Source organism: Cupressus sempervirens, chromosome 1 (genome assembly GCF_028749045.1).
Source record: "Cupressus sempervirens isolate cs-2001-9-10 chromosome 1, ASM2874904v1, whole genome shotgun sequence".
Lineage (NCBI taxonomy): Eukaryota > Viridiplantae > Streptophyta > Pinopsida > Cupressales > Cupressaceae > Cupressus > Cupressus sempervirens.
Window position 1 is genome coordinate 93,100,141 of NC_143118.1, and position 72,089 is coordinate 93,172,229.

The following is a 72,089-nucleotide window of genomic DNA, read 5'->3' on the forward strand; positions in this document are numbered from 1 at the left end:
GGGGGAGATTGTTAACCTCATAATGGTTTTTGACAATTGAGTGCCAACACACTTAATTACATTCTACATTGGAGCCAAGTACATCATGTATGCTGAGCCACAACATGAGCCGAGTCAAGAAAAGACATCAGGTGCCGAGTAATCTTCAGGTTCCAAACAGCTTTCAGGTGCCGAGTGAAGATCAGGTGTCGAGTGAGTACAGGTGTCGAGCATGATCCAAGTACTGAGCATCATTCAGGTGCCAAATCTTAAAGCATGTCGAGCGAGATAGGAGCATGTACAAAAGTCGAGTTACAGAAGGTCTCGAGCATCAGGAAGTAGTAAGTGCCAAGTAACACAGAATCAGCATATGAGTTTGAACTTCACAAACTCAGATGTAAAATATTTTCATAGCCAACATAAGACAAATCTCGAAGGATCTAAGTGATAAGATCAAATCATTTATATTTCCTATGCAATCTACATGCAGCCAATAAGAAAAGTGGAGAAGGCATGCAATAAATAAGCGATGTGCAAGGAATAAGCAAATATCAGAGATTAAATATGGATCGTAGATCCATACCTAACCCTAAGTCTTCAAGTGTCTTTATAAGGAAGACGAAATTAGATCAAGATAAGAGAGAGAGAGAGGCGAATGAAAAAAAGGTGTGTAAAGAAAACTATTTCACAAAAAAGAGTATCAGATCTCAAAGAATATCAAGATCATAGAAGAGCAGATCAAGTGCCTGTATTCAGCAATCGAAGGATTATAAGCCATCAGGTTTATCATACCTAATACTCTTTAACCATTATATTAGAGAGAAAATCCTATGATGATAGGTTAGCTTAGCAGCTATTTTGTAAATCCTTTCAATAGGTGATTAAATCTTTTAACAGGGTAACACTTCATGTAAAGTGTTTGAAATTCTTTAACCAGGTCACTATTGATACAGTGTAAAGCCTTTGACAGGGCAGGCCTTTAATAGGGCAGACCATCTCAAGTGGTTAAACATTATTACTGCAGTAATTTTTTGAGTATCATCCCCACCCCAGTTTTACCTTCTTATTTCTGGAGGGTTTCTGGGTTACCAAATCTTAAGTGTTATGTGGTGATGCATATTTGTTTCTTATGATTGCTTAAAGTTTATATGCATGCATGTGCATTTCAAAAATATGTTATTAAGGATTTGAAACAGTTAAAAGGGCTAGTACTTCTGATTCACCCTCCCCCCCCCCCCCCCCCCTCGGCTCTCAAAAGCATTCTTTCCAATAAGATAATCCAAAAAATCTAAGCTAGCATAGATGAAAGGGCTACTATGTCATTCTAATTAAGCTAGTTATGCTAAGATAAATTCAAGAAAGGAAATGACAAGCTAAGGTAAAATGAAAATGTAAGAGCTCAAGAATCATTAGCATAAATCAAGAAATCTAAAATTCCTGGAGCAATTAAGATGACGAAATGAATGTGTGTGTGTGTGTGTGTGTGTGTGTGTGTGTGAGAGAGAGAGAGAGAGGGTCCTTTTACATAAATTTAAAAATGAGCAGACAATCAAGATTAAGAGGCAAAAGAATGAGCAATGGTGAGAATTAATTATTGGTTGATCCATGTGCTCATGTCTTAAGAGGCTAAAGCTAAGGCTAAGATAAAGAGGGAAAATAATGAGTGGTCGGTATAAAGAGGTAAAAAAACCTTTTGCAAAAGTCAAAGATTTCATCTCAATGAAAATTGCACTCAAGTGAGTGGAATTTTCTTTTAGTTTTTATTTTAGAAAAGGCCTTACTTAGTTATGTTAGATTAAATAATTAATTATTAATTGCTTATTCTATTTACTTAAGCTTACTTAGGTAAATGCATTTATTTAATATTTAGTATTTAATGCATGTTGTGGTTAGTTGATGACAACACGGGAGTTTGTTCCCTTCTAGCATGTTCCACCTTTTTTTGGATATGTGTTGAGTTGTCATCCTTATCTTCTACCACCTTCTAGCTTGTTCTGCAAGCTTCCATGAGCTCTTTATAAGCGGGCTCCCTCTTTGTATTTTCAACATATCACATATTGTATATTGTAAATACATTTTCATTGTGTTTGCACAGATTGCTCTCATGTCCGTTTAGGGTTTTTCCCTTGCTCCATGCTCTTCCTCTCTTTGGCTTCTCTTTGACAGGTTTTCACATGAAGGTGATCTTGGGCATCTTCGGAGTTGGCTTTCCTCAACTCCAACATGGTATCAGAGCCTTCCTGTTGCTGCTTCGTTGAAAAATTTTGAAGCCGTGATTTGAAGTCACAAACCCTAGTTTGTTTGTGCATTTTTTCTTCAAATCGAGGGATCAGCATTTTTTTGGAGCACTTTCGGCCCAAACGGACATCACCATTGGATCCGAAAGGTCGTTTGTAGTCAGGATTCATATAAAACTTGTCGAATTTGGAGACAGAGCTCCGGGAGGCCCATTTTTTTTACATCAGGGCCTTCCGTACGGATCGTACGGACGCACAGCGATTTATAAAAAAAAAGGGACGCAGGGCCGCTCCACCGCGGCACCACCCAGCGGCCATCGCGGGGCCGCCCTCGCCACACCTACGCTCAGCTCCTCATCTCCTCGACTGCCCCCACCAGTGGCTCTGTATTTGCTCCGCCTGTGATCTGCATCAACGGCCATTGTCCAGCCTCCGCCTCGAGCTGATTCCGCCGCTGCGGGTTTCCTCCACCCGAGCTGCCCTTCAGCAACCTCCACCTGCAGCGCTTCAAATCTGCCACCTCTGCCGCCTCCAATCCGGTCGCTCCCCCCGCTGTCAGCGACAGCTCGTGTCCCTGTCAGCAGCCTACGTGGCATTTTGCCCAGTCCGTGCTTGACACGTGGCACGGGCGCCACGTGGCACATTGCAACATGGCCCCTGCCACATCATCCGTACTGCCAAGTGGTGATGCCACATGGCTCCTTTTTGCAGTGATGGCCTCCAAGCTGTCAAATTTAATCGCGTGACTTGCTGACGTCAGTGCTGTGTCATCAACCTGCCTTGCACCTCTCCTGATTTCATTTTGGACCTACTTGTGGTTTTTTGGCCATAACTTTTGCATACGGAGGTATTTTTCCAATCTGAAAGAAGCATCGGAAAGCTGGTTCCAAGACGGAGACTTTGGTATAGGTATTTTTAAGTTTTGATGCCTTTTTATTGCCCATTTTTTTTGTTGAAGTCCAAAGTCTTATTTTTGACTCCGGCATGCATATCTTTTGCGTCCCATGCCCGTTTTTGAAAAATTTATATTTTTGGAAAGCTGGTTCTATCACCTTTTCGGAAATGTAGTCCCTTTTCTTAGTTTTTGGTCTCTGCTCTTTCTATCATAGTTTTGGCATTTTTGCTCTATGGTGGATATTTTGAGTGTTTTAGGCCCGAGGATCGTTTTTCTGGCATGGTTTTCTTTTCTTTCTACTGTACTTTCCTTTGTTGCAGCTCTTTTTTAGTTCTAATCATTGTAGCTATCATTTTGAAGCACTTTTTTGTTTCACACTGAGATAAAGTGTCACTTTTGCATTTCGGGAATCATGAATGTTGTTTTGACTCAGTTGTACTTGAACTATTTTCTTAAAGCACCATGGGGGGGATTATCGTTTTTTGTTTTAGGAATTCTCCCTTTGTCAAGTGAGTGTCCCTTCCATGACATTAGCCCCATGCAGAGTCAGTTTGACCGTGTCTTTATCAGTGTCTGTACCTCTCTTCCTCTGCTCGTTCTTGGTTCGTTTGCAGGAGATTTCGGCCCACCTTCTCAGTTGCCTGTCATCACACCCCGTCTGCATTAAGGGGGGGTTATGCTATTGTTCTAATGCATCCATGGTTTGATGGTTCGATAGTGTGAACTATGTATTTAGTGGTTGATCCTATATACAAGGCGATTGCAGTGGCTGGCTACCTATGCATTTCGGTGAGATGGATCATCTACCATATAGATATGCTTGGTTCGTGCCTTCTTCTTCCATGGAGGTTCTTCAGATCAGTAGTTTGGCAGAATTGCGGCTTCTTCTTGCTTCAGTGATGTTGCTTTACATGATCACTTCTTGTTCCTGTTTTAGGGGACAATTCCCCTAGTTGGAGACTTCTTCAGCTCTTCACTAGGTTCTTACATCTTTTTGGGGAAGGGCTTTTCCCATGTGGTTTTCTCTCTTTCTCTGTTTTACAGAGGTAGCATTTAGTTGTATTGTACTTGGGTACCTAAAATGGCCTAGTTGCCGGGACCCATTATGCATTCATCTTAGTTTTGTGAGCTTAAGGCATTTCCCTAAGTTGCACTTAAGGGGGGGTGTTAGAGTAAATAATTAATTGTTAATTATTTATTCTATTTACTTAAGCTTACTTAGGTAAATGCATTTATTTAATATTTAGTATTTAATGCATGTTGTGGTTAGTTGATGACAACACGGGAGTTTGTTCCCTTCTAGCATGTTCCACCTTTTTGTGGATAGGTGTTGAGTTGTCATCCTTATCTTCTACCACCTTCTAGCTTGTTCTACAAGCTTCCATGAGCTCTTTATAAGCAGGCTCCCTCTTTGTATTTTCAACATATCACATATTGTATATTGTAAATACATGTTCATTATGTTTGCACATATTGCTCTCATGTTCGTTTAGGGTTTTTCCCTTGCTCCATGCTCTTCCTCTCTTTGGCTTCTCTTTGACAGGTTTTCGTATGCAGGTGATCTTGGGCGTCTTCGGAGTTGGCTTTCCTCAACTCCAACAAGTTAAAGTAGTCAAACTTTAGGATATAATCAAATAAATAATTATGTGATGATTTGATCATGGATTATTAATTAATTAATTATGCAAAATTGATTTAATGCATAATAGTGATCTAATATTTTAATTTTACTATTCAAAAATGGGACTTATAGTTTGCTAGACCAAGAATGGGTGATTACAACCCTCATCTTAACACTTATAATAACCATTATCTATATATTGCCTTAGTCTAACTATTATTTCTATTAAAAATATCAAAATAAGGTGTTATCCACAACTACAAATACCTTCATAGAGACATACCAAAATGGTCAATTACAACAAGGTCAAGTACATACCATTAATATCACACTAGTATGACTACTAGTAACCCACATCAAGAGTGAGTAGACAACTAACCCACAACATAGGGAGGACAATGACAAATTGAAGCATGATGTTTCCTATGTTAACATACAACCATCAAAGGAATTATCTTCAAAATCCCCAGAAGGGGGATGTGGTAGAACCTGCATAGTGAGACTATTAGCACAAGGGTTAAGATTGTTGAAAAGGGTACAAATCATCAACCAAAGATTAAAGAAGAACATTAGCAACATAAGGAGTAGGGTATACAAGACTAGATGGGGGCACACTAGCAATAAGAGGTGGAGTATGATCCAAAGACATGGGAGGGAAAATCTATAACAAGAGCCTCATCCAAGGAATCATTGAGAAATTAGAACTGTCAAACAAACACCATTATTGTCCTACCAAGTCACAATGTCTTTCTAACACAAAAAACCATCATAAGCTAGATGTCCAATAGAGAAGCTCCAACTATATCGAAAAGGAATGATATAATAATTCCCTGATTGAGTCCATGGCCTATACCCACCATGACAACCACATCCTAAGGAAAAGGGTGTGGAGAGATATCAATGTCAACCAAAATGTGTGCAAAGGTTGATAAACCCATGACCACTATGACATCATTCATATATGGAAAAAGACCAACAAAGTTATTGATGACCTCAAACCAAGAATTCCCAAAAATAAAGGGGTAGATTGGGAAGATGGATCCACATTAAGCACATACTTAGTAAAAGGGTTGGGGACTATCTTAAGTATGGTAAAGAGAAAGCTCAATGTTACCAAAAATAAGGGTCTCCAAGAATCTATCTATTGGAAATGTAAAAGGAGTAACTGAGAGGGGAGGAGTTAATCAGTTACCACAAAAACAAATCCAAGTTCCTTAGATGTCAACACAAACCTTTACTTAATAAACCAAAATCTTGCTCTACTTAGTTAGAACTAGATACTCACTGTAACATGATTAACAATGCAGTTCAAATATATTAACATGTATAAACCTTTAGTAACTTATTTGCAGAAACATAAACAATAAAGTAAAATATTTGGTCAGGTGTATGATGCCTTCTAACAAATTTTGCAAGCCTTGGATCTTTCTTACTCAATTATGAACTTGGTTCACCTGGTTCTTCAAGATCTCATCCTTTTGCTTGGGTTCCTCTGGCTAATTTGGTTGTAGCTCGGGTTGTACTACCTGTGACTACAACTTGGGTTGAACTAGCTGAGACTTGGGTGCTTTTGCCTATGACTTGGGTTGAACTGTTAGTAAATTGCTAGGTGCACTTGGTTGTTGATTGGATTCAACCTTCTAAGGTAAGGTTTTAGGTTCTTCATAGTAGACAAATCTTATGTAATCTTCAGTCTGTTCGCTACTCTATTCTTCACTTCTTTCTACAAACTCATTAATTTTCACATGTGCACTTTCTATAACTTTGTGAGTAGAAAGATTTAGACATTTATATGTCTTGCTTTTATTTGAGTGCCCTGAGAATATTCCATTATCACTTTTTGCATTAAGCTTTCCTTTCCCTACATCTTTCCAAATATAGAACTTGCTTCCAAATACTTCTAGATAACAAAGATTGGGCTTATACCCGTACCACAATTCATAAGGTGTTTTGTTTGTACCTTTATTCAATTGAACTCTATCCAGTGTATGAACTGTTCTGTTGATTAGTTCTCTCTAGTATTTTGGTGCAACATTCTTCTCTGAAAATAATGTCTTTGCATATTCCATGATGGATTTTTTCCTTCTCTTTATTATTCCAATATGCTCTGGAGTCCTAGGTGTTGATACATGTCTTTTGATTCCTCTTTCATTGCAGAACTAATTGAATTCATTTGAGATGAATTCTCCTCCTCTATCTAATTTCAAGCATTTCAGATTCTTACATGTTTCTTTCTCAACTCTAGCCAAATACCATTTGAACTTTTGAAAAGAATCAAACTTATCCCTTAAAAACATTACAGTCATCAATCATCATTTTGGAATAATCATCAACAAATAAAATGAAATATACATCTCCAAAATAGCTTTCCACACCAATTGGCCCCCAAAGATCAATGTGAACCAGTTCCAAGACTTCTTCAGAATTGTAAGGCTTACTCTTGAAACTTATTTTACTCATTTTACCAATTTGACATTGTTTGCATACCTCAGGTTTCTTCTAATAAGGTATGCCTCTTACTCTATTGTTCTTGCTTATGGAAATTAGTCTATCAAGGTTAACATGTTACATTATTTTATGCCATAGCCAACTTTCTACAACTTGAGCCAACAAACAAGAACTTTCATTTAGATCTAGGTAGAACAAGTTTCCTTTTGTTTGATTGCCAGTTCCAACTAGTTTTCCTTTTCCATCCAATAGATTAGCTTTGTCATTCATGAAATCAACCTTGTATCCTATATTGTTCAACTGTGCTACACTAAGGAGATTGTGTCTAAATGCTTCAACCCACTAGGCATTCTCACATTTGATTTCATCAGTTAATGTTATGATTCATTTTCCTTTAACATAACACAGTTCATTGTTTCCAAATCTAACACTTCCACCATCATAGTGTTCCAAGTGTTCAAATTTAGTTTTATCACCAGTCATGTGATGAGAATAACCACTATCTATGATCCACGTATTATTTTTTCTAACATGAGAGATAAGTGTCATCTTTTCATTTTACTCATCATCAGATCCATCTTTAACAACAATATAAACTACTTCATCTTCATCATCATCACTATTAGAATCTTTTCCAATGTAACATGATTTCTTACCTTTGCCTTTGAAGTCCTTGTAGCTTTTGAAGTCTTTGTTGCCTTCGAACTTGTTGAACTTATTTTCTTCTTTATCTTCCTTGTTTGGACGCCTTGCTACAATGTGGCCAACTTCCTCACATGAGAAACATATTTTTAGTTGCATATAGAGTCACTATTTTCCAAAGGTTTTTCCTTCAAATGTTTTCCCATTTGATTATTGAAGTCCTTTATTTGTCGCCCATGAATTCACCATCTCTCGAAGTGAATGGTTGAAGTAACTAGTGCCCACGGTCACGGTCCCTTCCCTTGAACTACTTTGAACCACTTTGAACCAACCTTGGTTCAAAGTAGTTCAAAGCAGTTCAACCAAAGGTTTTATACTAATGATCTTTTTGGCAGGTGATGTACATCATCTCGATGGAGCTTTCTTTTGAATGGCACGTTGTCATCTCGCGAGACAATTCATGATCTTGTCAGAGAATAATGATTAAAGGGACATTTCTATTTCCAAGGAAGGAAGTCATCATTATTGAGAAAGTGGAAAATCCTCAACCGAAAAAGTGATTGGATGTTGCATTAAGCTAATCATTATCAATACATCCAAAAAAGAAATCATTAAATAGAAATTCATGCAACAAGGCTTTCGAACGTGTGAAGGTTAACAAGAGGTGATGTGTCATTAATGCCTAATAATCATCCTATACTTCTGCACGTAAGCACTTTCTTTTAAGAAGAACTCGTTCAGTTTCCTTTCTAATTATCATGCAAAGAATTGTGAGTGTGGAGAAGGAGTTGTTAAGGGAGATAGAGAAAATTGTTGATCTCTCAAATCAACTCCTTCAAGTTGAAATTCAAAACAAAGGGAGTAGTTAATGATGGCTCGGATATAGTTGAACCTATTTGGGAGGAATCTAGTGAACTAAAGTCCCTAGCAGTCAATTGGAATAAGGATGAAGAGGATGATATCAATCTAAGGGCTAGGTTCATACTGACATTCACAGATGACTGGTTGCAGAGAAAGAACACAAAAATCATCAATGAACCTTCTGTAGAGGTGATTTCTTTCCCTGAATCACTTCCATCTGACATCTCACTTTCTCTTGTTGCAGGTAATATATTGGTCCAAGATAAATAGAGGAAGTCGCCTCCTCACTTGCAAATTATGGCTCCAAAAATGAGGTCTCAATCCAAGTCTGAAGCCCTGAAGCATCATAAAGTTCAAAAAGAGAGAATGTCTACTCAGGGGCAAGATTCGGGTGATGGCCTCAATTTCTCTAATGATGCAAATGGTAATGTTCAATTCATTGAAGTTCCCAAGATAGATCAACCTAGATTCCTAACTCCTACCACAGATGCCCAGGTGGTGTCCGTGAACCCTATTATTACTTCTTGGCTAACTAACACAATCAGCAAGAAAAGAAGTTTGCAATTGGTATCTACACCAATGAAAGACATCATAACCAAATATGCAGCTAGAGGTTCGAAGGCAAAGAAGCTGAAAATAGATGCCCACCTCACTAAGGACTCGATAACAAGGAAAATTACTATCGAAATAGCTACCTACAAGTAGAAGAAGGAATTTGGGGATATTGATGATGAAGGGTTTAAGGTTACCTCAGTTGAACTGGGAACTATCAATAGAAACACCAGCAACCATTTCTTTAAATTCTTTACTGACCATATGCTCACACAATCTAAAAAGGATAGTAAAGAGAATAAATAATTAAAGGGCATGGTAACGAAAAATGGCTGCATAAATTGATTCCTTAATGAACCTTGGAGCTTTACCAATTGTTCAGGTTTCACAGCCATTTGATCCCAATTCGACAGGAAGTCAAAAATTGATGAAGCAAATGCAAAGAGGAAAATTGTTAGTCAATGCCACGAAGAGTTGGGTAGATTTCATAGTAAAGGAAGGTAGTAAGTTCATCTTTGAGTTTACTAGTGTTTATGCTGAAGGAGAGACATTGCTGGGAGAAATTCAGACCTTGATTCTAGTTTGGGAAATAGAACTAGGTCAATGCCAAGCGATTGTTTTTTAGGTAAACAAAGTTGAACAGTTCGGGGTCCTCAAGTTCTTAAATGAGAATCCAATGAAAAATGTGGATCCTTGTATGTTTTTTATTCTAAAGAACAATATGGGCTGAAAAGAAACAGTCTACAAGGAGACAATCAAGGAAGTGCAAGGTATTGAAAGCAGGATTACAAAGATGCACGAGGAGCTCTTAAAGGATATAAAGATTGTGAACCCCACAGGGATCTTGTTGTTTGATGAAGGCAACATGGACGTTGAGATGCTAATCAAGAGCTTCAACGAAGCTATGGAAAAAATTAGGGATAGTGAATCACCAAGTGCCAACGACTTCACTGTGTTGGCAAGTATTGAATCAATGTTGTGTCTCAATAAGAACTTGATGCCACGTTAGAGTTTGAAAGTAAAGGAATACAAGTGGCAGAAAGATACATGTAGGGCTCGGTTGCTGAGCCTAAAGAACCCTCACTCCCAAGTGACGCAAGAGCTTATGAGCACATTTCGAAGCTAGAAGCTGGTACGTCAGACCATTGGTGAGGAGGAGAAAACTAGTGAAGATGTCTGAACTAAACCGTTGCTTTAGTTAGTTTTTGGCACTTCTTTTAAATAACTGCTTTTCATTTTGTAACTATTTCTTGTATCATCCAAAACGACTGGGTTTTGATGGAGACCTTTCGGATTTGAAAAAATTATAAATGCTAGGGCATTGAACTAGTTTAAGGTTAGCAATAGATATCTAGAAGATAGATAGTAGAAAACACTATGTTAAAGTAAATAGTTTATAGCAATGATCAAGGATAATATATGGATTTTTGGCTTTCAAATGACTATGTGCATGGGAAGGTTTAATTTACATATATAAATTGCCTCGAATTCTACTTTGGAACTTGGTGTTTAGAGTGTTCAATCATTGTTACTTTGTGAATGTTGATTTGATGATTCGAGATCTTGATTGTTGTTCACTTTGTAAGTTTATTTTAGTTATGATGTTTGAATGATTTATGTCAGTTTGTGGTATAATTCATTCTTTGAAGTAGGTTTTCTGTATGAGTAAATTCGAATGGATGCTTCTTTGAGAAAGTTGTATTGATATTTACCTCACTACCTAAGAGTAGTGGAGAGATCCTTACGCACTTTCAGGTAAAAGTGTAAAGATAACCTTAAATTCATTATATATCTAATAAGGGAGTTGTACCTTTAGAAATTTAGAGAGGAAGTTAAACAACATGAGACTTTCTCAACTATTGTGAGCATTTTGTACCTTTCATAGTTTTGGGCATAGAGTAAACTCGGTAAATCGATTGAAAGGACAAATTTGTTCATTAACACATATTAATGGAATCTTTCCTCTAAATTTTCATTTTCCTCTTGTTGCCCTTTTTGCTAGGAGAGCTTCAATAACCACAAGATCTTCATATGAATCATCTTCATCTCCACTGTCAACTTGTTTACCTTTTGAGTATCCTCCTTTTCTACCAAGGGCTAGTTTTGCTTTGCATGCATATTCAAGATTGTTAAAAGGAGCATAATTATCTTAATTATCCAACTTAAAAGCAATCAATCTTCCCACAAGATTATATAGTGTTAAGTCATGAATTGGACTGCATCTCATTTCTTAAACAACTGAAACTCTAATTGCATAAATAGGAAGAAGAGTTCTTAATACCTTGTTGATTATTGTCTCATCATCAATTTTACCTCATGCAGCTCTGATTGCACTTGCACTTTCTTTGACCCTTTCACTATAGTGGATGATGTACTCACCTTTTATTTTTAATCAGTCAAACTTTCCTTTCAAACTTTCTACCTTAGCTCTTTGCACATTTTTGTCACCTCCAAAGACTTTCTTTAACTTTGCCCCCATGTCAAATGTTGTAGGACAGGACTTCATCAAATTCTAAGTGATTCAAAGTAGATGCAAATATCAATCATCATAATATTGTGATCCTTTCCTTCTTTTATTTGCTCTACTATCACAGGCTTGGGTGGTGGCACATATTTGTTCTCCAGGTAGAATGCACCAACATCGCTAATGCTTGATATGTGAAGCTTCATAACTCCTACCATGCTAAAAAAAATTCTCTGCTAAGTTTAGGAATCTCCCTTTTGTAAGACATCTTGGTCTTTCGCTTAGGTCCTAAAAACCTTTTCCCTATAAGAACCAATTGCTCTAATACCAATTGTTGGAAATGTAAGAGGAGTAACTGAGAGGGGAGGGGTGAATCAATTACCACAAAAATAAATCCAAATCCCTCAAATGTCTACACAAACTTTTACTTTATAAACCAAAAACTTGCTTTACTCAGTTAGAACTAGATATTCACTGTAACTCAATTAACAAAATAGTTCAAATATATTAACGTGTATAAATGTTTAGTAACATAGTTGCAGAAATATAAACCATAAAGAAAATAACATGAACACACGAGACACCAAGATTTAACGTGGAAACCCACTTTGGGAAAAACCACCAATGCAACTAATTACAACTTTTCACTCTTCTAAAGTGAGCCCTGTTAAGAGCCAACACTATTAAAGGTTACAAAACACACGATTAAGTGTGAACCTCTTAGAGGATTTGAATCACCTTGATAAGAGTGGCCTTTTTAGAGGTCTTTAGACACTTCAATCCAAAAATGCCACCTTGTTAGAGGATTTACATGCTAACTATGAAGCTAACTCGGTTGAGAGATTTCTTCATTGCTACAATTGTTAGAGAGTAACGATGATTGACCTTATTGTTGAAGAAACTTTGCAAATTCAAATCACAATTCTAGCTTAACCTCTGGATCCTTCCTGATCAGAATATTCTTTGCAACTCAATCTTCAAACTTGGGATGCTCCATCCTTAATCAGATATCCTTCTCATTTCACTTCTCTCACATTGTTCCTCAATTGCTACATTCAATCCACAACTTGACCTTGCATATATATGATACTTAATGTCAAGTCTGCTTGAATACCCTTCCATACAAACCTTTAACAACTATTTGGCCAGTTTGAATTAACCAATAAATCACAAATTGTAACCTGCTGGAAGTCGGCTAACACTAAGATGAGTCACTGAGTGAATACTGAAATCCTTTGATGATCGACCAAACTCGATTAACACTAACTTGCTTCATTGACTGACCCAAATCAATTAACACTGACTTCTATTTGGGTGATATTAGAATCTCCTTTATTGCTTGAATAAGCTTGGCTAAAAGCTAACTGTGCTCGATTAAAGCTTGACATTTATGTAACATCAATGACAATATACAATTGAATAATTGTTTTCAACACTATAACCCAATGATGAAACTCTAGGAGAAGTCAAAAATTAGCAAATGTACAAAACAAATTACAACAATGGAAAAGTCCACCTTATCCACCATGACATGGCCACAAGCTAAAGGTTGAGATTTCACCTTGGGAGGAATAGCAATAGCAAATCTAGCAACTCTACCAAAGCTTTGCCCATTACAACTTTTGTGAGGGGGACCCCCTTATTCCCAAGTTTAGAATAAAATACTAGTGAATGTACAAACCAACTCACAACATTGTAAAAGTCCGCCTTATCCACCATGACAAGGTCACAAGCTAAAGGTCGAGATTTCACCTTGGGAGGATTAACAGTATCAAATCTAGCAACTCTACCAAAGCTTTTCCCATGGAAAATACTGTGAGGGAGACCCCCGCATTCCTACAATTAGCGAATCTCCTAGCAAAGAGTTTAGGTGCAAAACCAACTAAGCACTCCCATGGGATAAAAAAATATTGACAAACACCAAAGAACACTACAAAAAAAAACCTGCAAAATAGAGACCACCTACAAGATCACAATGCAAGCCTTATCTTCAACACTTGCAATATGAGCTAGAGTCAGTGGAAGAGACATGTCAAATCATTTATTATAACCCTCCATATATTAGTGGAACAACTCTAATCTTTCTATTATTCTAAACTCTAACTCTATTTCTAGCCCTATCCCTAATGTTAATTCTAATATATTTACTAATTTTAACCCCAACCCTTACATCAACACTAACCACGACCTTACCACAACTTTGACTACAAACCTACCACTCTCCCTAATCTTATCCCTATTTCTAATCCCAATCTTATGCTAAAATGCTTATAATGTCCCTAATCCTAAGCCTAACATTAACCTTAATACTAAATCATGTCTAACCCTAACCTTTGATTCTTAAAACATGTTTATTTTATGCTTAATTATAAGCCAATTACCCTATATTTTAGGTAGAGGAAGTTCACTCTACAGGTCATCTTAAATTTCTATTCTAACCTATACATTCTTCAACCCCAACTCACAATTCAAATATTAGTTATTCACATCTACACCCTGTTTCTACAATTGTTAGTCCCTAATAGGCAGGAAACTAATTTTTTCAGTAATGGTCACAATTAATTTTTGCAATAGTTCTTAGTGAGTTTCTAAAGTTTAAAAATCAGTTTATTTTTAAATTAATTTTCAGACAATAATTTTTTATTTATGATTGGTCAATTGTAATTTTGCCAAGGGTAAAATTCATTTTTGACACAAAAATTAGGCAAAAATATCAATTTCCAGAATGTTCTTTCAAAATATCTCAACAAAACAAAATTACAAATCTGAACTTCTGAAATTTTCTACAATCTTCCATTGATTGTTATGAAAGTTTTCATATCAGATATCAATAAGAAGAGATCAAGGAAGGGTAGAAAAATCTAAATCATTGACAAGGTAACAACTGAATACGAATGGACAATTCTATCGGCCCTCCCACTCCATCCGAGACTATCAGGTCATGCATACCACTTGAAACCACAAAAAATCTAGGCAAAAACACCATCAATTATGCCCTATGAACATTGTATCCCTTATTGCATTTGAGCATAAGCTTTTCACAGTAGAAAATAAGTATAAATTACGCAATTAGGGTTTGAACTGACGGACCATCAGCCTTCATCAACTGAACTGACAGACCATTAGCCTTCATCAGCCTCCTCTATTTTTTCTTGTGAAGTTGATAGAGGGAAAAAAAATCTACTCCCAGTTATTGCCGAAAAACTAGGGAACAGGGTACATATAAGATTGTAAGAAGAGCTCCCAAAAACATTGACAATGCAAAAAAGAAGGGAACGCCAAGCTGAACAACAGAGTCAGTTGCATCCGAAGATTTTGTCCCCCGAGGAAACATTTGTAGCAGAAGCCAATGGCGCAGATGTTGTCTTGTTAACTTTCAGCATGATCTTCATGCTGATAAACCTTATGCGCTTGTCAATATATCAGTCCAAAAAGGGGCTAGATGTCACAACCACTTCAAAGGACTTCTTGAGCTCGAATAGGCTCATCCCATCTATTGTTGAAGCCCGACATAGGTGGAAATAGAGACAACATATTAGCAGCCAATGAAAATGAATATGAATGTGAATCTGGTTTGTGATAATTGACGGCAAAAGTAGCCATTTTTTATTTAACCTCCCCCATTTGCAACAAAGATTTAAATTTTAATGTGCCTACACAGAGACTATGTTGTAGGAGTTAGTCTTCTTAACCATAGTTTAAAAAGGTGGTCTGAGTCTTCCTCTGCAAATACTACTGCACTACGATCTTACAAACATATTTAATTGATGGCATATAAAATTAAAATAGTACTCTTCTTTCTCGTGTTTGAATTTTAAATCACTATGTAATATCACGTTACATTATTCTTTTTTGCACAGTAAATTTAGCTTATTTATATTTTATGCACAATTTAGGAAATTTTATTTTTTAGTAGTTTTTAGTAATTTTATTTATAATACAAAATATATTTCTAATATCTAATTAGTTTTAAAATATTAGTGTTAAATGTGTAAAATCTTATAAGCTTATTTATGTTTCTTCTATTTATTTTTAAAAAGCTTGAATATTTTTAACAATTCTAATATTGCTATCATTATTTAAATTTATTCCATTTAAATTTATAAAATCTTTTAAGTTTATTAATGTTTCTTCAATGTCATTTTTAAAAGAGTCTTCAATATTTTTTACTAATTATAATATTTGCTATCAAATTTAATTGTGTAGTTTTTGAGACAAATTGTTTCTCCACTAAATTTATAGCTAGAATCCATACTCTCACTAATGTGAATCTTCAATGTGAATCTCTACTTTCACAAGGGACTTCTGACTAGCCTCCAAGGACAACGTTCATTTGTACATATGAGTTACACTAATGTAACCTTGACCAATGTTACAATCTACAACAAAATGCATTATCTAACTATCTTTTCCACAAACAATAGGCAAGGATTGTAGCTCTACCAAAGCTCTTGTTTTCTTAGACATTTCCCTATTTAAAGCAATATTAGTCATTTCCCGAACCTTAAAAATTAATTGTGACAAATCATGCCCATCATGCAGTTGAGAATTAATTAACAACAGCTTCTCAAAAAAAACTGAGTAAATCATTCTTAAATCATCGTTTTCAATTGGCTTGCTTCATAAAAGGAGACTACAGGGATCCGAAATCGCTGGAGAGAAGGCATCAATGCAAGGGACCAACGCAGAGATTTGAATCGAACGGTCCACAAAGAGCAATGAAGGAAAAGCACAGGGATCGAATTCCACATTTAAAAGTAAACTTTTCATGTGTGACGCAGCGGCAATCTTGGCAGATGCGAGGTCAGCCTTTTGACAGGGATTGCAGCAGGGCAATTTTAGAGGTTTGGTCAGCAATCTTAGCAACCGGTGGGACCAGTCATCCAATGCTAAAGGCTTTGTTATTACTAGTGGGTCCATGTTTGCGGGCTTCCAGATGGAAATTTTGTCTGCTATGGTGTTCCTCTCTTTCAGTGGGCTCCAGTTCGGTTCCATTTGAAGACAACATTCTATGTCTTCAATAGGCAGACAAGCAGATCCCAGGTACGCCTTTTCCCTTTTTCTTACATCTGATCCTGCACATGTTCATGCTTCCTTTGTTACTTCTCCTGGCATTAGTAAATTTACAACAGTAAAACATCATAAAGAATCTATAACAAGGCACCAGTGAGAACGATATGGTCCTCATGGAAGGAACAAACGGGAAAATCACAGAAACATCTATAGAAAAGATACTTGTACAAGTATCATTGATTGATCAACCAAAGTTAAGAGAGGCACAGTCAGAACTAGATGGGTCCACCTTGCAAAACACAAGATCTGGCAGTAATAGGGTGGCAAAGAATCAGATAGTCGGGGCACCTGTAACAGTAGAACAGCAAACAAGTCTAGGAGAAGCTATGAAACACAATGACATCTCTGGTAATAGTGGCTTGGTCCTCACATACGGGGATAGTTTATTGCACAACAGCATCATCAAGTGGAATCAAAGGAGCTTCCTCATTCTTTCAGGACGCTCAGCCAGACACACGAGTTCATTCAATCTTGGAGGGACCAAATGGTAATTTACCCACAAACACTTTGAGCTTCTCATAAGACAGTAGACCAGCCACAGGAAGAAAATACATCTTTGTGAATGCCAAACAATATAAAAGAATAATTAGGTGAAGAAAGATACGAAGTTTAAAAATGCAAAAAGAGGGAAGTTAGCAGCTTTACTTTCGAAACCGATTCCACAAACACTAGACAGCGCAAGGGAGGGGGAACAAAGTTTGAGGCCGATTGAAATCTCTAAAACAATTAAGTGGTTTGATAATATTTGAGATATTAAAGGTAAAGGAAAGACAGATAATTCTTAAGTAATACACACAATGGAGGATGGGGTGCCAAATAATTACAGCCCCACAAGGACACCTATGACGTGGTATCTAGACATCTTTGTGAACGATTTGGTAGCTATGAAGGAAAGGGTGTGGGTATTTGAAAAGAGGAGCCAAATAGAAAGTATCACAATGAAAAGAGCTACTAAGGATAACTGGAAGCTGGCAATGGAGGTCAAGTCACTCAGAGAACAAATTCAAAAATTGCAATTTAATATGAAAAAAGGAGAGTATGAATTAATATTGTTAAAGAAGTAGGGGAAAAGAGAACAGCAACAAATACTACGAGAGAAGGAGAGGCTACGGAAGGAGACAAAAACACGCAAATGAAAAATATACAAGATGCCATGGCCAATATGGAAATAAAAGATAATCAACTCAGAGAAAAAATCGAAGAAGTTAGATCATGGGCTAACATAGTAAAAGGGCCAACAAACACTCTTATTGACAACATAGAAAAACAAATTCGGAGACAAATTAGAGAAGAAAAAGAAAGAAATGAGAAAGCAGCAAATATCGTCATCAAAAGGCTACGAGACTATGGAGAACAAGATAAAACAATGGATTTAGTTAAAGACTTCTTTAAAGACCAATTAAACTGGCATGGAACAACCATACAAGCACAAAGAATCGGAAAATGGATTAGAGGAGGCAAAGACAAACGTGTTAGAGTGACAATGAGGAATACAGGGGATAAAAACAACATTTTCAGCAAGAGGAAGTTTCTTAGAGGCACACACATATATCTTAATGATGACCTCACCGTAACTCAGCAAGAAGAAAGGAGGAAAGAATGGAAAAAAGTGAAAACAACAAGAAAAAACGGCACGCGGGCGTGGCTACAAAATGGCAAAGTCCAAATCAGTGACAAAATCACATACAATAAATAGGAACTCGGACCCACCTAAGAACATTTAACTATAGTTAGCTGGAACTATAGAGGTTATCCTTGGAGAAGAGGACCTCGATTAGGGCCGATAGCTAAAGATAATGACATCATTATGCTTACTGAGACTCATGAACATAATGGATGTAAGGTTCCAGATTTTGAAGGGTATAAAAAAGTTTCACTATGGAATGAGAAGGTTTCAATAGTGTCAATAGTGTCAATGGAGAAGGTTTCCCAAGTTTCCTTGTAAAATGGACAAGTATGGTGATCCCGCTCCACAAAAGCGGAGATATAAACAATCCTTCTAATTACCAAACCATCATGATCAATCCACTATTTGGCAAATTATTTGGCAACTTAGTAGAACTAAAAATCAGCGACTAAGCTAAAACAGAAAACAAACGTGCAAAAGGGCAAGCAAGCTTTAGATCGAAACACTCTACTATAGATCACGGCATCAATCTCAGACACTTGATAAGAGAAAGTTTGGGACACTAGGGACCGAAGCTTTTTGTTGTTTCGTGGACTTTAAAAAAGCATTCGACACAATGCCACATAATAAATTATGAGATAGAATGGAAGAGTTGGAAGTTCCTAAAGAACTTAAGTCAGCTGTTTACAGAGTATATGAGTAGGTCAAAACTAAAATCAGAACGACAAAAGGGCTATCAGAAGATTTTGACAACAACATCGAGATTAAGCAAGGGTCTCCACTATCTCCAACATTATTTGGGCTCTATATTGACAAATTAGAAGAGTGGATAAACAAGACCAATGGTGAGAGGGTGCAGCTAGCCCACTTTGTGATAAGATTGCTCTTATATGCAGATAATCTCATAATTCTTGCTAGAACAGCTAAAGGTTTGAAAGAACACTTGAAAAGCACTAAAAAAATTGTCATGAAGTAGGAATGCAACTTAACACTAGCAAAACCAAAATTATGATCTTCTCGTTGAAGAAAAATAGGGGCATACACGACGAATTTCTCTTTGAAAATAGCCCCCTTGAAATTGTGGAATAGTACAATCACTTGGGCATCGATTTTCATAACAAACTCAATTGGGATACTTGCATATAAAAAAGATCCAAGGGGGCTGGAAGACGTTATACTCTTTACAAAACAAGTGCAGGAACGCAAAATTATGGGATTGGACGACCATGAAAACTCTTTTTGGTTTGCTGGTCCGATTATTCTATACAGATGTGAAATGTGGAGCGGTAGTATGTCCAAACAAAAATGGCAACAAGTAGAAAAAATTCAAAAACACTTCATCACATGCAATCTTAAAGTCAAGACCACAGTTCCGTATGAGATCCTTTTAGTAGAGGTGGGTTCCTTTCCATTAGAAGCCATCACATTGGTCTAAATGCTAAGCTATTTAAAGAAAACCCAAAGTCTAGAAACACATCATTGGCCCAAGTTGGTCATAGAAGAAAAACGTGATGCGAAAAGACACATGGATGAAGCAAAATGACAAATGGATGCGAAAATGGGATATCAACATCCAAACTTGCCCGAATAACATTAAAAAAATAAATAAATTTGTCAATGAAAAATTTCACAATATTTTGTGGACAAGACACATAAGGCAGAAAAAATCTTATTTCATTAAAGAATTTAATCCCACTTCTAGTCATAATGAAAAGACCTATATAAGAGCACCTATTAACTGGAAAGCAAAAATGTTGATGGCACAACTTAGAACTAGTTCACATCGGCTACAATGTGAAACTGGTAGATGGCAAATTCCAAAGGAAGAGTGTGCAAATAGAACGTGTTTATTTTGTAACATGAGAACAGTTGAAACAGAGCAGCACTTTGTCAAGGAGTGTCTAGCTTACAACGACATCAAATCTGGTTATACAAAAATATTGCAAAAAGAAGACTTCAACTATTTATTCGAAGAAAATCAAGTGAAGAGAACAGCGAATTTGATTATCAAACTTCAGAGAAGGAGAGACAAGTTAACCAAAACTTTACAACTGACTAGTTTCACTCCTGACTTGGGAGGGTGATTGCATGGATCCCATAGGCTACTTTAATCTCGTGGACGTCATTAAAATCTATCATATCATATCAATCACAATCCATAATCTATCGTCAAATATCTTACTAATGGAATTATACAAGGAATAGCTCAATATGATTTTCTCACCCTGATTATGATGGCGTAGGGAGTGTTGTACAAATTGGTACAAAAGTCAATTACACAATTTTACAAGGACTTCCAAAATTGATATACCTTTAATTTTAGCAACGATAAATTGCGAAGTTACTAATCACCAATTTCTTATCTTAAGCAGAAGTTGCAAGGAAGAAGCCCAATCAAGTCTCAATACATCAATGTAACAGTTTCATGCCCATTAACTAATAAACAATTAACACTAAGCCTCCCTTTAGCTAAAACCATCAGATTAACATCAACCTCCACTAAATTTTCTCCCTTGGATGCCACCAAATATATCAAACTATCTTATAAAACCCATAAAATAAAAATAGTACATATACACTAATCAAAGTAGACAGGATCTCACAACCTTGTGATAGATATTAGACAATATTATGTTTGTTTATATACAACGAGGTAACATCTCCAAAAGATTGCAATGAAGGTAAGAAACTTGTTTCAGAAACTTGAACTAATTTTAGTAAAAACAGACTAGACAAATTATTACACGCTACTGTACTATATAAAGGTTACATAGTGATTCCACTCCCAAAGACATCATAAATATCAGCTTGCTCTGCTGCTCCCCCTTATAATTTAAGCATGAACCTTCGGCGCCCAGCCCGCAATAACATATTCCTCAGCAGCCTTTGTATGAAGAAATGATTCTCGAGAGAAAAGAGCCTGTAGAGGAAAATGTATACCAATTAGTAATTACATAGAATAAAGTTCCAATGTACAAATAACTGTTGCCGGTGCGGTCTAATTGAAAAGAAAGTGATAACCATTACAGGAAAGCATACACCTGAAAGACACCATATGAACTAACGGGAGAATACTAAAATATAGAGATCCCAAATAGCAAAGAGGGAACAAACTAGAAATCTCTTAAGCCTAAATCATAAATTGCAACTGGACCAATATTATGTTAGCACTTCCAAAGCAACCTAAAAACACTACATTAGTGACATCTAGACATACACATCAAAGACACCAAATGAACTAATGGGAGAATACTAAACTATAGAGATTCCAAATAGCAAAGAGGGAAAAAACTAGAGATCTAGCTCATAAATTGCAACTGGACCAATATTATGTTAGCACTTCCAAAGCAACCTTTAAATATGCATTAGTGACATCTAGCTCGATACTCCTAAGCACGGATGACCAGTAAAAATAGCAATCTAGCATAGAGAATTGCACCGCCAGAAGATGACAGTCGATATAACAGACATTTGCCATCTCTTACCAGCCAACCAGAACGGTTAATACAGTTCTCCATTAAATAGCACATCCTAGCCCACCTTGCAGACACTAAATCATAAATTGCTACTGGACCAATATTATGGTAGCACTTCCAAAGCAACCTCTAAAAACACTACATTAGTGACATCTGGGCCAATACAAATAAGATGCCTACTGCTAAGTAGGTGAACCCCTTATTCAAGGCATCAAACATGAAGTACACAATGTCCTCTGAGCTAAGATTAATATACTTTGCAAGACGAGCATTCCTTAAAAACAAAGATTTGATAAACGTTGGTGACAATAGAATAAGCTGACTAAAGCATATTACCCACGAGTATTAGACTAGACCAACTATGTACAGGAAATCCAAACGGATAGAGTAAAGTCCATGAATTCTAAGCTTTCGATTTAGGCACAATTCACAACTTGCCCCCATATTTCACATAAGTAAACATAACTGAAAGGTAAGGACTGCATTTTGGTTTTGTATCAAAATATAAATGTATGTTGTTTGAACTTTATACCATGTATATTTTAGTCATGTCAACGATGGCCAACATCCCCACAAGATGCAATGCTTAATGACCTATATCTCATGTCTACTGATGACAATCACAAGATGAGCAGCTCCAAACTTAACAGAGAAGAAGACGTGTTCAAATCAATCTGGGGACTACCATGCAGCCCATTCCGGATTGGAATAAATGTATTTAGCTCATGTAAAGCTTTATGGGACACTATTTGTCTAGCAGAGTTAAGCCCATTCTTGATTGGCAATGATTTTAGAACATCTCAGGCTTTTAAGGCTCCTCTGACTGGCAAAAGCTTGCAGTGCGTGTAATGCTTTAAAACTTAAAAGGCCTCCCTTGTCTTGCGAACAATTTCAATGCAAGATAATCATTGCTTATGCAGGAAAGAAGTGTTAAAAAGGAACAGAAACAAAATACTCTAAAACAATGCGTAGAGTAGTAGACTCCAGGGAATGTTTTCATTCAAACTTAATACCAGCTAACACAATTCCATTCAGAATCAGCACAAAAGGGCATGCGATACTAAATATGGAACAATTCTATGACAATAGCAATGGACTTCCTACAACAAACTATGAAAATTCCATGCCCCCATATGAATTGTTATCTAATTTGTGCAGCATACACATATTAGCCTTTGATTGAAGAGTGGAATGTACACCTACCAAATTGACTGTGTGCCCACCTACAAATAGACGTGCACACTTAAACCACAGGTTGGAAACCCGGTTTGAGTTTATGTAGTTATCTTACAAACAAAAAGTCAAATCTCTAAGCTAACAAGTTAGTGACTGCAAGGTCAAACAGGAGAAGCTCCAATGATAAAGAAACATGTCAGTTCAAAAAGAGAAGCCCAAAATTCAAATCCCAAAGAAACATAAATAATAAAAAGAAATTGGGTAAAACACCACATCCAACTCACTGTATCTGGCATCTGCTAGACCCCTGCTGGACAAGGAATGTTGCAAGGCCAATGCAAAGTTGACAGAAATGGTACCTCTCACTTATTTTCATCTGTCATCCTATATGTGGAATTTGCCAAATCAAGGAAAGAATGGTGTCCATCGATAAAAAAGATAATGGAACCCCAAATACATCATTGAAGTAAGGGATTCAAGGTCCACGGCACCGCAAAGAATGATATTAGAGAAAATTTCGTGGTCTTGGAGGCTTACCAAATTTAGTGACAGTGAGCATCACCATTAATTCATGGATATGATGGCTGTAGCTTAAGATTTACTTTGTTAGTCATAGGCTTAATAAGGTTTCTACTTTTCTTGCAAATAAAAATAAGAACATCTGCTATCTCGTTCTTTTGATCTTGGGTATAACATATAGAAGGACAAGGATAATAAGCAATGTCCTGTATGTAGCCAAAGGTTTAACTTACCTAACAGAATGAGCTTAATTATCTAAAAAGAGTATTTAATGGAAGATCATCTCCCATAGAGCACAAAATTCAAAATTACTCCCGAAGAAATATATTTACCCTACTAGAATGGATCTTAAAACATCCAAATAAATTTGTTTTCAATTTTCAAAAATTAATGTAATTGTAAAGAACAAAAGCCATGTGCATAGAATTGACCATTTGTGTCAATATCAGTAAGAGAAAACACATACCTGTATGTAGTTGTGAACACAAGAAAGCTCTTCTGGAATAGACCACTTTTTGAAATGACCCAAAGCAATCTTTAAATGATATAGCTTTGGAGCAAGACTCAGGTCTACTGCCGAAATTTTCTCCCCGTTAATGAATGGTCCCTGCCCAGAAACTTGTAAAATGAGTTTATAGCATGCTTGGAGCAAAATTAAGTCAAAGAAAAGTCAAAGAAAACTGGAAAAAGTTTTTGGGCTAGTCAAATAACATACAATAACTTATATGTAATAAACTACCAATAAGTATATGTAATAAGGATGATAAATGCACATAAGTATATGTAGGTTTTTATGGATATTTCTTGAAGGCACGCTACAATCACATTATACACATTCTTCAAGAATATATATTTCTATGAAGTAGTTTTTAATCTCTCTTTCCAGTGTAAAGAAATGATAGTCTTATCTTAACTTGGCATCATCTTTTGTACACTACTATGCCTTGAAGATAAGGACTTTCTTCCCATCATTTCTTTACCTAGCAACAGTAATCAAGTTCCAATACAGAAGATACAGTAACAATAGTGAAGGCCTAAAATAGACCCAACCTTGACAGTAGGAATGAGTTTCCATGTAAGTTCTTTTTTGCATCAACATCCTAGATAACACTCAGCAGTCCATTGTCAGGATCTGGAAAGAAATATGATCCAATATATTGATACAAAAGACTTGCACAACTAAATCCATAGGAACTGAAAATGAGACCTGCAATTTTTAATATTGTGATTCAAGAACTAGTTGCATCACCTCACGGAGTAACCTTCAGTGGAGAATATCATTTAAGATGTTGCCTCAGCCTATACAAATATCAGAGAATAATATAGTTTACTGTAACACGGCTTTACTCTGATGAATTTATATTTTTAAATAGACAATATCATGTAAGAAGTTGCCTTGGCCTATATAAACACAGCTTACTAAGATGAATTTATGTTTTAAAATGCTCAGGTCAACTTGCACAACATTTTTAAATCAATCCAAATTTTGGATACATGTCTATCATATGACATTTGCATCACCTTAGGGAGTAACCTTGAGTGGACAATATCATTTAAGATGTTACTTCAGCCTATACAAATATCAGACTAATATAGTTTACTGTACCACGGCTTTACTCAGATGAATTTATTTTTTTAAGTAGACAATATCATGTAAGAAGTTGCATCGGCCTATAGGAGATGAGATTAGAGAATTGCTTCATCTTCAGCCACCCACTTTTCAGGGGTCCACAGATGGTTCAGAGGCAGAATCCTTCTTGTTATGTTTGAAGAGATGTTATGGGTTGCGTCCTTATGGGAGCAACCTAAAGGCCCGTTTTGCTATACACCTTTTGAGGATCTGCCTCCAAATGGTGGGATGAGGAGAAGGCTATAGGGGATACTGATATGGACACTCTTACTTGGGATACCTTCCTACAGAGGTTCAGAGAGAGATATTTATCAGAGCATTTCAGGCAGCGAAAGATTGATGAGTTCCATGACTTACAGAAGAGGGGATTGACAATAGCACAGTATGAGAGTAAGTTTTTAGAGCTCCTCCCTTACGTTGACTATATGAGGTATGAGAAGCTCCGGATTAACCGTTTCATTAGAGGTCTTAATCCCTCTATTGCGGGACAAGTTCGCATGGCAGCACCAGTAGGCTTCAGAGCTATAGTGGAAAGGGCACTTATTGCAGAGGATATACACAATAAGGCTCAGGATACCCGTGATAGATCTCAGCGTCAGGGTACTACTCCCTTTCCACCTAGGTCCCAATGGAAGGGAAATCAGCGGCACTCTTCAGGATCTTTTAGGGGCCCCCAGTCACAGCAAGATCAGAGGCAGAAGCCTCCACAGGGATACCAGGGCACTAAGCCCAACCAGAGGCAGGCACAGGGTTCCCATCAGGATCATAGAGCACAAGCCTCTCATACACCTCCAGCACAGACTCAGCAGCCCACTAGAGCTGGTTTTAGTGGATCTACTCGGACAGGGGGACATCAGCAGCCCCGACCTACAGGATTACAGACTCAAACCTGCGGACCTTGTTATTTTTGTGGTGGCATGGGTCACATTGCGAGGGATTGTCCACATAGACAGAGGGTAGCTGCATCTAAACCAACAGTGGGTGACATGGGATGTTCTCACAAGGTATTCGCAGCAGTTGATGACAGACAGGCTGAGCATCAGGCCACAGTGATAGAGGCTGCTAGTATTATTGGTGGTAGTAGCATATCTATATTGTTTGATCCAGGAGCTACTGATTCTTTTGTATCACCATTAGTAGTGGAGCATTGTAGGCTGGTGGCAGTTAAGCAGGATATTAGCTAGGATGTAGAGTTAGCCTCAGGTGCTAAGGTATTGGTTAGTTCCATGGTCGAGAATTGTCCTATTCAGATTGGGGATATCATTACTTGTGCAGATCTACGTATCACCCCCTTGGGATCATATGATGTAGTCCTTGGTATGGATTGGCTATGTGCTCACCATGCCAAGGTGGATTGTAGGAAGGAGGTGGAGTGTAATGATGATCACGGTACACCTATAGTGATTTCAGGCATTCAGAGAGCTGTGTCCCTCCGCATGATCTCCGCTATGCAACTTAAGCGATGTATGAGGAAAGGGTGTCAGTTGTATGCTATTACCATTAATGATCCTGAGGGAAAGGAGAAAGAGCCACATTTTGAGGATTACCCAGTGTTACAAGAATTTAGAGATGTATTTCCTTCTAAATTACTGAGTATGCCTCCACCCAAGACAGTGGATTTCCATATTGATTTGGTTCCAAGGGCCCAACCGGTATCTAGAGCTCCATATAGGATGACTACTAATGAGCTCAATCAGCTCAAGATTCAGCTGGAAGAACTCTTGGAGAAGGGGCACATTCGTCCTAGTGTCTCACCATGGGGAGCACCAGTTGTCTTTGTCAAGAAGAAGGATGGATCCTTGAGGTTGTGCATAGTTTACCGCCAGCTTAATAAGCTAACCATTAAGAACCGTTATCCACATCCTAGAATTGATGACTTATTTGACCAGCTTCAAGGTGCTTGAGTGTTTTCAAAAATTGATCTGAAGTCAGCTTATCACCACTTGAGGATTGTGGAGAGTGACATCCATAAGACTGCTTTCCACACGAGATATGGGCATTATGAGTTTACAGTGGTTCCTTTCGGTCTCACTAATGCCCCATCTGTATTCATGAGCCTTATAAATAGAGTATTTCGTACATTCTTGGATAGATTTGTGGTAATATTCCTGGATGATATATTGGTCTATTCACAAAATGAGCAAGAACATGAAGAACATTTGAGACAAGTCCTTCAGTGCTTGAAGGATAATCAGTTGTATGCCAATTTGCCGAAGTGTTCTTTCTTCTACACAGAGATTAGCTACCTAAGTCATGTGATATCAAGTGATGGGATCTCAGTTGACCCATCAAAGATTAGAGCCATTATAGACTGGCCAGCACCAACATCAGTTACAGAAGTCAAGAGCTTTATGGGGTTGGCTGGCTACTACAGGAGTTTTGTTGAGGGTTTCTCCAGAATAGCTCATCCTATTACTTCTTTCCAGAGGAAAGGGAAGAAATTTGAGTGGACAGAAAAATGTGAGAGAGCTTTTCAAGAGCTCAAGAGGGCCCTCACTAGTGCTCCTATTCTTGCAATACTTGATCCCTCTGCAGACTTTGTAGTGTATCTTGATGCATCATTGGATGGGTTAAGGGCAATACTCATGCAAAATGGTCGAGTTATAGCCTATGAGTCTAGGAAACTTAATACTCATGAACTCAATTATCCTACTCATGACCTTGAGCTTGTGGCAATAGTAGATGCCTTGGTTAGATGGCGCCACTTCCTTTTGGGACACCATTTTGAACTCCACTCAGATCATCATAGCCTTCAATATATTTTCTCTCAGCCGAACCTTAATGCTCGACAAAGGAGATGGATGGAGTTTTTATGTGACTATGACTTTAATGTACACTACATCAAGGGGAAGGAGAATGTGGTTGCAGATGCCTTAAGTTGGAGACGCCATGAGTTGTCATCCATGGTCACCAGCACAAATTTGAGGGGAGAATATTGCAGCACTTACCAGATAATGATTTTTATAGGGATGTGTGTCAGATGATTGGATCTCAGAGGGCCCTTCAGGGGAGGTTCTCCAACTATGTGTTAGAGTCTGATGGACTTCTACGTCCCCGAGGGTGCATTTATGTACCTTCTACTGGAGGATTGTGTGATTTTATTATTCTTGAGGCTCATAGGGCACCTTATGCAGCACATCCAAGGGTTAGGAAGTTGCACGCAGACTTGAGACGACTCTATCATTGGCCCGACATGAGGATGCATATTGCAAGGATAGTTGCTAGATGCCTAGAGTGCCAGAGGGTTAAGGCAGAACATGGACATCCTGGTAGGTTACTTTATCCTCATGAGATTCTAGAGTGGAAGTGGGATGTTATTTCTATAGATTTTATTGTGGGTCTTCCTATGTCTTCTCATCGTCACGATGCCATCGTGGTGATAGTTGACACATTGACCAAGGTGGTCCACTTCTCACCTGTATGTACCACTTTCACTGCTCCTATAGTAGCACAAGTATTCATGCGAGACATTGTGAGACTCCATGGCATTCCTCGCAAGATTATTTCTAATAGAGACTCTATATTTACCTCCTCCTTTTGGAGAGAGTTACAGGGAGCCTTGGGGACTAAGCTTAAATTGAGCACAGGATACCATCCTCAAACAGATGGGCAGACTGAGAGAGTTAACCAAGTACTAGAGGACATGTTGCGCATGTATGTGATGGATAATCAGGTTAAATGGGAGGAGTATTTGCATCTAGTAGAGTTTGCCTTAATATTGGGCACCATTCTTCTTTGTGCATGCCACCTTATCAGGCCCTATATGGCAAACCTTGCAGGACACCATTAAGTTGGGATAGGATTGAGGACAAGGTAACAGTTGGACCACAAATTGTCAAGGATATGGAGCAGCAAGTCATATTGATCAAGCAATGTCTCAGGGAAGCTCAAGACCGACAGAAGAAGTATGCTAATACCCATAGGACAAATCGAGCCTTTATGGTGGGAGATAGAGTATTTCTGAGAGTGCGTCCGCACAAGAGTCCAATCCGTTTTGGAAAGGGCTCTAAGCTTGCTCCTCGATTTGTTGGGCCATTTGAGATTTTGGAAAGGATAAGACCAGTTGCTTATCGCTTAGCCTTGCCACCTAGCTTATCGCACATCCACGATGTTTTTCATGTTTCTTCCTTGAGGAAGTATATTTATGATGCATCTCATGTTATAGATTGGAGTTCTATGCAGGTAGCACCAAATGGCCAACTATCCCTAGAGCCCATTCGCATACTAGCCCGCAGGACCCTTCAGCTTCGAGGCAGAGAAGTGGACCAGGTTAAGGTCCAATGGGATTGCTATGATGAGGTCACTGCCACATGAGAGGACACAATGCAGATGCGACGTGACTACCTTTATCTATTTGATGAACTCCAGGAGGAAGTTCATGCCTAGGGGGGGAGGATGTCATGTTTTGCCCCGACCATCATAGCACTACTGACATTTTGTTTCTTTTGGACTATGGTAGTTAAACTCTGGATGACGCATTATTACCTCCTATGGACATTGATATTTTGATCCTTAGACTATTTGATTTCATGTTATGTTATTGGGATATTGATACCTATATCATTAAGCTATATGATAATTCCTTATGATGTTATTAGGACACTAATATTCTAATTATTTTTCATGATGTTATTTAGATATGCTTACTTACCTTCTTGATGATCCATATGTCCTGATTAAGGCTTATGTTATATTCAAGTGAATGTTTGATTTTTGAATTGTGGTTTCTATATGGTGCTAGATTATCATGTCTTACCATATTGAGAGTAACATTAAGAATTCATGTATCATTTATAGGAATAAACTAGAATTGTACACTTATATTATATTTGATGCATTGCTTAATGTAGATTAATTCCATACTTTTCTTTAAGAATAAATGATTGTAATGTTTTATTATCTAGGCTAGAGAATTGCTACAAATGTGAAGTGTGTAATGTAATATGAATTGAAATACATATTTCATATTAGTTGTGTTCTTCGTGGACGATAGAATCTATGTGATTTATATTTATGTTATCATTTTATCACCTTATTTTTGGACTACTGATATTTGCAACAAGTGTGCAGGAAAGAAGCCCATGGGTTTATGGAGAACCTTGCTAGGTGTTTGAAAAACCAAGGTTAACCCTAAGGAGGGTATAACCTTTTTACCCTTGTATTTTATTTGTAAAACCCATTTGTGTGTATTATTGTGATTTTATAAAAGAAAATTTGATTTTTTTGATGGCTTGCCAAGTGTGTTGTGTGTGTTGTGGTGTCACTTGACACATGGTCTCTTTTGTAGCATGCTTAGTGAGATGGTAGGTAGTTGAGTGAACCAAGGAGTGGTTTGGTAGGATTTTTTTTCCCTAGGTGTATTTATGGGTCCAAGAGGGATGTTTTCCATGTTAGGTCGAATGCACACCTTTTGTGAATTTCTAGGAGGTTTACACCATACCTAGGGGTAGTTAGAGGCCTTATTTTAAAGCCCGTATGATATACCTAAGGGGTAGGGGCATTTTTAAGTATTATAAGCTTCCCTAGGCATTGAAAAGAGCACCCAAAATTGTGGATTCTCAAGTTGGCCGAATTTGGAAACTTAAGCATGAAAAAAAAACATTCTAGGGGGAGAGTTTTGGGAGATCTAAAAATCTAAGTGGGGGTAATTTGGGAGAAGAAAAAAAAAACAAAGAGAAGAAGACAGCTTAGGAAGAGGATTGCTGGTAAAAAGAGAGGGAGCTCAAATTAGCTTGGAAACCAGGTTGGTAACCTTATGTACCCTTGCTATGAAAGCTTGCTGTCAAGTATGTCATTTTTATTGTTTTATGCATGTGAGTTTTCTGTAATGTAGTTGTAATATGGTGAGTTGTAATGTTGTGTTGTGTAAGGTTGAGGGATTATGTTTTAGTTTTGGTGTATGGGTGTATTGTGATTTACTTTGTGTTGTGAATTCATGTGTTCTTGTTGCAGTTTTCTGTTTTGGCTGTGACAAGGTGAGTCTCATTCCTTAAGAGGGAAAGAGTGCCTTGTGAGGGTAAGCGGTGCATAGGGAATGTGTTGGGTGAGAGTCTCTCTTTGTGTAGGAGAGGGATGCCATATGGGTGTTATGGGCCCCATATGCCACCTTGCTGGAGTTATAAGTGTTGTAAGGATGCCATGTGAGGGCATGTATGTGTTGTTGAGTTGCCTTGTGAAGGAATGTGTATAAAATGTATAGCCTAGTGAAGGCAACATTCATTTTCCACCCTTACCCCTTGAGATGGATCTACATGTGATCCAAGTGGTCTACCTTGGTTGGGAATTTTTGTGGTTTTATTTGTGAACTGTAAAATGAGTGAACAGTTTTATAATGTGAGCATTGTGCTGTAAACAGTTGTTAGTGATGTGCGTCCACCTAGTCAAGGTTCTCCCAGCTCGGGGGTGGCCTTGAAAAGGCCTAAGGTTGGGAGGAGAGTACCATGGACTTGTTGGTGTGTGTTTTATTGCAGGTCGTTGTCTATGGATTTGAAGACTTGAAGAGAAGAAGGATGTTGTCTTATTTTCATGTGTAACAAAAGCATACTTACATGTGAATTCTTATTGTATTAAGGAGAATCACCCTTGGGTAACCCCCAGTCTTGTGTTATATGACAGCTTGTAAGCTGGAAATTGTATAAGTGGACTGTACTTGTTAATATGTTGTTACATTCAGTGATTAAGTGATTAAAGAAATTTAAATGCCATGCACTATTCTATAGTAGATAGAAATGAGTAAAGTTGTTATATTTTGTTTCTAAAACTATTCTGAAAGAAAGTGTGTGTATCTCCATTGAATTTGCTACTTTGAGTTATTAAGACATTCTATTCTAATTTCAAATAATATTCTGGTTGGAAGGAATTAAAGTGGTTAGTGAAGTTAGTTAAATGTATTATAGTAACGTACATCAATATTGTAGATGAAGGAACAGAAAAAAGAAAAAAAAAATGCTTTCTTTTAAAAAAAAAAAAATTTACATTTGCTGGTTTCTTTGACCGTAATAACCTGGTGCACTACACAGCTCTACTAAGATGAATTTATATTTTAAAATGTTCAGGTCAACTTGCACAACATTTTTAAATCGATCCAAATTTTGAATGCATGTCTATCATATGACACTTACATTAGTTTTCAGGTGTTCATCCAAGGCACGCAACTCATTCAATAAGGCCTGCTCTGTACCGTCATTAGGGTCATGACTTTTCAAAAAGGCAATGAATGTTGAGAAAATCTTTGACCCACTACATCAACAAGCATGCAAGAGAATCATTAGAGATCCAACAAAAACCTTAATCCAACATAAATAAGTCTTAAGATGCTAGCGTACTTAGAAAATAGCAAATACAAGTGCACTTGTGTGAATACCAAATCATTAGAGATCCAACAAAAACCTTAATCCAACATAAATAAGTCTTAAGATGCTAGCGTAATTGGAAAATAGCAAATACAAGTGCACTTGAGTATGAATACCACATGATTCTTATTCTCAACAAGAATCAAATGCATGAAAAATATATTTTCTAATTCCTAGACTGCCTGGTAAAATGGAAAAAATACCTTAAATGTATGCCCTAAAAATCCTTATAGCCCAAGACCTATTTATTTTCAAAACTTTACCACCATCATAAAAAGATCAAACGTTTAACTTTATAGTATATACCACAAAAGGGAATATGAACAATAATGCAAAACATAAATTACACAGCATATTTTACTTCATTTCGCAGATACTTCCACTCTCTCGATTATAACTTTGCTTTGTCTCTAATAAAACCTATGACCTACAATATTAGTCCTCTAGTCCTATTTTTCAGTCGTGGCTTGGGGCCAAGTCGAATTAGACATTTTCAGATTTTTCCTTACTCTGTGGATTAATGCTGAGGGATATTCTTTTCCCTATTATTATTGCCAAGTTAGGTTTTGGAGCAGCGGTGTTAGGGTTGAAGGGTTGAGAGCTATATTATTACAATAGAAGGAAATGTTTGGGGACTTTTTCAATACAATTTTATATTATCTTTGGTCTGCCACCAGAACTCTATGCTAAGGATGCAAATCCTGAGCATCAAGCCTTGGACACTACTCCAAGCAAACAGTTTTAGTTGCTGCATGCATGCTACAGTGGTATACATATAGATTGGGTTTCAGTTTCAGAATCACAGTCTGCCATTGTTGAGTATTCGTTCATGCATAGCTGCTATGAAAAATGAGGGGTTCCAGACCAGATTTTGGTATTCCTCGACTGTCCAATAAGAATCAAATAAAAATGCTCTCAATACCTTACTTTTGCAATTATCAGTTTCTGCATATATGATTTGATTTGTAAGGTCCTGATTTATTTGTGAAAAGAAATTAGTCACAGGCTTGTTTGATCTATTTTTTATTAATATGTTTCAAGCTGACAATATTTTCAATATAATACCCTAGCTGGGCTATTTCAGTGGTATCAGAGCTCATAAATCTTGCCAGCTTGTGGGGTTTCTTCTGCTTTTTGGTTGCATGTCTCTGTAACAGGGTTCTGTGCACTCCAGAGGGGCTGATACTCATAGATATAATACAAGGAGCAGTTCTGGGCAACAGGAATCAGTAGAAATCACTTCATCTGAAGCATGAATGAAAGAGAGAAGGAATGGAAGCCCTACTAGTGGGTTAAACACTCAGCTAAATGATTTTTTTGACAATATTTGCTCAACCACAACAGGTGATGCAACAATTTCAAGCACAGATGTTAAGAGATAATTGTGCACGATCAAGGAGTTCAAGTAGCCATCATGGTAGAGGAGAAGCAGGACACAGAAATCATAACATAACTGCCTCTAATGTGGTTAGAACAGTGGATACAATATCTGATCAAACATTATATCATCAATTTATACCACAACAGAATGATAGAGAAACCCCTATGAAAGCAGACAAAGAAGAAACCCACATCACATTTGATGGTGTGACTGCACATGATGAGTATATGCAGTTGCCAGCTGACATAAGGCAGCTAATGAACTTGGATCAATTCATGAACCAGAGTACGGACAAGATTAGAAATCGCTTAGAGAAGGAACATGACACCAGTTTCATCCCCTATTAGGAATATTAATTACACTCAAACATGGCTTTTATGCCAAATGTGTTTTGGAATTGATATTGAACTTTTAGATCCAAATAGAAGTTCTAGCATTAATGACTATTATGAGAGAACAAAGTATAAACTAAATTTTACTTTTGGATTAATTATAGAAAAGATTTCAAAATTGGTATTTCACAATTGCATGCAATTATGAGCTTATATTCTGTTTTGCAGAAGCTGGACGCACAATGTTATTTTTTGTCAACTAGTAAATGTTAGCAAGATTAACTTCATCATATATACATATCTTGAAGATCTGCAACATCCCATCATTTCTAACCTTCGTATTAAACTTGCATCAGAAATTTAATACTAAATTAGACAGAGGAATTACAAGGAATGATATATTTAATAAAGATGTAACTGCAAACAGGATTTTTAAGCATACACTGATGCCTTCTCAGGCGGTGTTGCCAAAGATGGCTCAGGATATTTCTCCTCCAATATCTGGGTGATAACATCAGAATCTGGAATCCACTTGTCATCGATCTTCACAAGAGGAACTTTTCCTTCAGGACTAATTTGTAAAAACCTGTTTACCACTATCATAAGATTAGCCCCATAAACTTGTAAACATGCTGGTGAAATTGCTTACACATACATTTCCCAACCAAAGGCCAAAAAACAAAACTGTGCATAAAGATTGATGAATTACCAGTCTGGCTTATCACTGAGATTTATCAACTTCGTGTTGTATGGGATATGTTTTTCCTCCAAAGTCAGCAAGACCCTCTGAGTAAATGGACCTGCATTCATTTAAATTAAATAACTTAAAAACTCAAAACCTACATGTTCCAAAAGCCGCAAGAATACCACACAGAACCAGGGTCTTTATCATGTATAAAATAGAACAAAAACAAAACATGCTGTCAATAACACACTATCAGCACTACCTATCAACTATGCTTGTGTTTCCAAAAAACTTTTCTTTTATTTACAATTTATAAAGTAAATTACCTCGTAAATAAAATAATGTTTTTTAACTAAATAACTGTGTAACACCAGTACTGGGGTACGTTGGGACAGCAGGGCAGCGACACTAGTTTCCAGGATGGAGTGACAATGGGCCTCATTTTCAAGACAGTGGGGGAACAGCCAGAGGACAGCAGCAAGGGGAGGATGGGGTAGGGAGGGGGGTATTGTATAGTATTCATACAACACTTGAAATGCTAGTTATGAAATGATATTTCATTATAACATACCAAATTAAAATACGTGAACATAGAAAAATTACAACATGAACTAGATCCATTGAACATTCAACATAGTAACATAGTACATACCCTATGGTAACATTCAAAAATCAAATTTTAAATAGAAATCCAAGTATCCAACCCAGCTACGGCATGGTTGTCGAATTGTGAAGGTGGGACAGGGGCATGGTTACGTAATGGCAGAGGTGGGGGTACTCGGGTACTCCAAGTACCTGGGGACGTCTCACGGATGGGTGCTTCAAGGTTAGTGAGGAGTGTGAGTCCCCGCGTTTCACTGCTAAATAATATATATAGTAGATCACCTCATCAGTAAAATAAGTACATGATAAAATAAGTAGATGAATCTAAAAGCCAGGTTACAAGGAAAGATGCCTCTGAAAATCAGAACTTAAAAGATATTGCCCTAACAGGAAACGACAGCATTTTTATTTGTTTTAACACTACAAAGAAAAAAAAACCCAAACGCTGCTTGAAGAATCTTATCTTCCCTAAGCTGGACCAAACACTAGCTTGTTTTGATTATTCAGAAAAGCATACAGGAAAAACCCTCATGTATAGAGAAACGTTGCGAGTGTTTGTTACTAGGAAGTCTCCAGCATAGCTCAAATTAGTCTACTTGTGTTAGAAAAGTTATTTTGTATTAGTTTATGTACATACTGCAGATAAAACCCTTGTGTCAAAAATATCATTGTAAATGACCAGTTTGCTTCTTTTTTAAAATTGTAAGGACAAAACCCTCGTCCAAAATATCGTTGTAAATGCCCAGTTTGCTTTAAAAAAATTGTGAAGACAAAACCCTCGTGTCCAAAAAGTTACTATATATAATGTTAATAAGAAAGCTCTTGGAACGACCTCTTCTTCCGATAAGATATGAATGGCAAAGTTTTGTTATTAAAAAAGTGTCAAGAACCTTTGCCCCCAGAATTGCAGTGAAAGCCTGCTTAGCTTGGGAAAAGAATGCGGAGACACAACCCTGTATCCAAAGAATTGTGATATAATGATGAAAAGAAGACTCCTAGAATGACCCCTCGTTGCAAGAAGGCTTGAGCATGGCCTAGGTTCAAAGTGAAAAACAACTTCTAAAAGCTTAAGGGAGTGACCTAAACTTGAAGCTGAATAGCACCAAAAAATTACATCACACAAGTACAATGCCAAATTTTACAATGATCACACAAATTATCAACCAAAGCATCCAACAATGGATTTCTAATTTTCTTCCTTTTAATTTAGTGTCAGGGATTGTGGCGTAGTTAAGAATCCAAATTTCATGAATAAGTGGAATGCTGAATGAACCCTAACGACTTACTCAGCTCAACTAAGCAAGAGTTCCCACGAAATACAAGAGAAAATACCTTAAACCTGTATAACTATCCAATCCAACATTTGGATTTCAATATTCCTGATCTACTGTACCTAGAATAGTATATATTACTTGAGTCGCCTGATTAATATAACAGAGTTCATCTTATCCTGATGAAGGAACAGGAGTATGATTCGTAACCTTGCTTTAAAAAATCACAGGGTACATACAATTCGCAGACTGAAATCCTATTACCGCTGTATACGACTTACTTACTCAAGAATCTATAAGCGTACACATGACTTACAAACAAAGTCTTAAGGGAACTCTGTTGCAATGTTTAATGGGAGTTTCTCAGCACCCAAATTCGACAACCCCCATCTGTAGGAAAAACCATTGACTGCAACAACTATAGGATAAATGTGCATAACCCATCTAGGCTTACACCACACAACGTTAAAAATTGGAGGCACAAAACCTCATCCACCAATTAATTACTTTTTAAGCAGATTGACTTTACAAAAGAATCTTGGAATCATTGGTCCTTCACAGGCTTCAAACCAGGGTGTTGAGCTCGTGATTATTAAAAATGCCCCAAAACAAAATAAGGAATAGCGGTGGCATTTAAGAACAATATAACATACAGTCCCCAGGTTTATCTGGTAACCCTGTAGCAGCTTTAACACAGACATCCAAAGCCTCTGCCATTTGAGCAACCACAGATCGAAACCTGACTCGTCCACACAATTTCCTGCGCGAGAGGCCAATGTGAGGTTTAACAGGTAAACTCTTCGCGAAACTAACAGCCGATTTAGCTGTGATTAAAGCCATGCAAAACGGTCAGTTTACATCAATATATAGTCTCCGAGCGTTGAAATTAAGCAATATATGTACTAAAACGTAAAGTGGACGGGAAAAGAGATCGGTTTGAAATATAGGAAGAAAAATATGTGGAACCATGATATGCACACAATTTGGAACGCGGGGAAGGCATGACAAATGGCGAGTATTACTTCCATCATATACGTCATTTTGTATGACTTTTTGTATTGCTTTTTTAATGGGTAGTTTGGCGTTTGATTAAACATAACCTTGTGAATTTGTAATTGTAATCCCATAATCCATTCATTTGATATCTGGTTTGGAGATTAGCCTTACGTTTACTGGTGACTGAAAATCACCAGTGAGTCAAATCCGTATTGCATATACCTTTTTCATTTTTTAAATACTATTTTTAGTTCTATATTTCAAGACATATTTCGTTAAGGGAATAAAGCAGAAAACAAGATAGCAAATGTCAAGCATGCGAAAGGGACGTCAAATTTTGTTAAGAGCGTTATAATACATTTACTTCAATTTTTAGTAAAGGTTTTATATTGGGTTTATTAATATCAATTTATTAATATATCATCTTGAATTTCTTTATTAATTTTATAGATTTATATTAAGAGTGAAAGATATGTAATTTATTAAATTATTTAGCATATAATTTTGATCTACTTTTTGGAAAAAAAAATTATTTGAATAAAACTTCATAATGGGAGCTTACAAAATAAATGAAAAGCTTTATTTATATTTATTTAATTTTAATAATGACAAAATTCATAATCCCCTGACATTCACATCTAATCATGATTATTTTGAAAAAGAACAGTAACAAATAACATGACCTTATATAATCTTCTTACTTATTCTTTATTTACATATACAAACATATACTTCCACTTACTTACATCTATACAATTTATTTTTTTACATATCTATACATATCTTAATTCATACATGTATTGAGTTTGAAAAAAAAAGTCAACTTTAACTATTTAATCCTTTTAATTTTAGAATGAAACTTAGTGTGTGATGTTTAAATCCATTAGACTACACTAACCAAATATATATTTTGTATATTTTAATACAATAAAACAGTGCAAAAAAATTATATATAACATTTAAAAAAACTGATGTCACATATTTTTCCAAATATTAACCTTGAACAATATCCCAAATATTGTTTAATCACATATCACCACAGCTTATACTACACCTTAAATACAAAACTTAACGCAAGGGAAACTTCGCCCTCAATAGAGATCAGAGGAGAACCTGAAAAATTAATAAGTATGCTACCTTTCATATCATGGCATGCAGCACACAGAAAAGGATATCAGGATTTGCTTCATGGAGGAAACATTGGCAGTCTATGCTGTTTAACTTTTGGATGATTTTGTGTGAAGTTTGACATTATATTTTCACATAGCTGATCTAGTTCTAGAACATTGAGTAAAAACATCCATTTTTACATTCAAATATGCACTGTATATGTACTGCTCTTAATCCAGTTTTATCCCTTATTTTTCAGATAGTCTCAATACTATTAACTGAAAATTCCTGATAGAATGACCAAGCCACAAAATAAAGAGAAATGCGATCCCATTAACATTGTCTATGCCTACCTATTCCGTGGCAAAAACACTAATCCACATACCTACCCAAGCTTTACGGAAAAGATTATCTTAAAAGGAAGTACAGAGTAATGTTAATGGAAGTTTCGAAGCACCCAAGTTCAAGTCTCGTTAACTTTGTCCATGCCTACCCATAGAGTTCACCCTACACAATATTCACAAATTAACAGGATTCATCATTCAAGTTCAAAGCCCCCAAAAATAAAGCAGCCCATGACCCCCAACAATAATGTGATATAGTGGAGAATAGCCCATCTGATCATACACCACACAACCTCATAAGAGGCAAATAGCCTCACCTACAAATTGATTTCCTTTAAGCCAAAATCCTCTCAAACAAGGTACGTTACCATTCATTCTGCCTCTTAGGCTTCAAAGGGATGAGGAGAAAAACAAAAAGCCCACAAGAATAGAATACTGACTCCAAGCTTACTTAGCAGCAGCACAGACATCTAAATCGGGGTACAAAAACCACGGAATAGAATGAAATACAATCCCATGGACATCATCCGTACTCCATAGCAAGTAAAAAAAGACAGAAAAGATGTTAAAAAGGGTTAATTTTTTAATGTTAAGAGGATCTGAGAAAGAACCCAAGTTCAAATTTCGTGAAAGTTGTCCATGTCTACTTACTCCATACCAAATATAGTCCACAAGCCTACCAATAAGAAGATTTTTCAAACAACTCGCGCTGAAATCTTTGTCACCTCTTCCAAACAGATTAATAGGATTTTTGAAAGAACCCAAGTTCAAATCTCATGAACTTTGTCCATATTGACCTACTCCGTATCAAATATAATCCACAGGCCTACCCTATAGTTATAGATTAAGAAGATTTTTCAAATAACCCACGCTGAAATCTTGCAAACTTTGTCACCTAGAATTTTTCAAAGAGCACAAGTTCAAATATCCTGAGCTTTGTCCATACACACCTCCCTATCTAATTTTAACAGAATAACGTGGATTTTTCAAAGCATCCGAGTTTAAAACCACGGCGCAGTAAATAAATCATAACCCCAACACTAACGAGGTACATTGAGTATAACCACATAACCAAGGCAGCACACAATCCCAAAAGATTCAAATAACCTAATTTCCTTTGAGCAGAGATACTTCCATTAAAGCTGCATTGAAGGAAAAAAACAAAATAAAAGCCCATACTGGAAATTTTTAAAAAGATAATAACATACAGTCTCCAAGCTTATCCGGTGCGCCCACAGCAGCCTTAGCACAGATATCCAAAGCACCCGCCATTGTAGCGACCACGGTCCGAAACCCACTTCGCCGAGAAAACTGATTACGCGTTAAGCCAATGTAGGGCTTTACAGGCACAACTTTAACAAAACCAACAGCCGATGTTGCAGCAAATATTGCCATGTACAAATGGGTATTTAATACAAATATATAGAAGCTCCTCGTGTTTAAGTTAAGCAATATTGCATTTAATATTACTTTATTTGTCTTCAATCAAATCAAAGCAAATGATTGTGAGGAGTGAAGAAAGAGCACCCCAATGTTTCACCTGTGAAAGCAAGCGATAATGGTCTCTGATGTTGTATGACATAATACGGTCCCGGAGACAGGGAAGGATGTGGCTTTTCATCATGTGCGTCCGGACTACACATGAAATGAGAATGGGAATGAGAATGTTGTAGAAGAAAAAATGTGTGGACATGAAATGCACACGATATAGGAAATAAAAAATTGTTGCTTTGGGTTTTTTATTAGGTGTTTTTAAGGGTGCCCGGTTCATGGAGGTGCTTCCTAAAAATATATTTTAAAGATAAAGATAAATTTAAAGCGGGAGGTCTCATGAATCTTTAAGTTGAATTTATGTTTAAAAGTTTAACCTCTACAATTTGTGGAAGGTGACGGTCTCATGAATTGCATTGTTAAGGGTGTGGTCCCATGGAGGGGAGCTTCCTAAAAAAAAATTCCACATTTTTTAGGATTTTTATAAAGTGGGAGATCACATGAATTTTCTATTGGAGTTATTTTAAAAAGTTTAAGCCCCATAATTTATGGAAGAAGTGTTCTCATTATTTTTATTTTTATTTTTATTTCAACATATTCAATTCACTTACTAAATAAATAATAATGTTTAAAAAAATATTGATAGAAATTGAAATTTGGTATATGATTGACAAGTGGAACAAGAAAAGCCTAAGCTGGTGGGGCAATTTCTAACCCTTCATCTTTTGCACCAGCTTAATTCTACACCCATTTGAGGAGAAGATTCCAATTAATTCCGTAGCAAACTTTTTTTTTGCTTCATAGGGCCACCCACTCCACAAAAATAAATACTGCAGCCCCCCTCATGGGACCGCATCCTAATTTACATGACTAAATCATTTATAAATAATATTGATAAAAATTTAAAAACATATCTGATTGACAAGTGGCAGACAAAAAGCCTAAGCTAATGGGGCAATTTCTAGCCCCTCACCTTTTCCACCCACTCAAAGTTGCACCCTAAAAAGTAGGGGCAACTATTTATGAAGAGAAGATTATATTTAGGCTAGGGTCCCATGGGCACCCGCTTCCTTAAAAATAAAGCAAGTGCTACTGAGATTTTTTAGGGATATTTAAAAAAGGAAGCGGTCCTATGGATTATAAGTGAATCCGCTTCAAAAAAACGTAGCTACTAAATTTAGGGAAGCTTTTGTCTCATGAATTTTTTTTAAAATAAATTAAATTTATTCATAAATTTGTTTGGTGGGAAAATGAAGTGTAGATTGTTGACAAATGACATAATTCCTCTCTAAGCTGGTGGGACTAAATTCAGCACCACCCCTTTTTCACCCACTCAAATTGAGAGGGCTATAATTCAGGGCTCCTGTTTTGTAGGAAAATATTCCAATTAACCCTTTAGCCCCCCCTAAAAAAGTATCATGGAGACACCCACTCTACAAAAATAGAGCCCAAGCACCTCCCATGGGACCCCTGCCTTAATCCCGTAACATTTTTTGTTTCACTTCATGGGACCTTCCACTCCATAAAAATAGATCATGAAGCCCCCCTCATGGGACCGTGCCTTTATTTTGATTTTGATTTGATAATGTCTCCTTGTTTTGTCGCTGCCATTTGCATGTGCTTCACTGTAGGTCCTTGAAAAGAGCAAACCATGTGTTATATCGAAGATCCAATCACATTCATACCCTGCAGTTACTAAGTTGTTTAGGAAAAACAAATATTGTCAAAATTATACAAAGTGACAAAATTATACATAAGCTAGGTTTATAATTTATTTATTTATTTATTTATTTATTTAAATTTATAATATTTTGTTGTTTTTACTCTTTAATAAAAAAAGGGAAAATCAAATATTATACTTAATGCACCAAAATAGTTTGCTTTATAAATTATCAAACTAAATTATAGTACTTTAAAATTTATTTATTTTAATTTAAAGCAATTTGTAGTTTTTCATGGTATTATATTTATTTTTTAGATAATTTAATAATTGGTTTTTAATTATTTTAATGAAAATATATTATTATAGTTTATGTAATTTTTAAGTTTTAATTTTTAATTAATATGGTAGAGGACCCGGTACTTGAACACGTTCTAATAGTTGTGATAGGAGTTGTTGACTTGATACCTACACTTTTTGACTTAATGCCCAATTTTTTTGACAATATTGTATCAATACTTGCGACTATAAAGTTGTTAGTACAATGATAACTACCCAAAATTGAATAAAATGTACCTTTAGCTATAAAAAATAACCAATCATGTGATGTCATTGTTGAAATTACAATAGGAAAAGTAAACTTTTGAGAGGGGGGGTGAATCAGTAGTTTAAACTTGGACCCATAAAACTTTCACCACACATCCATCTCATGCATTCAATGAATAAACGAAAATTACATATAAAGCATATACATCTAAATCATATGAAAATGTAAGCATTGACACACATAACACCAGATATGATTACCTAGAAACCCTCCAAGTGAGAAGGTAAAACTGGGGTAGGGATGACACCCACAAATCTTCACTACTATAGCAATAAAGTGTATCCAATGAAGGTTACAATGTTTTGATCATGAAACATGATCTACCCTGTGAAAGGTCTGCCTTGTTAAAGGCTTACAAAGAGTGTTAGGTCTCACCTTGTTAGAAGATTTCAACACCCTATTAGAAGTGTGCCTTGTTAGAGGACTTCCACTTACAACTAAGCACCCTGTTAAAGGATTTCGTATTATCTGTTAAGACTACTCTGTTAAGAGATTTGACTAAAATCACCTATTAAAATGTCTTAGCATAGATCCTACGATTGGCACTTGCTTGCCAGATAATAGATCATCCTTTATATAATGTCTTCTTGATCCTTATTGATCAAATGTCTCAATGTTGTATCCTTTTCTCTATCCTATGTTCTGCTCTAACTGATTATGCAATTCACTCTGTCTTCATAACTTCTAAGTCACCTTGAATGCTCTGTCTACAGATGCAAACTATCCTTTTTGCTCCTTCAAATCTTCTTCATTGATAGATAGTTTAGGGTTTTCGTCCTCCTTAGGAAGACTTTGGTGGCTTAGGGTTAGGTATGAATCTACGATTGAGATTTATCCATTTTGTTGCTTAATCCTTCCCTTTTTTTATTGGCTACATGTAATTGCATAGGGAATCCAATTATAGATTCGTTCTTATCTCCAAAATATCGTAATTTACCTTTGAGTTAGCTCAAAAATGATTTACATAGATTTTTGTGCCATTACAAACAAATATGTCAAAACTGTGTCACTCTGCATATGAAGTATTTGATACTCGACATGCATTGATCTTAATACTATGACTCAGCACCTGCATTGTTCGGCATTCACTATTTTCTTGGCTCATAAATCACTCAGCATGGTCTATCTACTTGGCACTTGAGTGACTCAGTACACGAGTGGCTCGACACTCACTATAGCTCGACACGGTCTAATATTTACATGTCATGCTCGGCATGTATTACTAGTTCGACATGAACTAAGTAAATTACTTAAGTATGTTGACACTCACTTGTTAAAACCAATCTGAGATCAACAATCTCCCCCTTTGACATGAGTGTTAAAAACACTTGAATATACATTAATATCCTTGATCTCTCGAGCATAACATATCCATGAATCGGCTTATACAAAACTTCAAAATTTTAAAAATTTGCAATAACTTGTATAGCTCAAAATTTGATAACTCCCTCTAAGTTGATGTGTCTATTTCGTAACTAAAATTTTGTGCTCCTTTTGAGTAAATGTGTCTCTGCTGATACACTTTGACTTCAATGCCCTGTTTTACCGATACTCTTTCATCTGATATGCTCTCCCTTAGCTAATATCTGTCACTTTTCTCTTTCTCTATTTTATTTCTCCCTCAAAATTGTATATCTCCCCCTTTTTTCTTATTCTCCTCAAAAATATTTCTCCTCTTGCTATGTAATGGGCACCCTGAAAATGCCCAAAAACTGGACCAACTGTTGAAAGTGATTTTAATGTCTTTACATAGGTTTCAATCCACATAACATGAACAAGAAGGAATTTATGCAAATTGAATATTGAACCACTGTTGAAATAATATTAGTTCTCACAATGATAAAATCAAGTACATAGAAATGTATTCCAAAGACCAAACCCCAAGGGAATGATGTCTAGAATGTTACAAGAAAGGATGAACGTCCTCTAATACTAAGAAATATATGTGACTCACACATCCAAGCTCTAATAAAATACAATTCACAATCATCTAATGCTCAACAATGACTCTCCCACCTCTATTTATACTTTTCCTACACCCTTCTAGAAGGAAATCAAATATTAATTAATTGCAAGTACTAGAAGCTTCCCCCTTCCAATAATTAAAGCACTCTCTAGAAACTTCTCCCTTGCAATACAATAATTGATTGTGCTTCTAGAAAATTAAATTAGTAGAGGCTTCCCCTTTTCCAATAATTAATACACACTCTAAAAACTTCTCCCTTGTAATACAGTAATTAATTAAATTAATTAAATAAAAGACAGGGACATTACAGTCCACCCTTCTTGAAATTGCTTGGCCTCAAGCAATTTTAGTCTTGATTGTTGTGGCACTTGCTCACTTTCCCAAGTAGCATCGTCCTCTAAGAAATATCTCCATTTGACTAAATATTCTTTAATCACCCTATTTCACAGAGTCCTTTCCCTAGTATCCAGAATGGCCTCAGGAATCAATACGAGCTTTCCCTCCTCATATAATGATGTCAATTATGTTGAAGGCACAACTCTTTGACCAATGGCTTTCTTAAACCTTGACACATGAAACACATTATGCACCCAACTACTCTTTGGAAGCTCAATCTCGTAAGCAACCTCACCCACCTTGCGAATCACTCTGTAGGGGCCATAAAACCTAAGTTTCAACTTCTTTGCTCCGCTTTTCTTGAGTGATGACTGTCTATATAGTTGTAGCCTCAAGTAAACCATATCCCTAACCTCGAAGCTGTGCTCTATCCAGTGCTGGTCAGCATACAATTTTTGTTGATTTTGGCCTTCTTGTATATTCTCCTTGAGCACCCTCAAAATATGCTGACTATCCTATAACAAGTGTTTTGCTTTGGGCACTCTACTATCCCCCAAAACCAGATCCATGAAATTAGGTGCTTCATAACCGTACAGTGCCATGAATGGAGTCATTTTGATGGACATATGATAAGTGGTGTTATAACAGTACTCTCCCATATGTAACCATTTGACCCTAGCCCTCTGTTGTGTAGTCACATAGTTCCTCAGATATCCTTCCACCCATTTATTCACAATCTCTATCTACTCATCTATCTGTGGATGATAACTAGTGTTGGGTGTAAGATCTATACCATACAACCTAAACAGTTCCTGCCAAAAAGTACTCATAAAGTTACTATCTCATGTTGGTTTAAACAATAATTTTGACAGCTGAGTGTCAATACACTTAACCATTTTTCACTATACATGCCAAGCAAAGAATTGGTGCTGAGTTATTCAAATGCCAAGTAATATCAAGTGCCGAGTGATATCAAGTACCGAGTTATTCAAGTGCCGAGTAATATCAAGTGTCGAGTGATATCAAGTGCCAAGTTATTCAAGTGCCGAGTAATATCAAGTGCCGAGTGATATCAAGTGCCGAGTTATTCAAGTGTCGAGTAACATAAGGTGCCGAGTGACACAGTTTTGTTTAGGTGCCGAGCTATCCAGGAAACAGCATGTGCCGAGCATCAGTAATGCTTCAGGAGCCGAGTAACTCAGGATATCAGCATAAGAGTTTGTAATTGCACAAACTATGATGTAAACCATTTTTATAGCTAACATAAGGTAAATCTTGAATGATCTAGAGATAAGAACGAATCTTTTACATTTCCTATGCAATCTGCATGCAACCAATTGGAAAATTGGAAAGGCATGCAACCAATCAGCAAAAAGGGAAGTATTGAGCGAGAAATTGAGATTCAATTTGGATCGTAGATCCATATCTAACCCTAAGTCTTCGAAGTCTTTTTAAGGAAGACAAAAAGATTCACTGTAATGATGATGAGAGAAGGAGAATAGTGTTAAGAAAAAAAAATAATGGAATTCAGTGAAAGAAGACATAGAGAGTAAGAGCAAAGCAAAGGAGATGAACAGAAATCAAGTCTCAGAGGATTGAAATCAGAGAGAGAGCCAGAACAAGTGCCTGCATTCAGCAATCAAAGATTGCAAACTATCAGGTTTATAATACCTAATACTCTCTTACCATTATATTAGAAAATAAATCCTATGTAGATAGGTTGTTAATAGCTATTTGTAGATCCTTATCAAAAGGTGATTAAATCCTTTAATAGGGTGACACTTCATGTTAAGTGTTTGTAAATCCTTTAACCAGGTCACTATTGACATAGTGTAAAGTCTTTAACAGGGCAGACCATCAGAAGTGGTTGAACAATATTACAGCAGTGAATTTTTGTGGGTATCATCCCCACCCCAGTTTTACCTTCTTATTTCTGGAGGGTTTCTAGGTTACCAAATTTCAGTGTTATGTGTTGTTGACGCATGTTTTAGTTTCATATTTTCACAATGTATTTACATGCATGCAATTTACTTTCAGATAAAAATTTTATTGGATAAAGTGGAATACTTCTAATTCACCCCCCCCCCCCCCCCCTCTCATCAATATTCTTTCCATATTTGAATATTCCAACATCTCGATCACTGACAATAAAACTAGGTAGCCCATGTAACCTGAATATCTCTCTGAAGAAAAGATCGGCCACCTGTGCTACTATGTAAGTGGATGGAATAACAAAGAAGTGAGCATACTTCGTTAGCCGGTCAACAATCACATAGATGTAATCTCTCCCCTGTACTTGTGGTAACCCAGTGATGAAGTCCATAGAAATACTTTCCCATTTCCTATCCGGAATGGGCAAAGGTTGTAACAACCCTGCAGGATATGTGTGTTCTCCCTTATTCTATTGACAAACTACATACTCTTTAACATGCTTCTAAACATCATCCTCGAACCCTTTCCATGTGAAGCGCTCACGGATCTGCCTGTAGGTCTTAAAGATCCCTTACGTCCAACTGTAGGTGCATCGTGGAACGCCTTTAGTATTACTTACCTAAACTATGATGAAGGAATCAAATATATCCTACCCTGGAACTTAATCAATATGTCCATCACCACATAACGATCATCATGTAAGGTGCCTGCAATTACTCTAGAAGCCCAAGTGTCCCTCACATTCTCTTCTATGATCTTATTTCTACAATCCCCTGTAATCTCAGCTAGAGCACAAATATGAGGTCTCTTGGATAAAGCATATGCCACCACATTCTTCTTACGTTTGACAAACTCAATGTCAAATTCATAAGCTTGTAACTTCGTAATCCACTTTTGTTGTCTATCATTCAAATTACGTTGTCTCATGAAGTATTTGATGTTGTTGTGATCGGTTTTGATAACAAACTTTCCCCCAACTAGGTAGGACCAATGCATGCATTATAGCCAACATCTCTCGATCATAGATAGAATAGCTCCTCTCCACTCCACGGAGCTTCCTGCTCTGAAAAATAATGGGATGTCTCTCCTGCATCAAGACCGCCCCAATCCCATCTCTTGACGCATCACAATGAAGCTCAAATGGCTTTGTGAAATCTGGTAGAGCTAGTACTGGACATGATGACATCACCTTCTTGAAAATCGAAGCTTCTCTGAACTACCTCTCCATGTGAAGGCCCCTTTCCTAGCAAGGTTTGTCAAGGGTGTAGCGATCTATGAAAATATTTTAACAAATCTCTTGTAAAATCTATAAAGACCAAGGAATCCCTTAAGCTATGTAAGATTCGTAGAAGTAGGCCAATCAACAATAGCCCTAATCTTTTCAGGATCTACCCGAACTCCATCTGCACTGATCATATGCCCAAGGTATAGTAGCTCAGTCATCCCAAACTCGTACTTAGATTCCTTGGCATATAGTGACTCTTTCTCCAAAGTGGATAACATCATCTCAAGATGTTGTAAATGCTCCTCCCAAGTCTTACTAAAGACTAAAATGTAATAAAAAAAAATCAAGACAAATCTCCTAAGTTGCTCCCTGAATACCTGATTCATGCAACTCTGGAACATAGCAGGGGCATTGGTTAGCCCGAATGGCATAACCAAAAACTTGAAGTGACCATAGTGACACCGAAAAGTTGTCTTCTCAATGTCCTCCTCCCTCATCCTAATCTAATGATACCCTGACCATAGATCAATCTTTGTAAAAAAGCATGCACCATGTAACTCATTAATCAACTCATCTATTTGTGGGATGGGATATTTGTTCTTAATGGTCTTCTTATTTAATGCCCTGTAATCGATGCACATGCTCATCATCCCATCCTTCTTCTTTACCAACACTACTGTTGAAGCAAAGGGGCTCTTACTAGGTCTAATATGCCCTATTTCCAACAACTCCTTAATTGTCTTCTCTATCTCATCCTTATGTTTCTTAGGATGATGATAGGGAGTAATCATGATTGGTTTGGCTCCCTCCTTGAGCTTAGTAACATGCTCTATCCCCCTATTAGGAGGAACCCCATGCAAAATCTCACCAAATACCTTAGTGTGCCTGTCAAGTATCTCCTGGATATCTGGTGGATGACTCTTCACCTGTGGCTCTCGTGAAGTTGGCATAGTGAAACATTCTATTGCCCACTCTATGTTATTATGCCAAAAAATTCTCTGCATTCTCCTTAGGGAAACTACTTTGCAACTCCTAGCTGAAAGTCCTCTAAGTACAACAGTTCTTCCCTCATGCTAAAACTTCATCTCCAATTTTGCTAGGTTAAGTGTGAACTCTACTAGCGAGGCCATCCATACCATGCTAAGGATGACATCACAGTCTCTCATGTCTACCACATAGAACTCGTCTTCCAACTCATAGCCATCTCCAAACCTGATGTGAAGATTAGATATCTTTCGAGTGCATAATAGTTTGTCACCATTAGCTACCATGACTCTAAATTTGGCGTGCTCCTCAATTTGTAGACCTCTCTTGGCTATCAATTGTGCATCTATAAAATTATGTGTAGCCCTAGTGTCAATGAGTGAGATCACTTTCTACCATTGGATAGTACCCCTGACCTTAAATGTGATTGCCTTATGAGCCCCCGTTAATCGTGCTAATGACTTCTCATCCTCAAGAATGTTGCTCTCCTCTATAGTGCTATCCTCGTCTAAATCAGAGTGTTGATCCTCCCTCTCTGACTGTGACTCTTCTATTGAGAAATACTCCATTTGATTTACCTTAGCCTTGAGAGGTCTTATGAGATAAATCCCAAGGCTCTCTACAATGAAAACATAACTTCTTCTTTCTTAAATCATTCAAGGTGTCATTATCCAACTTATCTCTTTTTGGCTGAGCATCCTTGTGAAAAGTGTTTTTTTCCTTCTCCTTGTCCTTTTTCATATAAGAATCCCCATGTTGAAATCTATCCTTAATGAAGAAGGTGCTAAGTCACGAGCCTTTTTAGTGGCCTCTTGCAACGTAGCTGGGCCATGTCCCTTGACCCAACCTTGCAAGGGTTCTAAAAGTCCATCCATAAACAACACTACCAACCTCCTCTCTGAAATATCCATGACCAACACAACTAACCTCTAAAACTCACTAATATACGTCTCAACTAATCCCCACTACTTGAGTTATGTCAACTCCTTAAATTGTAACTCGAGATCCCTAGTATCAAATCTCTCTATGAGCTTTTCAGTGAACTCCTCGTAAGATATGACCTGATTATGTCCCAAGGTTACCATGCCATGGTGCCACCACTCATGTGCCAGTCCATCCAAGTGAATAGTTGCATACTTTACAGCCTCCTCTTTAGGCATAGGACTCAACTGCAAGTATGTATCCATCTTCTGCACCCAAGTTCATGTGGTCATCTTCCCTGAAGCATCATAATAAGGTAAAGAAAGTTTCCCAACTTTCTTTCTCAGCACAAGGTTTTGACTTCTTCCTCCTGATCTGGGCATGTGTCTCATCCTCAAGTCCAAGTAATCTTTAAGAGAAATGTCTCCCTGAAACTCCAGTTCACTAGCCTCCCAATCCCTCCTGAACTGATCCTGCAACTCTGTAATTTGAGGTTCATTAATCGGATGAACTGGATCTCTGGGTGGGAAGGTGGGTAGAAGAGGTCTTGAGCTAGTTGTTCGAGTTGGGCATGCAACATGTCTAAATTTATCAGCCTCATTCCCATTGTTATCATGTCCATTATTACCATTAATGTTGCCTCGACCTCCATTATCATTGCCCCTATTATTGTTGTTTCCATTGTTGGCATCACCCGGATTAATATTGATGCCCATTTGTCTAGCCATTAGCTACAACATCATATCCATTCACCTATTTTGCTCTTGAAATGTATCCAATAACCTAAACATTACATTTTCCTGATCTCGACCGGTATTCTTGCCTCCATCTAATCCTATATTCCTAGCATTTTGGTCACCCATACTGCTATCTTGTTTAAAGAATATCTCCTATGTGTCTGTGTGACTAGATTGTATGTCCCTTTGCACGGATGAACTACCCTAGTCGTTTTGCAAGTCTGAACTCCTACTTTGTCTTGCTCTAGTATTGCAAAAATTATAAAGCCCTTATCGCATGCTCAAACATAGATGTTGAAGATCTCCATAGGATGGCAGGACTTATAGCTCTGATACCACTGTAATGGGTACCCTAGAAATGCCTAAAAACTAGACCAATTGCTGAAAGTGATTTTAATGTCTTTGCATAGGTTTCAATCCACATAACATGAACAAGAAGGAACTTATGCAAATTGAATATTGAGCTGCTGCTAAAATAATATTAGTTCTCACGATGATAAAATCAAGTACATAGCAATGTATTCCAAAGGCCAAACCCCAAGGGAATGACGTCTAGAATGTTACAAGAGATGATGAATGTCCGTTAATGCCAAGAAAGATATGTGACTCACACATCCAAGCTCTAATCAAATGCAATTCACAATCATTCAATGCTCGATAATGACTCTCCCACCTCTATTTGTACTTTTCCTACACCCTTCCAGAAGGAAATCAAATATTAATTAATTGCAAGTACTAGAAGCTTCCCCCTTCCAATAATTAATGCACTCTCTATAAACTCCTCCCTTGCAATACAATAATTAATTGTGCTTCTAGAAAATTAAGTTACTAGAGGCTTCCCCCTTTCCAATAATTAATACACATTCTAGAAGCTTCTCCCTTGTAATACAATAATTAATTAAATAAAAGACAGGGACATTACATGCTACTATGATCCCCCTTTCTATTTCTCCCCCTTTTTAACACTTATGTCAAATGGGCTATACACTTATTGTGTGTTTGTCCAAAAATGATTTATGGACATCCAATATGATCTTGAGGGCAGCATCCCAATTATCACATGCAACATCTAATGACTTGAGTTGGATTGCAAGCTCAGAAGCAAGGTGGACTAGACCATCTAAAGTAGAAAGATTGGGGTCTTTCTTCAATAGAGTTTCAACATACCTAGCTCCTTATGCAACATTTCCATTTGCGAGGTGAGGGTTGCTTGAATGCTTATCAGTTTAGCTCTTATGTTATCCTTATCTACTGTCAATATAGCTAACTAACTCTGTGTTTGAAGTAATGTCCTAAAATGCTTCTCATTCTGAGCTAGATTTGTTGGTAGTCTTGCACCTAATGCAGAAATTTGGCTCTCCAAGCTCAGAATGCGACTCCTGGTCTCTTGGATGAGAGTGTTGGATTGCATAGTTTTGTGTATAATGAAAAGATGTTCTTAAGTACCTTCTTCACATCCTCAACCTTAGTTGCCAATGCAACTTGTGTTAGTGCTATCTCATCAGATATTTTCTCATTCACCTTATTTTGGAACTTCTTTTCTGACCATTCTAATATTTTGGCTTTTGTATCAAGGTCTTCATGACTAACATTTTCCATTATATCTATTAGTTGTTCCATTAGTGGCTTGGTCTCTTCAGGAGTTGGCAAACTAAATGCATCTAAAAAGATTTCCTTAATGTCTTGAAGTACTTGCTTCTACCTGTGTTCTCTCCTAAGCATTTCTTGATGATTTTTTCTTTCTAAGGCTTACTATAGTATGCCTATTTGTTCTAATGTCATAGTATCATAGTCATATTTTGGTATAATAATTTGTTCATCAAGGCTTATATCTCCATAATTATTGACCTTTTCAACCTTTTATGAGCTTGGGCTTGGCACTGAGATTTGCAATAGAATAGCTTCTATGCTCAGCTTCTGAAGAGTTTGTGAGGAAGGAGTGCCAGATGCTGGTAAAGCTACCAGAGCTTGAACGACCACTTGTTCCTTCACCTTAGGTGTTAGCTTACTCTCTTCAGGCTTGCCTTGGTCTACTACCATGACTTGACTAGCACCTAGTCCTTGTGTTGTAGGTGCAAATGAGTCTATTTGACCTATTTCTTTCTATCCTATGGTGATGACTTTCTCTTCTGCTTTCTTCTCAATTGTATCAACCTTGACAATTGTTTCAACCTTGGTAGATGTAACTTCAGGTATTTGAACCAAAGGTTATACATTAGTAACTGAAGGGATGATAGAAGGTGGTTCTTGTGGATTCACCTTTTCCCTTGTAACATTAGTTATTGACTTTTGTAGTTCTACACTAACCAAAACAGGATTGCCACAATGTTTGGCCTACAATGTAGATTGATCCAATATTCTCTTTAAATCTTCTTTAGTAAGAGGATTGATGTTCTGAGATGAAATATTAGAGACATCCTTTACAATTATAGTTTTAGTTGTCCTGGTTATGTCATGGGGAGGACTGACATTTGGCAATTGTGTGTCATGCACACTTTGTTCTTCTTGTTGCTCAGGCTCAGATGTTGCCTTGTCATCTTCTTTCATTTATGTTTCACCTCCAACTATGTTATCTTTTTCATCATCTTTAACCTCTAAAGGTCTAGTTTCTCCTTTCTTCACTATGGTTAACCCATAAATGAGTTTTCATATGTGAGTTGATTTCTTCACAACATCTTCAATATTATTTTGTAAAATGTTAAAGGTTTTGTATTTAGGTGTGAACCTAACTGCATATTTCTTTACAGCCCTAGCAATTTATTCCTTTGTCAATTTAGGTATCACTTGGGCTAGTGTTGTCTCTCTGATTTGTCTTTCCACATTTAGACAGTGATGTCACTTTTGCTCAACTATGTCATATAGAATTTTTGGTACAGAGTTGACAAATTCCATAGGTGTTGTCTTGAATTTTGACATCATGGAATATAGGGCCTCTTCCACTTGGTTTTTCTCCCCTTTACCCAATTTATCAAAATCAACATGTCTAAAACCTGATAGATGTGCATTGCTTTTAACATTTTCACATAGATTTTCAAGATCTAAGAGAGGATTTTGACTCACCACCTTGAATTGGTTGTTGTCACTTGACTTTGTCTTCTCTTCATCAAAATCTAGTTGTGCCACATATTTCCTTTTTGGTCTCTTTTGCTCTTGACCTCCTTGTTCTATTTGCTTTGTCTTTTCTTTGGCCTTTTGTGCTATAGCACATGTGCTAGCTCTTGTTGTAGGTGCAATGGGCTTTAGTTGACTTGGTTTGGCAAGTTTCTTGGTCCTTTCCATAGGTTGTGCCTTGGCTTTCCTTTTCTTTTGCTTGATAGGAGTAGGTGCTTCCTCGACTTCTTCTCCCTCAGCACCTTCAATCTCCTCCTCTTCTTTATCTTCTTCCATACCTTGTGTCAAAGCTAGAGGTTCTTGTGCTTGAGTTTCTTCATCCTCTTCATCCTCTCCTTCTTCCTCTTCCTCCTCAGCACCCTCTCCAAATTTTTCTTTTAGTTTCTTTACTAGCTTGTCCTTCTTCTTGATTGTAGAGGCAGTTTTTAATTCCATGGCAATTTTGGATTTTACCATCTCATAGTTTCCAAAGACTTTAGTAGTTTTTTCTACCTCTGTAGACACTTAAAATCGTCCCTAAAGACTATTAATTTATTAATATTGCCTGTGACATTGTAATTAATTATTGATTAATTAATTACATTACTCACATTCTTCTACTTATTTGATTATATTAATTAATTAAATAAGTTCATTCTCCTAAGCATTTAAATTTAATTTAAATACTCCTAGCTCTAGTGTGTTAAATTAATTTAACACATGATCCTCCATGTCTCCCCCCTTTTTAAATAAATTTTATTTATTTAAACCCTCACATCCCATTAATTCCTCCAAACCCATGATTAAATTAAATCTCATTTAATTTAATCTTAAGCATAACCTAGAGCCTAGCCTATAACCATCATTTTCTTCTTCTTAAGCCTATTTCTTCTCTAATCCCACTTAATCATTCCTCGCCATCTCCCTAATCCCCCTCATTAGCCTAAGAGTGTGCTCACACATGTGTGAGATGCCATGCCTACACACTCTTGTCTCCCACTCTTCTTCTCAAGTTTTCTCACACATGTGTGAGCAAACTTTGAATTCTTGACCATTTGCATGGCTTGCATGTCACCTTATGTGGCACCTACTTGGATGCCACCTCACCAAGCCCTCCCTCAAGCCTATAAATAGAGGGCTTGTCTCAAGCATTTTCATCTCCCATTTTTGTATTGTTATCATGCCATTTTGAGTTTTGAGTTTTCATGCTTAGAGTTTTGCATTGTAGCTTGATTTGCATAGAGATTTTTAAAATCATACTAACAATTTGGTAGCTGATTTAGTTTGCTTCATGCATTGTTAATCTAGTTTCTTCATGCATTAGCATCTCCATCTTAGTTTAGCTTGCACATTTCATTAGTTTCTTGGTTACATTTCACATTTTATCATTAATACCCTCAAGTATGGCTATTTCCATAGCCATTTCTTGAGGTATTCCTCATCTCATTTAGCCTACGTTCATATTGCATTTGCACTCACATTTGCATAATCATTCAAGAGATTCATACTTTTGTCGTGTTTGGGAGAGCACACCAAACATACCCCCATCTTAACACACCAACAAGGCCTCTTATGGGTGCCTTTGTTGAGCTGTAGAGGTGGCTAGAAGGTTGGATTTGTTGGTTTCTTAGGGTTGCAAAACCCAAGCAAGCATTAGTTAATATTTATTCCTTGCATTTTGGTGAATGTTTGATGCATTTTGAAAGTTTTAAACTAGTATTTGTTTGTTAACCCATGCTTCTTGCAGGTCACATTTTCTAGCACACAACCTCCTCTACAAGTAAGGTTGTGATGGTTACAGAGGCTTGATCCACATTGATTTCATAACCTAAGGGTCTTAACCATCTTACCCTTGGTGTGGCAGCTTGCACAAATGTGTAATCAGCATCCACAAGAAAACATACATCATTATAATGCTTTTCAACCAAAGATACTGGTATCCTTAATCTCTGCTTCATTGACTTTTTGAAATCTTCAAAGTAACTAGTCATTAAGGATTCAAAATTTTCTCCTAGCTGCTCAATGTATTCACAAATCTATACTGCAACTGATCTATTGGTCTTCCAACCAATAGTACTAAATGAGGAGAATGTGTTATGTACATAAAAGAATATAAAAATCAATATTGAACCAAATTTGCATTGTACACTCTTTGTTTTACTGATTTCTCCAAGGTTCTCCATCAGTTGTTTTCCTGATTTGCATCTCAAATTTGAATAATCCAAAAACATTGTAAAACATAAAATCCAAAAAAATCATAAAACTTCAAAAATCCAAAAAAAATCAAAAACAATTTCAAAAACAACAAAAACAAGTCTTGGTTTAGGTCCTCTTAGTCAAGTTGTCCACATCAATTCCACATCATCAAAGTCATCACCCTCACACATCTCTTGTCTTCATCATTCAAACCATTCCTTGATCATCGCTCTTTGTCCACATCATTTCTTTGTCTTCCTAATCAATCAATCTACTTCCTAATCTTCATCCTAGTCATGCTTCATCATCATCTAGATCCAATTTCCTCCGCCAATCTCATAATGCATTCATAATTCAATCCTTCATGTCATCATCATTCTAATCCAATCCCTTGTCAAATTCAGTCATTTCTAATCAATTTCTAATTTAATTCATTTACATATTCCTCCATAATCCATCTTCCTAATTTCATTCGTCTTCCTCTAATTCAACTTTTCATCAAATATTCTACTTTGGTCATAGGAGCATTTTCATAAACATTGGACTTTAATTCAAATCTCGTATTCACTTGTTTGCAATCTGATAAGGTTTTTATCAAATCAAATCAAACCCTAATTCAATCACATCATATCCAATCAACATCAAATCAAATCCAATCAAATTCAATCAAATCAATATCAAATTCAAATCAAATCAACACAAAGTCCAAAGCTTTTAGTCCTAAGTTCATATCAAATCTTTCGTCACTCTTCTTCTAACATCTATGGATCTGAATTTGCTTAATCAAATGGTTGACAATCTTCAAAGACAATATGGAGTTCTACCTCCCATTCAACCTACATATCAAATTCATCCTCAAAAATTCATATCCAACTCTCATCCATCTAATGTTTATTATTCTTCTACCTTTGACAAGGGAAATCCACCTCATTATCCTTCAACTCCATACAATTCCATTCATAGCTCACACAATTCCTCGAACACAAATGCCCTTGCCATGGAAATAGAGCAACTAAAGAATTATCTCTTAGCAAGTCAACAAAAAGAGGCCACCTTCCATGCCATGTGTCCTCTTCCCCCATGTTTCGAAGATACTAGTCCTCATGTCCCATCCAACCCCAACCCTCCACGTAATCCTCTACCCATGGTTCAACCTTCACATAATCCTAATCCTCCAAAATCCACATCATTCCCACCTCATAATGGGTTTTTCTCACGTAAATTCTTGGTTAAATGTACAATACAAAATAAAGAGAGCCAATCACCCAAAGTTCTTCCTCCAAAGCATGTCACTATAGATTCCTCTTCTCCTCTAGATCCGAGCATTTCTCCATCCCATCCTTCTCCTATCCCTCAAGATCCATTTATCCCTCCTAGTCCATCTCACGATCCCCCTCCTAATCAAGAGCAAGGCATTTCATCTAGCACACCCCTTACCACTTCCATTCCATCTCACAAGTTAGCATCCATAGATCCTCCCCTTCATGCAGAAGTTCCTTCCACTCCATCCATTAATATTCCTCCATGTCAAGATCAAATCACTCCATCTCATGGTTCTATTCCCTCCACTCCATTCAATGATCCTATTCCATCTCATGATCCATGCATTCCACTCCATGATCCTCTTCTAAGTCAAGATCAAAGCACCCCTTCATTTCCCCTTCATGATCCCACCCCATCTCAAGATACCATTAGCCCTCATAATCTTCCACACGATCCCATCACACCTATCCAATCCACTCATGAACCCCATGCACATGGACTTGTATCTTGTGTTGAAATGGATAAGCATCCTATTGAAGAAATATTATCTCAAGATGTTGGTACACCTCCCACAATTCCTCCTTCCAAACCTAAAGCCTTCCATCATTCATCTTCCAAGTCCATTTTAAGACCTTATATCCATATCCCTATTCCTTCCTCACTTCCATCCATTCTAGGTCCCTATATTCCATAGTCAAATCCTTCATCCCTTCCATCCATTTTGGGTCCTCACATACATCCATCCACCATACCCATGTTTTCCCCTTCATCCGCTCATGCTCCTACTAAAGATCAACAAAGGCACACATCCTTGACTTCCTTCCAACGTTCACAATCCATAAGCTCTCCATCTCATTTACCTTCATGCACCCCTACCATAGCCAATGGAAGCAAATTGGATGCCCAATAAAAATCGAATAAAGCCAAAAATCCACAAAAGCACAAGGATCAACATGTCCCCTCTAAACAACATGTTCAAGAAAATAAAAATCTGATCCAAAGCAACATCAAAAGGCTACAAAGGCTAAAAATCAAAAATGCAAAATTTTTGTGGATCCCAAAGCTACTCAATGTAGCAATGAATCTCAAAGAAAGATTCCAAATGACATCCAATTTGGCTAATCCAAAGGCTTCCACATCCATTTTGGGTCCTTATATACCCAAATCCACCTTCCCAAATCCATCATCTCCTTCCTCCATTTTGGGTCCCTATATCCCAAAATTCAAACTTTCTCCCACATATCCTCCACAATTTCCTCCTTTCCACCACCCTTCAAGGTGTGTGCCAATGATGATCTTTCCACCTCCTTCATCCACCCATTCACAAGCCTTCCAACTTAGCATCCATCAACCATATCTTCCTGCCACCCATTCATAAGTCATTTTCCTCCATTCACTATCCTACCAACATCTATGGGCAAATAGTAAAAATTCCTTGAAAATAAAAAAAGAAAAAAGGAAAAATATATCAAGGGATACCATCCACGTATATAGATGCTTGAGTTCTCCCTTCATTTTCCTATCATGTATTTATTGCCTTCCCATTCCACTTATCCATCCATTCACTTTTCCTTCTTCCACTTGCACTCTACACTGGGGGCAAGCTCCATCCATACCAAACTTACATACATATCTTCCAAGCTTCCATCCACCATTCATTATCCTTTTCCATCTTTGATCTTGACTTTCACTTTCCTTTCATCCATCCACATGCTCACTTTCCATATCCCTTATGCATTATCCATACATTATCCTATATACTTCCATAATCCTTCCATAAGTTTGATCTTGACAGGCTATCCATATCTTTCATCCCATCGTCCTTCTCATGTTCATCCATTTTCCATCCATACTTCCATCCCCCTTTCATATGTCCTTGGTCTTGGTTATCCCTTCCATTTCATCCATACCCTTCATATCATTACCCTTTTTCCATACCCTCCCTCCCATATCCCTTGTTCATTCCACTTTCATACCCATGTTCGTGATCAATACTAGAGGTACAATAACAAAAGGTCTATACATGCTTTGGTAGAGCACATGCCTTCTCTTCCTCCATATGCTAGCCTTCGTACCATCTTTCCATTTTCATGCCTCCTTTCCCACCATATTTCCTTCCATTTTCATATCCTTGCTATGGGCATCATTGGGACTCCTTCAAAACATGGTCCTTGATCCTTGGCCTCACATTTTTTTCGCTACCATATCATTTGGGCCACTCATATCCTTTCACCATTCCTTTCATCCACCAACTCACATTGCATTTCCTCCATTTGCATCCCTTGGTTATCCCTTGTCATTAGTTCTAATCCATTCTACCTTCCATCAATTTTTACTTCTTCCAATCCTTCAATTAGTTCATTTCTCCTCTAATCTAATCATATTCTCTTCTTCTAATTATTTCATTCAAATCATTTCCATAATCAATTCCTTCATCTATTTGCATATACCTTGATCAAATTTCTAGTCTTCCATTCAACACATTTTCCTCTAGAGAACTTTATCATTTTCTCTCTTGCATCACCCTTCCATTCCAATTCAATTCATTCATTATCTTATCATATCTTATCCACATTCTTCTATTTCTCTCATGACACTGAGCCTCAACCCATCAAACTGAGCTTATCAAATAGTGATTGCAAACAAACTTACACAAATTCACACTAAGACTCAATGATTTAAAAACATTGTTCCTTTCACACTATTCCAGTGAACAATCACAAACATTTCAATACAATTCAATCAAACAATCAAATTTTGCCTTACAGGATGAATCCTTCCTACACAGGCTTAACAAATTGCACGCTCAGAATCAAGTTCATGGCAAGAACTGTGGGCTGAATGACTACTTGGTCATAAGGTCTTTTTGTTGATTTTATCTTTGTGTGTCAGTGATAGCCTCTACATGTGTGCCTCGATCTTCAATATCTTGGTATGTTTTGAATGGCTTAACCTGATTACACGTGTCATTTTGCAATATGATCTATTTTCATGATTCTTTAGCACATCTCTGTCAATTTTTGAGTTATGCTTATGCATTGCTCACTAGGGGCAACGGGTTAGCACACTTTCCACCAAGATCCCTAACAAGACTTTGGGTGTGCCCAGACCTCTCTAGTGTGTATATGTCATTTGTTTCGTCATGACTCTAAAACCTACATCTATTTTGTTGAGAGTCTAGTCCATGCAAAGGAATCTTGTCATCTATGCTATTATAGCATTTGATGCATAACTCCCTTTGCAAAATCAAAATAAGGTGTGCTCTCCATATGAACACAACTGAATCTCATGCATTCATGTAGTTAAGTTGCATTTAGATTAATCATTATCCACTTCACCCCACTTCATGTCAAGCTTACCACGAAGTCATGCAAGGTCATCTTTTAAGCCTTTTCTCTTTCCCCTTTCCTTCCCATGGCTATTTTCGAGAAAATGGGGCAAAATATACTCATTTTCACCCCATTTCCTCGAGGGGGCATGGGTCCTCCTCCCCTATCGTCGCTTTGACACAACTCCTAGGACTTCTATCCTTCTCTGGGGCAACCTATATTTTCTTTTCTTTGATATGATGTTGTCTCGACATCACATCAAAGAGGGGCAAAATGTAGAAACTTAAAATCATCCCTAAAGACTATATTAATTTATTAATATTGCCCGTGACATTGTAATTAATTATTGATTAATTAATCACATTGCTCACATTCTTCTACTTATTTAATTATATTAATTAATTAAATAAGTTCATTCTCCTAAGTATTTAAATTTAATTTAAATACTCCTAGCTCTAGTGTGTTAAATTAATTTAACACATGATCCTCCATGTCTCCCCCCCTTTTAAATAAATTTTATTTATTTAAACCCTCACATCCCATTAATTCCTCTAAACCCATGATTAAATTAAATCTCATTTAATTTAATCTTAAGCATAACCTAGAGCCTAGCCTATAACCATCATTTTCATCTTCTTAAGCCTATTTTTTCTCTAATCCCACTTAATCATTCCTAATCATCTCCCTAATCCCCCTCATTAGCCTAAGAGTGTTCTCACACATGTGAGATGGCATGCCTACACACTCTTGTCTCCTACTCTTCTTCTCAAGTTTGCTCACACATGTGTGAGCAAACTTTGAATTCTTGACCATTTGCATGGCTTGCATGTCACCTTATGTGGCACCTACTTGGATGCCACCTCACCAAGCCCTCCCTCAAGCCTATAAATAGAGGGCTTGTCTCAAGCATTTTCATCTCCCATTTTTGTATTGTTATCATGCCATTTTGAGTTTTGAGTTTTCATGCTTAGAGTTTTGCATTGTAGCTTGATTTGCATAGAGATTTTTAAAATCATACTAACAATTTGGTAGCTGATTTAGTTTGCTTCATGAATTGTTAATCTAGTTTCTTCATGCATTAGCATCTTCATCTTAGTTTAGCTTGCACATTTCATTAGTTTCTTGGTTACATTTCACATTTTATCATTGAATACCCTCAAGTATGGCTATTTCCATAGCCATTTCTTGAGGTATTCCTCATCTCATTTAGCATACGTTCATATTGCATTTGCACTCACATTTGCATAATCATTCAAGAGATTCATACTTTTGTTGTGTTTGGGAGAGCACACCGAATATACCCCCATCTTAACACACGAACAAGGCCTCTTATGGGTGCCTTTGTTGAGCTATAGAGGTGGCTAGAAGGTTGGATTTGTTGGTTGCTTAGGGTTGCAAAACCCAAGCAAGCATTAGTTAATATTTATTCCTTGCATTTTGGTGAATGTTTGATGCATTTTGAAGGTTTTAAACTAGTGTTTGTTTGTTAACCTATGCTTCTTGCAGGTCACATTTTCTAGCACACAACCTCCTCTACAAGTAAGGTTGCGATGGTTACAGAGGCTTGATCCACATTGATTTCATAACCTAAGGGTCTTAACCATCTTACCCTTGGTGTGGCAGCTTGCACAAATGTGTAATCAACATCCACAAGAAAACATACATCATTATAATGCTTTTCAACCAAAGATACTGGTATCCTTAATCTCTGCTTCGTTGAATTTTTGAAATCTTCAAAGTAACTAGTCATTAAGGATTCAAAATTTTCTCCTAGCTGCTCAATGTATTCACAAATCTACACTGCAATTGATCTGTTGGTCTTCCAACCAATAGTACTAAATGAAGAGAATGCATTATGTACATAAAAGAATATAAAAATCAATATTGAACCAAATTTGCATTCTGCACTCTTTGTTTTCCTGATTGCTCCAAGGTTCTCCATCAGTTGCTATAATTATAGTTCTGCTAGATCATATGTATGATCTTTCTTGACAATCATATATCCAACATCCATAGCTATACAAGGTACACTATTCAATCTACTAGATTGATAGAACTTGTGTGATACAACCTTTATAGAAAATTTAATAAGAAGATCAGTAATTGTGTCTACTGTCATACCTCTTTCATTCTAGATAACTCTAGTATTCTTCTCAATCACTTCCTTGGAATCACTTCTTAGTGTCTTAGGTCGATCTAGGGTTACGTAACCAACAACCTTATGAATTATTCTTTTGGTAATTTTGATAGGTATGCCGTCCAACCATAAAGAACCATCATGAATAGGGCTCAACACTATTCATATCCACTCTATCTTAAATACATTTGGAAAATCTAAGGCTCGTGTTAAACCCTTTTTCTCAACAATTTTGTACTCTTCTTTCAAAACACCATTTTCACATAACCTGTTGTATGCACCTCTGATTTCCATGTTGCCAAGGCTTCATATCTACTAGTTATAACATTTTCTCACATCTTGTATCATTATTACATTTGGCAGGATCATTGACAATGCACCAGAAGGGTCTTGTTTATATGTGATGTCAGGAATGGCTTTAAACATGGGCTTTTAACTTTATTACTCACTAACTAAATGTTTAAAACTTCCTTCCCTTCAACATTTTTCAAACTCGACATCATTGTGTCAAACTAGGATTTATGGAAATTAAAACTACATAGCTCAGCTCTTGATAAATACCTTAGGAGATCTGACGAACTGATGTGAGATCATTGCTAGAATCTTTTGCAAATATTTTGAATGACTTTCCAAATCACCTTCTGCTCTGCTTGCTCTTTCTCAAATTTGAAATGATGAAGATTGAGCTAAAATCAATTAAATACCCTTTAAAACCCTTGCATTGAATGTTAAGTGCTTACATAGTTTTAAGCTCAGCATTAACCAATTTTAGGTTCACTTGGCATCCATTGATATTTCCATCACTCGACAACCTCTACAAGTTTGACATCAACTAGCTAGATTGCTAGCTCGACATCTTCTAGCATTCCACTCAACATACATAGAAAACTTTTCATGAAAAAATTAAAGGTTTATCTTGAATTTCTAACAATATCTTGCATCTTTGTTCATGCTAATATAGTATTTTCAATACTAATTCCTTTTTGAAACTAATGTATGATACAGCCTTTAAATATCAATCCCACATACCTCTTGATTGTTTAGTTTGATGAGGTGTGATCACTTGAACCATTGGGTGAAGAGATCCCTTCTCCATTTGATGTGCTACAATCAACCTTCTCTTCCATGTCTTTTTCATCTCATCTATGATGTGTTCAACTTTTTCCTTGCCTTTGCCTTTATCAAATTCACAACTTGGTGCCTTTGACCTAGTTGGGCAATACCTACTAATATGACTAGTCTTCAAATAGTTGAAACATGTGGTTTGGCTCAACCACCTTTTTAAATTACCACTGAAGTGTGTCCTAATATAATTCTAAGGAACATGTCCATCTTTGATAGCTATATCTTGTATTATAATCCTAGTTGTAAGAGTTTCCATTGTTCCTTATCTTTATTTGCTTGTTTGATGACTACATGGGTTTGGATTTGCATTCAAAAGCTCTATGTCCACACTTTTGACAGTTGTAGCAATATACTTCAAATTTTTGTATATGCATAGTCCTAATTCTACATTCATGTTCTTAGACTTGACATTTTGATTTGCAATCTTGCTCTTGCACACATTAGCAGTATGTCCTTTCTCACCATAATTATGACAAGTAGGTTTGGAGTTCTTACCTTTGGTGTTCCTTTCTTCTGCACTCTTGCATGACTCTCCTTCTTTAGTACTTGTATATCCCAGTCTTGATGTATCATTCTTGGATTTAGGAGATCTCAATAATTTCTCAAAGTATTTGATGGCTTCATTTGGTTTGTTTAAACTTTCAACAAATTTCTTTTCTCTATTTAGGTCATTCTGCAATTGTTCATTTTGCAACTTTAATGTAGTTATCTCAATGTCCTTGACATTTAATCCATAGTTGGCATTCTTCATTTGAATTAGAGTATCCAATTGCATGTTGGAAATCTTGATTAGCTCTAATGACTTCTCTTCCAGTCTGTTGGCCATGATTCTTTTGTCTTCTTTAATCATGGCTTTGTCTTCCATGGCTTTCTTCTTTTGTTCAACCACTTCACATAACAATATGGCTTGTGATTCTTGCCCTAATTTGAGATTTTTTATTTCCTCAGCTTGGACTCTATTCTTGTCCATTAGATCTACAACTGGTGCATCAAATTCATTGGAGTTTCCATCTGCAAATAGCTTGGTAGTGTCTATCTCTTTGTATTGTGTGTCATTCTCCGCAATAGCAATTTCTTTCCTTCTCTTCAAGGATTTCTTTAATTCCTCTCTTGCTTCATTCAGTTGATGTAGTATGAGATGTATTTCAATCTCCTAGTTCTCAATGGTCTTTCCCAACTTGTAGACTTCCATTTCAAGATCTTTTGTCAAAGCTACAAAGAATCTCGTTTAGAGAACAGGGCTCTAATACCAATTGTTTGAATTACAATAGGAAAGGTAAACTTCTAAGAGTGGGTGGTGAATCAGTAGTTTAAACTTGGACCCATAAAACTTTCACCATACATCCATCTCATGCATTTAATGAGTAAACTTAAATAACATATAAATCATATACATCTAAATCATATGAACATGTAAGCATTCACACACATAACATCATATATGATTACCCATAATCCCTCCAAGTGAGAAGGTAAAACTGGGGTGGGGATGACACCCACAATTCTTCACTACTATGGCAATAAATTGTATCTAATGAAGGTTACAATGTTTTGACCATGAAACATGATCTACCCTATGAAAGGTCTACCCTATTTAATGCTTACAGAGACTATTAGGTCTCACCTTGTTAGAGGATTTCAACACCCTATTAGAAGTGTGCCTTGTTAGATGACTTCAACTTAAAACTAAGTAAGCACCCTATTAAAGGATTTCATACAACATGTTAAGACTACTCTATTAAGAGATTTGACTGAAATCACCTATTAAAATGTCTCAACATAGATCTTGTGATTAGCACTTGCTTGCCTGATAATATATCACCTCTATATAATGTCTTCTTGATCCTTATTGTTCAGATGTTTCAATGTTGTATCATTTTCTCTATCCTCTGTTTTTCTCTAATTGATTATGCAATTCACTCTCTCTTCATAACTTCTAAGTCACCTTGAATGCTCTGTCTAAGCATGCAAACTATCCTTTTTGCTCCTTCAACTCTCCTTCATCGATAAATAGTTTAGGGTTTTCATCTTCCTTAAGAAGACTTTGGTGGCTTAGGGTTAGGTATGAATCTACGACTAAGATTCATCCATTTTTCCACTTAATCCTTCCCTTTTTTTGATTGGCTGCATGTAATTGCATAGGGAATCCAATTATAGATTTTTTCTTATCTCCAAAATATCATAATTTACCTTTAAGTTGGCTCAAAAATGGTTTACATAGGTGTTTGTGCCATTACAAACAAATATGTCAAAACTATGTCACTCGACATATGAAGTCTTTGATACATGGCATGTATTGATCTTAATACTATGACTCGACACCTACATTGCTTGGCATCCACTATTTGCTCAGCTCTTGAATCACTCGGCATGGTCTATTTGCTTGGCACTTGAGTGACTCGACACATGAGTGGCTCGACACTCACTATAGATTGACATTTTCTAATATTTACATGTTGTGCTTGACATGTATTACTAGTTCGACATGAACTAAGTAAATTACTTAAGTGTGTTGACACTAATTTTTCAAAACCAATTTGAGATCAATAGTCACATCAGTTGTGCAAGTATGGGTACCCTTTATGGATGACCATTGATCTCACTTTTTATTTAGGTTGTTTTGGACAACTTGGTAAAAAGCATGCTGATGTGGCATCATAATAGGTGATGTGGACTTGAAACCTTAGTTATAAGTAGATGACTTGCTAAAGAAGCTATTGTAAAAAACTAGGAGTGATTTGAAATTTTCACATAGGATTTTGATAAGCGTGAAGTTAGGGTGTTAAGTATCGGGTCCTCTCCCCTAATGGATTGTAAATATGATAATTATATTTTCAAGTTAATTTCTAAATCTAATCATTTTAAAAATAAAATAAATATATGTAAGCTAGTTTGTACAAAAACAATTTTATATGATATAAAACTAGTGTCTCATAGTGGGTGAGGATTTGTCTTTTGTTTAGTTTTAATTATATTAGTATATAATTATTAAAAAAAAATTCTTTAAACTTATTTGATATGTTAATAGAATTATTTCTACAATTCTATAAATATTATGGCCAATAGATCTTTATACATATTGTCTCCTGAGTTATTTCAAGGTCACATCGGTAGATTATATGTATATGCACCCTAAAATAGTTGCCTAGACTATGGGCTCGCATTTATCAATTTATCAATTGCCTGAATCAATGCCTTGCAATATTTTATCAAATCAATTCAAATTAATTTTCTTCATCAAATCATTATTAATTCAATTATTTCAATATTTCCTAAGGTTTGATCCTTTTATCCTAAGTCTTATTTAATTAAAAGAAAACTTCTCTTTTAATTAAATAAAATAATCTCATTTAATTAAAAGAAAATCACCCTTTTAATTAAATAAAATAAATTCCCTTTTAATTAAAATAAAATCCCTCTTTTAATTAAATAAATAAAATCCTCACTTAAATATCTCTGTGTGATGAAAAAAGGAAAAAATAAAAATAAAAATTATTTTTCTCTACACTTAAATGCACATATTTCTAAGTGAGATTCTTTTTTTCCTCTTTCCACTTTCTTGTCAAATGCTCCTCTTTTCTCATTGGTGGAATGTTGTATCACATGGATCAAACCCTATTATCTCACATTGGTTGTGAGAAGTCTCCCACCTCCACACTTGACTATATAAGGAGCCCTCTCCTTCTCATTTCATAATAATAATAATAAGGTTAATGGATATAGTATTGTTATGTTGCAAGTTTGGAGAGCAATTTTGGAGGAGTTTGAGCATCAGGGTTTGGACATTGGAGCTTCACTGCAACTTCCCTCTTCTTGTCTTCTTCTCACATGCATCCATGGCTTCCATCATCATGTTTCATCCTTGCATTTTCATATTAGCTTAGAGTGATAGTTGCTTTCATAGATTAATCTTGCATTGTTATTTCCTTTCATAGATTAGATTTCCTTTCTTGCATTGCTTTGGATTTTTATCATTTAGATTAGTTTGCATGCACATTTGATGATCATGGAGACTAGCATTCTTGCTTTTCCTCTTTGAATCTCTCATTTTATGATGTACTTGGATGGGCACAAACTAGGTCAAACTGAGGGCCTCCATTAATAACCCTTGCACTCCATGAATAGTGAGCTATGAGTCACCATTTGAGATCTCATTCTTGAGCAATGTTGGATATAATGATTCATAGAAGTGTATTAACATTTTAGCACACATTCTTGGCACCCACCATGAACTGCATCCTTTGGACTACATCCTTGGAGCATGGGGAATGTTTTTATTTTATTTCCACTTGTGGGTGTGGTCTTGAAACTCTAGAGTGTCTCTTGTTGTCCCCTTGAAATTCTTAGGAGATTTGAGGCATCATCCTTGACCATTTTTGCACAATCGTTCTTATGGTCATCTTGACATCTATGCCTTGATGTGAGCATGGTCTTGCTACATTAAATTGGGTGAGCTAACATCAAAGTCATCTTGACCTTTATGTCTTTGATGTTTATGTTAGAATCTTTCCACATTCTAATATGATATATATCACATTCATATCTTCATAGTTGTGCTTGTGACTAGTGATGATTGTGTGATTTTCTGATGTCTGTTAATAATGGCCTAATGATCAAAATAAGTTCCTTAACATTCTCTAATGAATGTTGAACACAAAATCCTATGTTATAGTTGCTCTATTGCAAGTACACTTTTGTATTTTCATGTAGCTTGCATTGTTAGACTTCATGTTAATTTGCATTTTTAGGTTGCATTATGAATTTGAGAGAGTTTTCCTCCATCTTTCTTGTGGACTTTTTATCAACTGCAGTCATGTTTGATCTCCATTTCCTTATTTTCTTTCATGATCTAAATCAATATTTTCTATCTTAAACAATTGATTGATTTTGGGGCATTCTCTTTCTTAAGGAAAATTCTCTGTCTTCTTGGCATTTCTTTCTACCTCTTCCAAACTTCTATCTTCCATTCACTTTAACCCCACTTCTTTTCTTCTAATTCTACTTTGGGGTATAATCTTTCATCCTTGATGATATACCTTGGTTCTATGATCCTTATATATTTCATCTTACATCAAGAACCTTATCTTTAGTTCGATTTGATGAAATTTATCAATTTCTTGTTTCTCCTCTATCTCATTTTGATTTCGATCATGAGGAGGTAGTACCTATCAAACTTCAATCCTTGATTCAACTTTATCAATCTTTGCTTCATGGTGTAGGAGCACCCTTCCAAGGGCTCCCACCATCACTTTTTTTTGTGTGTTGAACTTCTTACAAGAATCATGTAAGTAAAATAAGAGCTTAAAGCTCATTTTGTGTGTTTAGGTCTAGTCTAGTTCCTAGAAGTTCAGTTGGTCCTTGTAAGTAGCATAATGCCTTAGTGTATGTTGTCATCTTGAGGACATTGATTTTCTATGAGTTATAAATTTGGAATAGGTTTTTTTGTTGCAATATGAGCACATGTGTGCCTTAGGAGGACCTATATTTTGGTCATTTGAGTGTAATGACAAAACTTGCTTGAGAAATAAAAAGTTGCTCAAAAGTTGTCATCTTGAGATCTTTGCATAAATGTGTGCTTAGAGGTCTTAGGAGGTGTATTTTTTTGAGTTTTAAGCCCAATAATTCCTTGGGAAGACCTAGAAATGGTCTTAGTAATGTAAGAGCAAAAATTGCTTGGTCAACAAAAAGTTGCTCAAGAACTTTTCCTCTTTGAGTCACCCAACCATGCTAAGAGGATAAATAGCCCTAACTAGACACTCACTCTGAGGAGAAGAATATAAAGGTCATGAGGAACCCAAATTTAAGGGTTGGCAATTAGTATGTATGACAAATGTACAGAAACAACATACTGTGTATACAAGAACTGTATTTAACAATCATTTTTGTTGCTTGAAGTGTTAGAGTAGCGTGTTGCTGTTGTAATCTTATGATTGTGTAATTATATTGTGTTTTTTTTACTTCATTTATCAATATCTAGTTTAGGTTTTGGTTGTTTAGTTTGTATTTCTTTGGTTTGATAGGCTTGACAGTCCATTGTTTAGTTTGGAAGAATTGATGAAGTAGGGCATGTAGCTCCTATCCCCACTGTGGTAACTCCATGGAACTTTGGGATCAGGTAGTATAGACCCTACCTTGTATATATATGTGCAATTAGGGGCCCAAAATTCAGGTGCAAATAATATTTTGACAAAGCTTTAGGTGAGCTTGACATTGCCCGACTAGGAGCAGTCAGCAAAAAAAGTGCTCCAAGTGGCAAAAAAAAGTGCTCCAGGTGACAGAGGAAGGAGTTCCAAGACCAGTCTTTCCAAGGAAGTGAAGAGGAGTGTTTTTAAGGTGTAGTATTGTGAAGGAGAAGGTTTGATGAGCCTTGGAAAGGCACTATTGAAGACCAGGACAGTGAAGAGTCCCCCAAATCCTTAAAACCCTCAAATTTGCCAAAGGCACTGTATGGCCTTTTAGAAGTCTGAGACCCCACAAATCCTTTAGCATGGGTCATTAGGACCAAATGTACTTTAGAATAGGAGTGGTGATTCTTTGTGGAAAGGGTGTCGAATTCCCTACAAATTTGGAGGGAGGCCTAATTAGGGCTCCTCTAGTAGCCCTATTGTCAAGAAACCCTACAATCGAGTGAAAACCCAATCTTGCCAATGCATTGTAAAGGTGTTCAATGATCCCAAAAATTTTTGGAACTCACCAAATCCACTATTAGAGGTTGGAAGGAGTTGGAATCCTAAAATACCCTAATGAGCCAATGTAAGGAGTAGGTACTAAAGATCAAAGCTTGTAATGTTGAAAGATGAGTTAGTTTAACTTGGTGGGTAGATTAGGGAAAGTTAGGGGATTCATGAGTGGACAAGGAATCCTACAGACCATCATAGGTGTCACGAGAACACCAAGATCCTAGTTGAGGATTAGAGGCATAGACTAGCAAGTTTATCCTTACCTCCCCATCATATTGGTATAAAAGCTTGCAAAGGTGTGGGAAGAAAGCCAGTGCAAAGTAAGGTGAATGTTGTCACCTAGTGAATTCAGTGGTTATAGCACAATGGTGACCAATGTTGAGTTAGCCAAGAAGGTCAAAGAATAAGAAAAGAAAGTAGAAGAGCAGGAGGAAGACAACAGATCTTTGAGAGAAAGATTGGTGCAACTTGAACAATTGTTGAGCGAGGTCCAAAACACAACTGATAAAGTCAAGGACAAGATGGAGCAGAAAGAAGAGAAGGAAGCTAAAGAGAAAGACATTGAGTTGGAAGAAGAAACTCCAACAACAGACCCTATTTTACCATAAGAGCCTTTCTTGAAGGCAATCAGGGCAATAAACAACAAAGCCTTGGAAGGCATTCCTCTATCCAGTGGCAAGATGGATCCAGATCTCATCATGGAATGGATTGAAGGAATGGAGAACCATTTTGAATGTGATGGTGTCTCTAATGCTCAAAAAGTCAAAGTTAAGAGGTACTACTCTAACCTGGTGGAAGTTTGTGTAAACAGAGAGGGAAAAAGAAGGGAAAGGTCCCATTGTCACTTGGAAAGGAATGGTGGCTAAAATTAAATGAAACTACATTCCTAAAGATTATGAAAAATAGTTGCATAAGAGGAGAAAAAATCTAAGGCAAAAGGATATGGATGTGCACTCTTATACTGAAGAATTCCAAAAGCTATGCTTAAGTTCCAAGGTGGTAGAAGATGAAAGCATCAGATTGGCAAGATATTTGAATGGACTCAAGTGGTCTATTTAAGAAGACATGGGCTTTGTCACTCCTAAAATAGTTCATCAGTGTTATGTCATGTCCCCTTTTCAAATAATAATAAAATA

The 72,089-nt window shown here is 36.7% G+C and overlaps 1 protein-coding gene across 2 annotated transcripts; it reads right to left on the minus strand.

Annotated features, from left to right (window-relative positions):
• Positions 1-20,917: 20,917 nt before the first annotated feature.
• Positions 20,918-40,940, minus strand: LOC149576383 (glutathione S-transferase DHAR2-like). Of its 2 annotated transcripts, none has more exons than XM_089817085.1 (6): positions 40,483-40,940; positions 34,975-35,065; positions 34,708-34,851; positions 32,322-32,439; positions 24,037-24,177; positions 20,918-21,319 (listed from the first exon to the last, which is right to left on the minus strand). In XM_089817085.1, exons 1-6 carry the CDS (start codon positions 40,667-40,669, stop codon positions 21,233-21,235), a joined length of 768 nt encoding a protein of 255 aa, XP_089673211.1. In that variant the 5' UTR covers positions 40,670-40,940; the 3' UTR covers positions 20,918-21,232. The 2 variants fall into 2 exon arrangements, with proteins under 2 accessions (XP_089673211.1, XP_089673210.1); XM_089817084.1 differs by lacking the exon at positions 40,483-40,940 and adding an exon at positions 37,478-37,827.
• Positions 40,941-72,089: the final 31,149 nt, after the last annotated feature.

Bases quoted from the DNA above. Each gene is read 5' to 3' on its own strand.
- LOC149576383 (XM_089817085.1), bottom strand. From the start codon at position 40,669: ATGGCAATATTTGCTGCAACATCGGCTGTTGGTTTTGTTAAAGTTGTG. The intron at 32,440-34,707 runs GTATGCTTAAAA...TTGTTGATGTAG, and splicing joins CCGCCTGAGAAGGCATCAGT to TGGGTCAAAGATTTTCTCAA. The intron at 24,178-32,321 runs GTAAGTGTCATA...GTTTCTGGGCAG, and splicing joins ATGAACACCTGAAAACTAAT to GGACCATTCATTAACGGGGA.